Raw genomic sequence first — 60,948 nt, forward strand, 5'->3', positions numbered from 1 at the left:
GATTCATTATTACACTTTGTCAGATTCATTTTGAAAATAAAAATTGTACTTCATCAAAATGCAAAATTTTGGTTTGTAAAATTTTTTAAAAAGTAAGTTATAGAGCAAAAGAAAATATTGCAAATTATACATCTGACATAGAATTTGTATCCAGTAGATACAGAGAACCCTCAGAGTTTAACAGCAATAAGAAAATTAACAACCCAGTTTAAAACGTTTTCTAAAGGGGGCCAGAGATATAGTACAGCAGATAGGGTGCTTGCCTTGCACACAAATGACCCGGGTTTGATCCTGGAAGCCCATTTGTTCCCTGAGTCCACCAGGGGTGATTCATGTGCGCAGAGTTAGGAATAAGCCCTAAGCATCATAAGGTGTGGGCGAAAACCAAAAGCTTTTAAGAAAAGAGTAGGAAGAAAACTCAAGTGGAAGAGCAAAAGTGGAGGTTCTCAGTTGGATCTCTGCAACTGCATTGACTCCCAAGCACCATGAGGAATGACCCCACTACCAAAAGTTGTTTAAACAAATAGAAGACAAATCACTAAAGAGTATAACCCAGATGGTAAATAGAGGGAAAATCCTCAGTCTCATTAGCCATGAAAGAAATGCAAATTAAAACCACAGTGAGATGTTAATACAAAACTATTAGAGGAGTTTGAATTAACAGAAGACTGATCAGGACTTGAAACAAACGTAACTATGCCACATCGCTAGTGAGAAAGAAAATAGCACAACCATTGTAAAAGAAATCTGGCAATTCCTTACAAAGTCATATAATACTAAATGACCCAATAATCTCACTGTTGGACATTCGTACTAAAGAAACAAAAACATATGTCTACACAAATAATCGTACATGAAGATTTATAGAAGCCTTATTGTAACAGTAGAAAATTGGAAACAACTGTAATGCCCTTCAACAGATGAAAGGATAAATAAGCTGTGGTACACACATAGACTAGAATACTATTAAGCAACAAGAAGGAAGGAATTATTGACACAAACAACATGGATAAACCTCAAAGGCGTTTTTCTGAGTGAAAGAAGTCAGTGTCAAAAGGCTATGTCCTTTAAGATATCATCTAAATGGCATTCTCATAATTGCAAAATTATAGAGACAGAGAACAAATCACTGGTTGTTTGGGTGGGGGAGGATAGGACTACAAAGAGGCAATGTGAAGAATTTTTTAGAGGGTGCCACTGTTCTATACTTTTATTGTGGTCAGGGTTATGTAAGTGTATATGTGTGATACAATTCATAGAATTGTATATCCAAAAGAAAGCACATTGTAAACCATGTGAATTTAAAAATTGAGGTAAAATAAAAAGTTAATGTATTAGAATGTCAATGTTAAAGTAAGAATACAGTCTCAGCCTTCAGGTCTATTGTCAAAGGCCAACTCATGTTTCCTTCAAAATAATATTGCAAAAAAAAATAATCAAATAGCAATTCCCAGACCTAAACAACATGCTCCTTAATGTACCATAACAATAAAACAAATTATTCCATTCACAAAGTTTGAGAGCTTTCAGTGACAATTTTTTAATTGATTAATTATTCTGGCCTCTGTGCTGTATCAGTCTATTTTCTCATCAATACCTGAGAAATAAAATAAACAGAGAGAATGTGCCCCAGTTATGAAATAAAAAAATTCTAATGATTATCAAATATATGCCATAACCATGATTTCCAACAAATCCAACTAGATTAGCAACTTTTTGACCTCATTTATTTATCTTTCAGAGATTTGCTAAGCATATGGTCAAGTCACATATGAAGATAAAGCAACACTGAATGTTACTCTCCAAAGAACCAGTCCAAGGAGAAAATAGAACAGCTCTTTGGAAAACTTCTTATCAATTAAAATTTAAGTTCATAGGGCTGATTAATAACCAAGAATTTTAGACCAAGTCTTGTCATCTTTTCCTACAACTGGCAATGATAAACATGATGTTGAGTTTCTCCAGCCCAAATAATTTCCCTGTGCCATAGTAAAGTAGTAATGAAGGTGGAAAAAGTCGGTGGAAAATCCTCTGGATGGGTTTTGATATATAAGTAGATAAACAAACTAATTTGGGGTTAGTTGTATAGTCACCAAAACTAGATAAGCCAGTCTTAATCCTGTCTTTACCCCTTAAAGATATAATTTGAGGGGGGTAGGATACCTATCCACCCATTGTCTTCTCATCTGTAAGTTGGGTGCTATAGGAATACTTTTCTTACAAGGTTGGAGATGAGGAAATCTAAAAACTAGAGTCCAAAAATTCTGCACACAATAAATAAATCATCAATGTATTAGCATTCACAAGGCAAAATTAAGATTCAATGTCTCTGAGGCCAGCTGGCTTCTGTCTTCATGTCCAAATTGCTCGCTGGGCAACCGTCAAATAGAAGGGCTTAGACAACAGTAGAGGAACTGGTCTCAAGGCAGCCAGTCACAGTCCAATCCTGGGCATCCCATATGGTTCCCCAAATCTCACCAGAAGTGATCCTTGAATGCATAATCAGGAGTCAGCCCTGAGCACTATGGGAGTGTGGCCCCCAAAAGACAGACCTAGAAAGAGAAAGATAGAGAGAGAGTATGCATAGGTCAACATAAAAAAAAAAAATAAAAAGAAGTTTAAGTCCTGTAAGTTATAGTTTAAAATTTTAATTGCAAACACAAAAAGCAAATGATATTCTCTAAAGACACCTTATCGGATGAATAATCCATGTGGAAATATTTCATGCTTATGTGAAGAAAAGATAACTGAATTTTCATATAACGAAAAGTGAAGATTTTCCTCAGACATTGGTTATACTAATCCATTTACCAAATGAAACAGAGCTCCCCTTATCAGTCACATCCACCCTGGCCTTGTGATTCAGCAAGAAAGACAGAGTAGATAAATTATTGCCCCACGTCAAAATGCAGGGCTGTGCAGTTCACATGAAGAAACATTAGATTTATTTATTTATTTATTTATTTATTTTTAGTATTCCTAGGATTCCTATTTCTTGAACAGCTATAGTTTTGTCAGGAGTTTGCATTTCAATTCTTTTTTTTTAATACACATTACCTTTGCCTTTTAGAATAGTGAAAACTGTGCCCAGCAGTATCTTGCCTTTATCTGTTATCAGACAATCTCAGAGGATGTGGCAATCCACGCAGATCTACCTCAAGTTATTATCCCTGGAAAGTCCTCTTACTAATCATAACATACAACGTGAAATCTGTGAATTATATTTCACTGAAAGGATGTAAGCTGTGTTCTCCATCCCCATAGCATAATTAGTATTATGCTATATTATCACATAGTACTTTGTGAAGCACTATCACATGTATGTAATTATTAATAAAGGTAAATTTTTCCACTTAGGCTATATTGATTATACATTTTAAAAATTTCCTAGATGTTTGGGCATGGTCTTTCTTTTTTTTAAGTTTTTGGGGCCTACCATGATTTACAAAGTTATTCATGATTTTTAAAAAATTTGTTTTTCTTTTTGGGTCACACCCGGCGATGCACAGGGGTTACTCCTGGCTCTGCGCTCAGGAATTACACCTGGCAGTGCTCAGGGGACCATATGGGATGCTGGGAATCAAACCCAGGTCGGCCACATGCAAGGCAAACGCCCTACCCACTGTGCTATTGCTCCAGCCTCCAAAGTTATTCATGATTGAGTTTCAGAAATACAATGTTCCAATACTAATCTCTTCACCACTGTCCACTTCCTTCCACCAATGCCCATGGTTTCTCTCCCATTCCCGAGCCTGCCTGTATGGTAGGCAATTTTTTTTCCTTTTAGGCACTGTGGTTTACAATACTGTTGCTTGTATGGTTTTATACATATGTATTTATGTAGTATTTTTGGACTGTAAAGTTACTGAAGCAAGCAAAATGCTGCTGAAAGGGGTGGGGGCTATGAATATTTTTTGACTCAAAAGAAAGTGAAGATCTGAAACAAGGAAGGAAGGAAAGAAGGAAGGAAGGAAGGAAGGAAGGAAGGAAGGAAGGAAGGAAGGAAGGAAGGAAGGAAAGAAGGGAGGGAGGGAGGGAAGGAGGGAGGGAGGGAGGGAGGGAGGGTGGAAGGAAGGAAGGAAGGGAGGGAGGAACACAAGATGAAACTGGATTCTTGGCAGTGCAGTCTTATGTATTTCAGGAAATGGGTATTTCACTTGTAAGCAAAACCCATATTCTAGATACTTTTATTTTCCTCCACGGAAAGTGTCTTGGCATGGATTTGCTATCTTTTGTTTCACATAAATAATTTATCACAAAAATATAAAAATGGTTTTTAATTGAACATTTGATTTCCTTGAGAGCTAGCTGGTAATAAACTGAGCTTGACAAAACTGGAGTTATCTTGACATTGTTGCGATCCAGAGCTATGGTCTAGTATGTCAAATTTGGGCTCATTAACTTTATTTGTGGATAAGAATGCAAGCCAAAGCAATCTTCATTAATTGGCACAGCTTCCAATCTGCTCAACTTTGACAAATCCTATCCTGAGGGGTTGCCAAGAAATCCTTACAAAGCAAGCAGTAGGAAATCCATGTTTATGGTAAGGCCTTCCCTCCCCCACCTCCCAACCCAGGCACTTGAAGAAAAAGTAAGAGCCAGATTTCTCAAAAGGTCCTACTCTCTAACCTGCAGATATGCTGTATTTCAAAAGCAATAAAATGAAAATTCAGACTCTCCTAGAGATTGTAAATTTAGAAGAACCTAACCACAGAGGAAAGTGCTGAAAAGAAAATAACCCAGGTTGTAAAGCAAAAGATGTTCTGTTTTTCCAGAGTAAGAGGACAATATGATCTAGGCTATAATCCAGGGCCAAGTCTATAGCCCATAACCTTAACACTTGGTGTTACTGCCCACCCACAGACTTCTTGTGCAGATGTTCATAAATTGTAGAGGATCCTCTACAATTCCCCTCTGAGAAGATAAATTAATATACCCGGAGCCAATTTCATTGATTAATTCCTCCTGACACGCAAATAGTCTAAAAATAGCAACATAAGAGATTTTCCTCAGCTCATTCTGCACAATAATTTTTATTTCCATTTCAGTTGACCTGTTGATTGAAATGCAAGGTAAACAGAATGATTACTTATCATATGTGTGAGTTCTATTCACATTGTTCACAGCATTGATTTAACCTTCTATTCAAGCAGCTTCTCCATAAGATTCAAATTATTGCATTGAGCAGCATTTTGGAAGCTTTTCTCATTTGGCAGCCTTGTAAGCAAGCAAGAGTGACTGAGGAAATTTAAGGGGTAAAGATAAAGCAAATCTCATGTGGCAATTCATTCTTGTAATTCTAAAAGCTTGAAACAATAGCCTTGAACCCCTAACAGTCGGCTGTTCTAGACCCGAGATCATGGCTTCAGTTGTTTATAAATGATCTTACTTTCTCCTCAAGCTGCAAGTGCTTTCACACCCTTCAAAATATGCCTGGTCCCAAACAAAACATTATTCCCAAGGACCACCCTGAAATCAGAAATGTAGTATCTGGCTCCAGCAGGTTGGAATGTGGCCATCGGCTTTCTAGGGGATGTTGTTTATAAAAATCTGTACACGGTGAGACAGGGAGGAACCCAAATAGGCAATACAAGCTTACAGAGATAAAAGTGCTACTCAGAGCCCTGTGCAGTTTCCAGGTCTGCAGAAACAAAACCTGAAAATGTAGTACATTATGTAATCATACACTAAGACTGAAGGGATTAAAGATATTTTATTCTAGTTTATCTGAAATGAAACAAAACTGAGTTCTTATCTATTATAAACAAGCATACACTTAATCTTTTTGTTTTGCTTTGTTTTTGTTTGGGGGGTCACACCTAGTGGTCCTCAGGGCTTAATCCTGGCTCTGTATTCAGGGATCACTAATAACAAGCATACACTTTAGATGGTAGGTTTTATTAGATACCATAAAGAAGATTCCAGGATTTAAGAGCTTTTTGTCATAGCGGGGAGATAAGAGTGCTTTTCAAGGGTACCTCCAAAATTAGGAGATGGAATCAGAATTGGAAGGATGCAAAATCAGCAAAAGACTATTTCGAAAAGGATGCTAAGAGTGAGTTTGTAGATGTGTTGACAAGTAGTTTCCCTAATTATCTACCAGTATTCTAGTATGCTACCAATTCCAATAAAAAGCCAGGGAGTATTTCCATGGAAAATATGCACATTCAGTCCTTTTATGACCTGCATTTCTACCTCTATGCACTACATGACTTCAACATCCACCATGATGATCTAATATTGTGGTTTTTCTGTTCTCTTGACTTCCTCATTTCTCCCTAGATTCTAATAAATCCATCTCTACACCTTTATTTTTTGGCTTCTTGGGTCACACTCAGGGTTTACTTCTGGCTCTGCACTTAGAAATCACACCTGGCGGTGCTCGGGGGACCATATAGGATGCCAAGGATCGAACCTAGGTTGGCAACGTGCAGGGCAAACACCCTCCCTGCTGTACTATTGCACCAGCCCCCCATCATCTCTACACCTTTAAAGAATAAGTCTACACCTTTCTTTTCCAGAAAAAAAGGGAGGAAACATTTCTGAACTTTCATAAGGCTGATACTTCCTTGATCCTAACATCAAAAATAGAGGGACTAGAGAGATAGTTCAGCAGGAAAGGTCTTTACCTTGCATGCAGCCAACCTGAGTTTGATTCCTGGCACCCCCATGTATTTCCCTGCCAGGAATGATCTTTAAGTGTAGAGACAGGAATAAGCCCTGAGGAACAGAGTGTGTCCTGCTCCCCCACCCCGGAATAAAAGAAAAATATGTTCATCATCGCTAGTGATTAGCAAATGTAAGATGAACCCAAAATGAGAGATGATTTCACACTTAACAGCAACGGCTAATGTAAAAAATATGGACAATACAAAATTTGAACTTCCTTTTTTGGGCACTGAAGCTTTCTTCTGTAGTTTCTGCTTATTTCTACAGATCATTTATTCATTTTCATTCCCTAATTCTCCAGGGCCCAACAGCTGAAGACCACCAAGGCCCAGCCAAGGCCATGCTGGGACCACTCTCCACACACTTGGATGAGCCTCACGCATAAAAGAACTGACAGAGGAACCCAGGTGTGTGGGACCCGGGACTGAGATCTCCACACCTGCATGGTTTGGGACTGGACCTGCCAGTAACTAGACAGTTACACCCACCAACTGCCGTGTAACTCCAACAACGGCCAGGATCCAGAGATTATCACACTCAGCTCCCGGAAGCGCGCGGCCGCATTCGCGGCTGCGCGACATCTTATCATCTCATTCCTAATTTGGTCAAACTGGCAGGCTACCAAATGTAACATGCCCACACGGCAGAGTCTGGCAAACTCCCCGTGGTATACCCAATATGCCAAATACCAGTAACAATGATGGGTCTCATTCTCCTAACCCTGAAAAAGCCTTGAATATGGCACTTTAAAAAAAAAAATCTCAGGGCTAGGACGAAGAAGACGTTACTGGCACCTGCTCGAGGCAATCGACGAACAACAGGATGGTCGTGATCGTGATCGTGAATTCTCCAAGTAGGCTAGGTCTCCTCATTCAAGAAACGTCAATTTCACTTCTGTGTTGCGTTTGCTTTTACTCTTGCTGGTAACTGGTAATGATCATCCCTTTTCACTTTCTTTCCCATCATCCACGGATGTTCTGAATGCTCTGTCTGCCTTGACCACCAAATCTCAAGTCTGTACTCTGGTTTCAGTCACATCACCCCATATCATGGTTTGCATTGCACTTACCCCTACCATAAGTTATCCAATTATTTAACTTACTTAACTTACTCTTTCACATCCGGCACATGACAAGATCAGGAATTGGAACACTCTCTCTGCATACCCACATTTAGAATCTCTTGGAATTATTTTTAGAATGAATGAAAGGATGGAAGAATAGAGAGGAGGAGAGAGTAAAATAATGTTAAATAATGGTAAATAATGTTAACACTTTCCTTCTAATCTATTAAATTAATCATGACTGAAACTTTGGGCACTGGTGGAATGTTGGCCACATTGGCTATGCTCAGGGAATTGACCTACCCACTCCATACTCGCACATGGAAAGCATGTGCTCAAACTCTTGACATATTGCCATGACCTTACTTTAAAACTAAGTTATTGACCAACTTACCTGAGCCATGGGAATAAATTTATAAACTGAGGCACACTGTTGAAGAGATTTCAAGAGCTGAGCATGGTATCAAGTCTGTCAGCAGGCTACACCATTCAAGTCCAAGGGAGTTGGCCTCCTTCCCTACAGACCAGCATTAGTTCTTTAATATATAGTCTGAGGCAGCATAACACATGTGTAGGTCAACACTGACTTATAAAACCATCTGTATGGTGGTGGTATCAAATCACTGTTGCCTAGTATGGCCATACACACTGTCAACACTCTCCAGGAACACTCCCTTCTAAGGTGCCCTCCTGCATTGCAATGCCAACAAAATGAATAAATATCCACAAGTTATGTCTGAAAAATAAAATTCACCTATGATGTACACACAAATAGAAAATAGAACACTTATCAATTACCTCACACTTGTAATATTAGGAATTATAAATCAATTGCTTGATAAATAGAATTATGTTTCTATACTGTAATACATCCCCTCTCAGAGAGCCCGGCAAGCTACCAAGAGTATCTCGCCCGCGGCAAAGCCTGGCAAGTTCACTGTGATGTATTCGATATGCCAAACACAGTAACAATTGTCACAATGGAGACGTTACTGGGCCCGCTCGAGCAAATCAATGAACAATGGGAGGACAGGGACAGTGACTGTAATACATAAGTTATTGTTTGGTGGGGAAGGAGGTGCACACCAGGCTGTGCTCAGGGCTTACTTGTGACTCTGCACTCAGGGATCAACCCTATCCCCCTTTCATCTACTCCCACCCTTGCCATTCTGTACTATCTCCCCAGTCAATCTGTGTTGTTCTTGAACAACTATCAACACAGGTATTATGAAGTAAAAGTAGTTTTCTTTTGATTATACAGCCAAAGAATAAATTTTGTTCCAGGGAAATAGAAACATCTCTTTAAGGTTCTCTAAAGCCTTACCAGCACTGATCTATTGGCATATGTCATTTTTTTTTCAGACTTACAAACTTTTGTGCTTACGTTTCAGTCATACACTGATTGAGTACCATCCCTCCACCAGTGCCCATTTTCCACTTTAAAACGGAACGTTGCTTTCATTAAATCGGCACTGGGTATGGCTTTCAAAATGAGTTATTTCCTCAATGGGCACTTTATTTACTTTGTGGGGGTGGGGCTCCCAAGCAGTGCTCAAGGGGTCTTGCCTAGGGATATATCCTGGGGATTTGCATACCAGCTTTTTGAACTATCTTCCTACCTGCCCTCAAAAGATATTTTTTCAATGTTACCTTAAAAGTCATAGTTTCATCTTTCTTCCAATACTTCCAAGTCACCCTCCCAAAGGACACAGTAATAAACTATACAGCAAATCATTCTTTAATAAAGAGAATTAAGTGAAATTCTGTTTTTGGGGGGTGGAGGGAGGACTGCCTATACCTTAGTGTTGAGCGTGAGTGTACACATCTAGATCATATCAAGTTGTCTTCCCAGAAAAAAATGTTATTATCAGGCTTCCTTTTTGCACACGTGGTATTATTTCCTTTAAATGGCAGCAAGTGGTTGTTAATATCTATGGGGTGCCATGACATAACATCACACCTGGAATTCAGAGATCATGAAAAAGACAGCCCCTTCATTTTAGCAGCCTGTCATCTAGAAGGGAGAGGCAGAGCAAAGCCACAACACTCTGTTTCAGTATCTTCACAGAGGAACAGGAGCACAGAGGTATGACTTTCAGTTTTCCCATGGGAAAAAGAGCTTGCCTAAAGGTGGCCCAAGGCTGAACTGGAAGATGAGTAGTTAGTTGTGTGCAGTGCCACAGGACAAATGGGCGTGTAAGGCACATTCTGCATAGAGAGAGAGGAACCAAGCATGAAATCAGGAGACACAGCTTGGTCTACTTAGGACTCCACAACTTATGCAATATGGTATGTTTGCCCTTGGATGTCAAGACAGTGTTTGTGTGCATTATGGAAATACAGGAGCTAGTTTTGTCATTGTTTTTTTTGTTGACTGGTTGTTATGTTTTGATTTGGTTTCCCCCACTCCTCCCCCCCCCCCCGCCCCCACTTGGTGGTACTCAATTGTTGGATAACATTGGGTTGTCCTTACTCCTCCCACAGGGAGCTTAAGGTTTATTGAGCTACTCCCACAACAGTGCCCCTGAGGTACACCCAATTCCATCAAGCAATCAGAATTCTATATTTATTTTTTTCCCTATATATTGTTTTCTCTTTCCTTTGTGTCACTTGCATGGATTAGCAATGTCCTTTTTGTATAGACACTGGAAGATAGTTGACCTATGCCTTTGTAACATGGGAGTTTATTGACCTCTGAAATAATATTTACTCCTGGGCATCCATAGTATTTACCTGACTTAAACTTTAGTTGTCTTTACTTCCTAACATATCCCAAAAGCAGGTTCTCGATGAAGGGACTGGATCGACCCAGGGCAAGCTATAAAGTACACTGGCATCAAAAGGAAACAAGCCAAGCACCATACGCATAATACGTTAAGAGCATGGTCATGGAACAAGCTCTGTCATGACCCCAAAAAAAGTAACCGAATAGGACCCTTCTGGGGTTAGGAAAGACTAACCTGGCCTAACGACTGTGGTCTGGAATATAGATCGACATGTCCCCAGGAAGAGCCAATCTTTAAGTTTAATATATCTCTTACTGTGTTCATACCTAGTGACCAGAAATGATGTAGGTGGGCCCCACAGAGGGCTCATGTGAAGTGGGGAGGAGAAAGATAGTCACTTTCTCGTGATCCGCCTCTGCCACCCAGGACCCAGGGTTTCTAGGTCTCACTCGCAGAAAGGAATTTCAGGAGTAGACAAGCAGTGAAGTAAATAGATTTTATTTGGAGGGACTTTGGAAGGGAAGAAAGTAGAGAAAGTGGGAGAGTGGAGAGTAAAAGAGACAGAGTAACATGCTCAAGAGAGAAAGCGGGCTTCTCCAAGGGCAGAGAGAGCCCCTACACACACCCCAACATTAGATAGGAGAGCATGAAAGTACATCTCAAGAGGGGAGATGCGGGTGACACTTGTGCTCAGGCACCGCATGTGCTTGGCCACGCAGATGCAAGCAGCACATGGGCTCGGGCAGCATATGCTCGCCCTTCCTTTGTTCAAGGTAGTTTTTGTAAACTCCTTGTGGGTTGTCTTGATTGAGAAATTCTGGAGTCTTCTCCAGGCTGAATCACTAAAATTAATTAAAGGATTTTCGAGGAGAAGAACTTCATGGGGAGGGGTCCAATCTTCAGATTCCTCAGGATCTGCTGAAGGTCTTATCAGGTCTTTGTTTTCCATATCCACAGAGTGGATCAGTTCTTAAAAGAAGTCTTGTTGACCTAAGTTTCATTGCCAAGAGCCTTTCCCTGTCTACCTGCCTACATCAGAGAGAGAAATAAACTGACTACCGACCAGTCTGGGGCCGTTTCTCCATTCCCCTGGTCGTTCATTAGTCCATCTGTTGCCACCGTGGACTGGTCAGTGGAACGGTTCTATACCATTGAACACTTGAGTCCCTTGCATGCTCCCATGCTTTTTCTTCGCGAGAACTCAGACTCAACTATTACTCCTGGCAGTGTTCAGGAGACCATATGTGGTGTCAGGGTTCAAACTGGGTCAACCACTTGCAAGGTTAGCACATCACTATTAACTACTGCATTATCTTTCTGCTTCTCCCTCTCAATTTTTATTTTATGGTCACGGTCACGGTCCTCCGTTGTTCATCAATTTGCTCAAGCGGGACCAGTAACGTCTCCATCATGAGACTTGTTGTTACTGTGTCTGGCATATCAAATACATCATGGGGAGCTTGCCAGGCTCTGCCGTGCGGGCGAGATACTCTCGGTAGCTTGCCGGGCTCCCCAAGAGGGGCGGAGGAATCGAACTCAGGTAGGCCATCCTGGCCGCTTGTAAGGCAAACGCCTTACCACTGTAATATGGTTACAATAGTGTTCATGTTTATGGTTTTGATGTACAAATTTATTGCATCTCCACCGCCACCCTTGTGGTGGTGCCTAAGACTTTAAAAAGTGCCTAAGACCTTCCACCCTTGTCCTTAGAAAGCCTGTTCCTTCTCTGCCTCCCACCACTTCCTCCTTGATTTGGTAATGTTTTATCATAAAAGGTCAATGATACGGTGATGCAATACTGCCCATTCCCTTGTCTTGTTGCTCTGTACAACACAGATGAATGAGATCATCCAGTATTTGTCCTTCTCCCTCTGACTTATTTTAACTTACATGATACTTCCTAGTTCCATCCAAGGTTCAGCAAATGGCAAGATTTCTTACAACCATGTATTTGTTCATTGATTCATTCATCTGTCTTCAGACTCTTAGGTTGTTTCTATATCCTGGCCATTGTAATCAGCACTGTGAAATGTAAGTGTGCAGATACCTTTCAAGTTAATGCGCTTGTGTTCTTTATGTAAAGACCAAAAACAGGTAAATCTCTGTTACTTTGCCAGAGATTCTGGAGGCGTACATCACCTACGTTTTCTTCCATCTACCCCAGTTAGATCCTAGCCCTGCATATTTCTCCCAGCACTCCGCAGCACAGGGCCAGGAACAGCCCTGAACACCACAGGATGTGTCCCAACCCTTTCACAAAAAAGTAAAGAAACCATTTCAATTGGCTGATGGTTTCAATTAAAATTTCCAGACATTGGTGCTAGAGAGATAACCTAGTGGGTAGGGCACTTGCATAGTATGTAGCTGACCTGGGTTTGATATCTGCCACCTAAAATGTCCCCTAAGATGCCAGAAATGAGAACCAGGAGTAAGCCATAAGCACTGCCATGTGTGCTCAAGGCACCAAGTCAATAAATAAATAAATAGATAGATAGATAAATAAAAATAAATCTTAGATTTTATTTTAAATTATTATTAAATATTAATAAGTAATATTAAATTAAAACAATTTATAATTGACTATACAATACAAATAAAATCTGTATTTTTAAAAGACAATACAAATAAATTTGAGGTAAGACAGAAAACAAATATGGTATCATCTACTCAGGGTCAGGATTTCATTGGATTTAATTATGCACATAATATATTAAATCACACAATCAAGAACTGTAATACTACAACTTTGTTTTTGTCTTATGACATAGTAGGCACAAAACTGACATATTAATAAACACTGACTATAACTTTTAATATCTATGAATTAAAATTACTATTTAAATCAAAGTCTGCGTAATGCTACTGTAAGCTATATTTAAAATATTATATTTCCTTATACTGTGAGAAAATGCACTATAAAACTGAAATAGTAAGAAAGAAAAATACAAGAACAAAAAATTCAGTTCCTTGGGACTAAAGTGATAGTACAGCAGGTAGGGGATTTGCTTTGCATGTGGCTGATCCAGGTTCAATTTCTGGCATCCCAAATGGTCCCCTGAGCCCCCCAGGAGTGATTCAAGAGCACAGAGCCAGGAGTAAGACCTACGCACCACCGGGAGAGGCCCAAAACACAAAAATCTAAACCAAAATGTTCAGGTCCTCAAAGCAATAACAAAAGGGGATAGAGTGTTTGCCTTGCCCATGGCAAACCTGGGTTCAATTCCCAGCACCTGATATGGTCCCTTTAACCCGCAAGGAGTGATCTCTGAGCACAAAACCAGGTGTAAGCCCTGACACCACTGAGTGAGACCTAAAAACAAAACAAACAAACAAACAAAAAGAAATAATAGCAAATTGTTTCTATCTTCATCTTTCAATTATATTTTTTACATAAAAATAGGACTAAGATATCTGAAGAAACTATTGTTTAAGTTGTCTTTTATTTGAAAATGAAAATTTGTCAGAAATATTACTAAGAGAAATGAGATCTTAATACATATTAATATATATATATCTGCCTTTTTTTAGGTCATGCACTCAGGAATTACTCCTGGCGGTGCTCAGGGGATCCTATGGGATGCTAGGAATCGAACCCGGGTTGGCCACATGCAAGGCCTTACCTGCTGTGCTACTGCTCCAGCCCCCATATTAATATTTTTAACTGTACCTTTCTCACTAGAAAATAATAAAGATAGAGTATAATTTATTCTTTTTTACATATTTGTATAAAGTACAAACATAACTGCCAAGAGTAAAATACTGCCACAATCCTAGATAAGAAAATACCTTGAATACAAAACTAAATATTTTAAAGTGAATTAAGTGCTTATTTCTAAAACAAATTAAAAAATAAAATGAATCATATTTTTCTCAAAATTCATTCAACAAAGAAAACAAAACCATGATATTATTTCCTAAAACTAAGATTTTGCTAAGCTAATATTCTAAGTAAATAGTCTTTACAGAAGTTATGATAAAAAAGTAGCTAAAATGAGTCTACAAGTTATGGAAAAATATTAGGATCAAATATAGCAGCTCATTGCCAACAAAGTGATTAAGTGCCGAAAATTTTTTATGCTAAGAAAAGGCTTATGTGAATCTCTGAAAGCCCTTACACATGTTTTTACATTCACTATAAAACATTATAAATGAATCATTCTTCTCTATCATTCCTAATTTCTCATTTTTAAATTATAGTACAGTGGACAGGGCATTTGTCTTGCATGTGGCTGACCTGGGCCCATATGGGCCCCCAACACCAGGAGTAATTCCTGAGTGCAGAGCCCAGAGTAACCCCTGAGCATTCCTAGGTGTGACCCAAAAAGACACACACACACACACAAAAACTCTAGGGGCCACAGAGACAGTAAAGGAGTATGGCACACGCCGTGCATGCAGCTGACCAGGTTTGATCCCTGGAACTACATATGGTCCCCTGAGCACTGCCAGGGGTCCCTCTAAGCACGAAGCCAGAAGCAGCCCCTGCACACTGCAGGATGTGGTCTCATACTACACGTCTGCCCCTCCCCCATCAAACAAGACAAAGATAAATCTATCTACTAGGATTCATTTCTAACCCATACATAATGAAAGTAAAATTCCCATAATTGTCAAAAAGGATTAAGAATTAAATTAGCAAAGAATCCAAATTTGCTACCAGGGAGATGCCATTTGGGGAGGGAGACTGTGCTTGCCTTTCACTAATTAAATCTGTAAACTTAAAACAAGCAAGAACTAGGCAGGAGAGCAAGCCATAGGTTGAGCACATGATTTATATGCTGTAGGCCTGGACCCCTAAGCACTGCCAGGAGTGACCCCCAAGCACAGAGCTGGGAGTAATACCTGAACACTATGGATGTGGTCCCCAAATTTCACTAATTAAAAAAATAGAAATTTTCAATTAAAGATGAATCATGAATTGGTCAATATTCATTTAAAAAATACATCCAAGGTGTTTTGGGGGTTATTTGCTTGTGCCTTCTTAGAAGCTGCATTCTTTGCCACCAATCCAGACCTGGAATGAAAAGTGAACAGTGTTCAAAAGCAGGAAGAGATTTAAACATTTTTACAAATAACTGCTTTTTAAAAAGTTACTTGGCCTAATGGAAAATTTTAACATTTCCAGAAAGTTATACTTCAAAATTTTGAGTTTTATAGCCAGCTTTATTACAGCTCAAATTAACCATACCTTTTTGTTTTTGTTATAGCCTTGTGTATTCTGCCTGAGTTACCTATAGAGGAGAGAGAAATGAAGACATTTCATAATGAATAGCAAATAATTAAAATAAAAACTTACAACTAAAGACAAAAAGTTCATGTTTATACATATCAGGAACAAATTTTATAAGCACACATTTTTTTAAATTTAATTATTTTATTTGTAGTATGGGGCAAGCTCCCCGTGGCGTATTCGATATGCCAAAAACAGTAACAACAAGTCTCATAATGAAGACGTTACTGGTAATCACTCAAGCAAATCGGTGAACAACGGGATGACAGTGACAGTGACCGTGATGCTTTATTTGAGAAATTTGGCTGGTGAGAGTGAGATTGATTCAAAAAACAGGGTAAGGACTATGTGATTATCATTGCTACACCACTGTGCCCTGAAAAATGTTCCCTGGGGTCACTCCTCTATACCCCGAACTTCGGCATAAAGCCAAGCCCAAACCAAAGTAATATGATGGTTTTCAAAAATTTTAACCTATGTTAAGGCCACTAACGTTTTTCTAAATGGCAGCATAAGGAAAATATTCCTTTAAACAGAATGTGTTTCAGATTTAACAACATCTCAACTTAAACAGAGCTTTCTGAGAGAATCATTTCCTTTAAAATGACTGCAAACTCACCAGTATGTTTGATGCTTCCCATGGACTGGTTAGTTGGTTTATCTTCATCCTTTTTTAGTTCCTGGATAATGCTTTTGTTTAAGCAAACGTCTACATGTACATTGAACAGGGTAAGATCTGAAGTCTCTTGTTCTAGGTTACAAACTGGACATACCAGGGGGTGGTTTGTTATTTCATATGGTTGGAGGGGTTCTTGCCTACTTAAGGACTTGGTATCTTCATTTTCCAATGAAACTGTACAAGATGAATTCTGGTGACAGAGTTCAATATTAGATGATCTACATGGAAGATTAGAACATTCCTCCACGCTGCTTTTATTATTTACAGCATCGAAAATTTCTACTTTGGATGGGCTACCTACAGTCTCTACCAAATTGATAACATCTACTGAAGTAATTTCTGTAGTTTTCTGATGGGTCTCAAAATCCTGCCTCTTGTTGGAATGATTTATCTGTTCTCTTTTGTTCATTTCTGTGGTGGGAGCATGTGTGCATGAGAATATTTCTGAGTTTTCACTGATTGAGGATCCATCAAGACATGCATCTACATGTTTATTAAAGGCTTCCAGGCTATAGCCTCCTTGCTCCTTAAAGCAAATAGGGCAGGTAAATAGCTGACAGTTATCTGAATTATCTGATGTTTCTAAGTTCTCACTCTTCTTCTTCTTTAGAACTTGGAAAGACCGTGATGTCTGTAAACTTTGTTTATCCACAGTGTTGTCACATTTAAGTGTGTCTTGGTTGCCACATGCTCTTTCTGATCTCTTTTTATCAAAGAAACTCTTCTTGGGAGACATTTCTGGAGGTTTTAGAAACTTTTCTTTGTTTGTTTTCTCTAGTAAACACCCAGTGGATGGCAAGGCTTGACTGCCAGTCTGTAAGAAGCCAATAATGCTTCTTTGTTGGTGTTTCTTGTCTTCTTCACTGGGAAAGCCGGAGACCCGCACACCTAAGTTAAGCCAACCACAATTAATCAATTTCAAATTTAACAAAGCAAATCCATTCAGAACACATAAGAACATTTTGCACAATATTGTTAGCATTTTTAGAGGAAGAAAAAAAAGAAACTACAGATTATCTGAATTAAATTATGCCTTTTCAAGCTGGTATTGAGTGAAAATCTGGGTTCCATTATAAAATTGTGTTTCACTGAATAGTGTCTACTGGAGTAGACAAGATGACATAGGTCTTTCAATAAATATCTAACACGATACCACTAAGTATCAAGAAGCTAACTGGGTTCAACTACATAGATTCCTTTGTTGTTGTTGTTGCTTTTGGCCCACACCCAGCTGTACTCAGGGTTTACTCCTAGCTCTGTACTCAGGGACCATTTCTGCTGTACCTCAGGGGACCATCTGGAGTGCTGGAGATAGAATTTGAGCTGGTGTACTATGAATTATGGTACATATTTCTATAGTATCATACTACCCTACTTGCTGTACTATTTCTCCTGACCAACTACAGAGATTCTTTAGGCTTTCTCCCTGTATGAGCCTTATTTTTTAGAAGAAATTTAGATTCACAATATTGAACAGAAAGTACAGAGTACCCACATATTCCCTTCTCCCCACCCCTGCTCCTACATATTCAGCCTTTCCACTTACAGCATCTTGTGCCAGAGTGGTGCATTTGTAATAACTGATGAACCTCTACTGACACAAATTATTATTTAAAGTCTATAGTAAATCCTTTGGACTTTTTTCGTTTGGTATGTGTGTGTGAATCAATAAAGTTTTTTTATTAAAACTTATTTATAAAGATGTGAAGGGAGAGAAAGGGAGAAGTAGGTGTTTGAGAGAGAACACAGACTTCTGCAGAGTGGAAATAGGCGAGCATAGAGACAAGCAAGTGAGATCTCTGAGGACACTTTGTGTTCGAGTCTTCCCAACTGTCCAACCCTTGGAAACGACTGATCTTTTCAGTATCCTCATCATTTTGTCTTTCTAGAATATCATGAAATTGAAATTATACATTATATAAACTTTTAATTGGATTCTTTCACTTAATAACACACATTTAAGGTTCCTCCAGGTCTTTTATTGGTTGATAGATCATTTCTTTCTTTCTTTTGTTTTTGTGTTAGGGCCATACCCAGCAGTGCTCAGGGCTTACTCTTGGCTCTGTGTTAAGGGATCACACCTGGAGGGGGTTGAGGACCATAGAGGGGGCCAGAAATTGAACCCAAATTGGCTGTGTCCAAGCACCTTACCTGCTGTACTATCTCTCCTACCCTTTCTTCTTTCATGTGCTGAATATTACTACACTGTCAGCACAAAACCACTGTTTTCATTCACCTATTACTTTATTATTTATTTACTTATTTTGCCTTTTTTTTTTTGGCTTTTTGAGTCACACCCGGCGATGCACAGGGGTTCCTCCTGGCTCTGCACTCAGGAGTTACCCCCTGGTGGTGCTCAGGGGACCATATGGGATGCTGGGAATTGAACCTGGGTCAGCCGCTGTGCTATTGCTCCAGCCCTATACCTATTACTTTAGAGCATCTTGGTTGCTTCAAAGTTTTGATAATAACAAATAAAGCTATTATAAATAACTGCTTTTATATCTCTTCACTATCTTTTAATACTTTATTATGCTCTCTAATACTTTGTTCAATAAATTTCAATTTTTGCCATATTTTTTTTAATATTTGAAAGTATAGCTAATGATCCAGTCTTAGTAGTGAAGTTGGCATTTGGAGTACTTATTCCTTCACAATCTCTCCTCCAGTTGACTTTGGAAACATGGTTTTTTATTTTTTTCTTTACAATGTGGAGGCTAGAGATGAGGTTTACTTTTAAATAGCACTATAATATATAATCAAAAGTTTAAAAAACTTAAAAATGTAAGAAACAAAAGACAACTGACAACTGAAATGACGGAGGCCATGTAACAGTTTTAACAACTCAACGTGAATATGTTTTGTTTTGCTCAGAAAGATTAAAGTGTTTGACAATGAAATGCTGCTTCTAATTCCAAAATAGTATGATGTAATACATGCAATAGACATTAAACTGGTTTTCCAAAATCTGAAAATAAAAGTTTTAAAATACATTTAGATACAAAGATCCTAGTAAGCAGTAAGGAAAAGAATGAATTTAAGTGATTTTTATTTGAATTAAACGAAAGACCATGATTCCATTTATGAGTTTCTAAGAAATAATAAAGACAGTAGTATCATAGGTACAAATTCCTGAACAGATTTAAGAACTAAAAAGAGAGGTCATAGAGACAATACATGGGTTAAAGCATGTGCCTTGGATGCAGCAAACTCTGGTTCAATCCCTGGCACCTCCAGAGCACTCTCAGGAGTGATCTCTACGTACAGAGTAAGCTCTGAGCACCACTGAATGTGACTCACATCCTCCCCCCAAAAATAAAGAAAATGGGGGCCAAGGAGATGAATCAAAGGACTGGAGAACATGCCAGCAAGGATGAGACCCTCAATTCAAACTTGGGGCACCTCCTGGCCTCCCAGGACCACTGGGTACAGTCCCAATAGTCCCCACAATGCTGGAAGGCCCCCCAAAAATGGGAAAAAATGAGAGTGAGTGAGGCTATTTCTAAAATTTATTTTTTAGAGAAATCTAAAACCAAAAAAAAAAAAGAAAAGAAAAGAAAAAGTCATACCCATAAGTCTTAATCTTAAGGGATGTGGAAAATCAGCATCAATTTCTGTTCTTAACAATTCCTTGGCAATAGCAAATATTTCTTCTGAGGTAGAAACAACAGATGAAATGGTAGATGCACGGGTCTTTACTTCAAAATTCACATTCTTCAGCTTAATGGTAACAGTTCTCCCCTATAAAAGAATAAACTTCATTATGTGTAGCTTTCTGGATTCCAGGAGGAAAAGGTTATTTCACAGAACAGAAAAATCGAAAAAGTCTCTTCTATAAATATGGAAGTAATACAAAAGACCATAATATACAGTGATAAAAATTGTCACAAAATGCTCTGGTTTCTTTCAGATCATATTTTTACTAAAGATTTTTATGGAGAGGAACCAAAAAAATTGTCATAAAGATGAACTAAAATACCTAAGTAAACTAAAAAATCTCATTGTGGTCAATAATTATTACTCTCTTTCCCAAATAAATTTTCATAAGATTTTAATAAAACGACAATATTGATCACATATTTTTCTTTTAACGGATCTCTAGAAATTCAGTACCTAAGAAAAGGAAAGAAAAATTCCTCTGGAGAGGTCTCACTGAAAGGTCTTCTGGATATCTCATATTAATTATGTGTCCACTAAATGGCAGATACCATGGTAAACAATTTACATGTGAGAACTCTCTTTGTTAGTTATATTTATTATTTAATGGAGAGTGATACCAATGGACTGAGCATATACTTTGCAGGTTTGATCTCTGGCACTACATGATCCCTTGAGCACTACCCAGAATGACCAATAAGCAGAGCCAGGAGTAGCCCCTAAGAACCATCAGTATATAGGTTCTTATAGCCCCTAAGAACCCATAAAAAACAAACAAAAAAAAGAGGGAAAAAAACCCTCTCTTTAGAGTTTCTTGACTCTTTAGAGTCAAGATATTAATAGAGAAGAATAAAAATGCTCATTACATATCCCATTTATATAAGAAATTTTAAAACACTTCTTAAAAATTATACTGTGTAATAATTTTTTTGTTCGAAAGTGTTGGAAAATGCTAAATGTAGGGCTGAAAAGAGATAGTTCAAAGGGCTGGGGTCATGCTTTGCATGTAAGAAGCTTGGGGTTAGTCCTGGGTACAGCATGAGCCCCTCAGTACCGCCAGGCATGACCCTTGAGCACAGAACAGGAAGTAACCCCCACGCATCACTGGGTGTGGTTCAAAACCTAAAGCCAAGCCAAAAAAATTTCTAAATAAATGTTGCATGTTGTGGGTAAAGATAAGATAGAAAGTTCAAAGCTTTCCAGGTTTTGTTCTCAAAGTGTTCAGCAAAAACACTTTGGATTAAGGCTTTGAAATAAAAAGCCTGTTCTAAAAGGTCATTGTCTACCTGGGAAGCATTAAAGATTGCTTGGAAAGGCATTAATAATATGCAAATACAGTTCTAGGGAAATCCTCTATTTTCTGATGCCAATATAGCTCTACTTTGGAACTTATTCAAAAGTACTCCTGAGGCAGTACTAACGCCTCTGCAATTAATTATACAGGAACCACTCCACCCTCATAAGTTCCTTCTTCATAAAATGACCTCATCATAGACCTCAATATGGGTCAGAATTTAATTGGTCTCTGTTGTGCACAACAATATTCTTTCCTGGTATTCCCAAGCTTGTATTCAAATAGAAAATTTAACTCTTGCTTTAAGGTAGCTTTCATCATTAATGCTGTTTTGTTGTTGTTGTAGTTAATGGGGTTAGGGGATGTTCAAAGGGTGAGAACACAGTTCTGAGCACGGAGGAGGCCCAGGTTTGATCCTTGGAAACATATCATCCCCCTGAGTTCCACCAGGAGCCACCCCTGACCCAGGCACTACCAGGTGTAGCTCCAAAACCCAAGCAGCCCCTGGCACTACCAGGTGTAGCTCCAAAACCCAAGGCCACCTCCCTTGAGTTTTTAAATGAAGACCACCACATCAAAATAAAGTACCTTCAGGCCTTCTTTTTGCAGATCTTGAGCAAGTTCACCACAAAGATCTCTGCACAAACTGTACTGTTCTTCTGCTTTACTTATCTCACTGAATGTCCTAGAAAGATAAGAATGATTCTGATGCACAAAGTAAACTATAATTCAGGATAATTTAGAATGACACACTACGTTTATGTGTGTGTCATCAAGGTCTAGCATTGAGACATATTGCATAAAAACATTAAAGATTTACTTAAACAATGAAAGATCCTGTAGATTGCTGAGCTCTTTAGCAAAAGTTTATTTGCTCTTTCTATAAAGTATGCTTTAAAAAAATTATAGCTACTAATAGTTACTGATAATGCCCCCAGAGCATTAGGGTATATGAGGTATAGAGACTACTACTTAAGAAAGTACAGATGAGGGGCTATGAGATAGTTCAAAGAAATGGAACATAAGATTCACATGCAGGAACACTGCCACCACCAATGAGGGATAAATCCCCCAGATCACACTGTCCCCAGAGCACTGCCAAGAGTGACATGTAAGCACTGAGCTTGTATATGAACCAAATACAAACAAAAAAAATCTTCCCCCCCAAAAAATCTTACAATTTCTGTGCATGTATTTTCAGGAAAAGAAAGAATTATCTTCCAGTAGAGTTAAAAGGCTGGTTTATGGCACATTCGCAGAGTTGTCTAACAGATACTGAGATATTGTTTTATTTTAATTTTTTTTTACAAGCAAGGATAGGCAGAGAGGACTAGTAAGATTAAAATGAGAAATTTTGAATTCATTTGCATAGTAAAATTGAAAAAAGTTGAAACTTTAAATTTGCATGAATGAGAAAGACACTAAAAGCTCGGGATAAGTAAAAAAATATGCATAAACAACTTCTGTGAAAAATGCCCCCTTCCAACTGTCCACCAGAGGCAATCCAAGTTGCCAGCTAGCTTCCAATTCTATGAATTCCTCCAGAAATATCCTATGGACATCTAAGCAAAAGTACATGTTCTCTTTTCCTTTTTCTTTTTTGTTTTGTTGGGGTTAAACCTAGCAATGCTCAGGGGTTACTCATGGCTCTGCACTCAGCAATTTCTCTGTCAGTGCGCAGGGTTACACATGGGATGCCAGGTATAGAACCTGGGTCAGCTGAGGGCAAGGTAAGTGCCCTACCCAGTGTACTATATCTCTTCAGCCCCATCCTCTAGTTTTTAAAATGTAAGCAGTGGACAATTAGAATGTTGATTAGAACTGCGCTTTTAAATTCCATCCTGGTCAAAGCTCCCTATGAGTAAATAATTCTTTAGTTTTTATATGGCAGTATAATAATATTCTAAACTAAAGGTATGTGATCATTAAGACAATTTTATAGAGACTGGAGAAATATCTCAACAACCTGAGCTCATGCTTTGCATGGACTTATTTCCAGGCACCATATGCTCCCGTGAGCACTGCTAAGCTTAGAGTCAGACAGAGATAGTTCCAGAGCATCACCAACTGCGATCCAAAACCAACAACTAAACTCACAAATCTTTAGATTATACTCAATCTATTGATATTATAAAAATGCAATGAATTGCCTTCAGTACATGTAAAATGACAAGTACTTTACAGATTCTGATGAATTTCAGAAAAAGAATTGGGGGAGTCGAAAGTACATACATATCTCTAAGTTTGATAGATTTTGTCAATTTGCTTGTCCCCTCTGAAAGACAAAATACTAGCTCCCCCTAAATAAGCAAACCTTCCCCAAATCAGGTGTATGACGTGGAAAAGGGACTTAGCGAGAGTGATTAAGATGGGAAGACAACGCAGTCCAAAGTAATCTCGAAAGTCCTTATAAGGGAGGCTGGAAGGTTGGTGTAAGAAGGAGAAGGCGGAGTCTGAAGATGGAGAGGGCCCAGAAGGGAAGCAGCCTCTGGAAATTAAGGGAAAGGTTCTAAATTCTGTGGAACCTCTAGAAGGAACTCAATCTTGCTGACACAATGATTTTAGTAATTCTGACCTCCAAGATTATAAAGGATTAAGTTTGTGTTGCTTTACACCACTATATATTGGAGGGTCAGAGGTACATACGTGGGTTAAGCTGCTCACCTTGCATGCAACTGACCCTGATCCACGAGAGCAGCAGAAGTGACCCATGGGGAGCTGGAGTGATAGCACAGTGGGTAGGATGGTTGCCTTGCATGTGGCTGACCTGGGTTCGATTCCCAGCATCCTATATGGGCCCCTGAGGACTGCCAGGAATAATTCCTGAGTACAGAGCCAGGAGTAACCCCTGAGCATTACCGGGTGTGATCCAAAAAGCAAAAAAAAAAAAAAAAAAAAAAAAGCCACTACATTTTTAGCAATTTCTGGTAGTACCAAAAAAGAAACTAGTATATCCCTTCTAAATACTGTACCTTTTCACTCCCATAGTCTTGCTAACAGAATATGTTAGAGTTTTTGCCAACAGGATTACTGAAAAATGTTATGTCAGCACTGTTCTGTATTTAGTAAATTACAAAGATGAGAAGTCTTTTTTGATGTTTTATGAGTCACTAGTATTTGTTTTTTTCTTATAATTATATTTTTGTTAATTTTTCCATTATTTGCTGACTTTTTCTCAGGAACTTCACTGATTAAAAACAAAAAACAAAAAACCCCCCAAATACCTGAACTCAAGTTGAAAAGTGTTCACTCCTCTCTCTGCCTCTCCTCTTCTCTCCCTCTCCTTTCTCTCCATCCTCCTCTCTCCTTTCTCTCTCCTTCTCTCTTTCCCCATCCTTCTCCCTCTTCCTTTTCCTCCCCCTCCCTTTCACTCTTCCTTTCTCTCTCCCCCACTCCCTCCCTCTCCCTCTCTTATTTCTCTAAATCAAGTTATCTTACTTTACTAAAAACAAATTACAATCTCAGGCCTGGAAAGACAGTACAGTGGCTCTAGTCTTGTGGAAGGCCAACCTGGGTTCAGTCTCTGCAAAGAATATTTTTCCCAAGATCCCTGCCTCCTGCCGGGATGATTTGAGTGCAGAACTAGGAGTAAGTCAGTGTGGCCCAAAAATGAAAAATAAAAAAATTATTAGAACTTCACTTTTGGATGCTTCTTTTCTACCCTTCTTTCCCTTTGATTGCTTGCACAAAATCATAGCCTAAATACTACTTTTTATCAGTCATTTATTGACTGCGTTGTTCTGTGAAAGCCACTCAACTCTTCTGACCACAAATAATATATATGAAAAATGAACATAACCTTGTAATAGATCAGCAGTTCTTAAATGTCTCAGAGGAAATTTTAGGCCTTGAGGAGATAACTGAGGGACATTTAAGACAGTTATATATTTCCCAAGATCAATAATTTTCCATCAGGATTTTATTTGACTTTCAAACAAGATTTAAATCATTGAACTAGCTTATTCTAAGCTGTCTATCATCAATACTCTTATTATTTGATGCCTATACTTGTTCACCATTATTTACAGTGCTTCAGGAAGATTTTCTATTGTCATTTTTTAAATTCCCCAAATAACTTCTCAGTATAATTTTTCTTACAATCAACACTGAAGCAGAAATCTAAAAATGCTTGGTTTTCACTGAATAGGAACAGAATCAACATTAAGAAAATTGTAGTCATATTTTTCCCTCATAGAGCAAATAATAAAGCATTGAACTTTGATATTTATATCTGGAGTACCAGCTGCTAGAAAAAATATGATTTGATTTGCAAACTCACTGACACTTTTCAAAAACTTTAAAATAACATAAACAATTAATAATAAAAATTACCTTTCAACACTCATGCTTTTCCTCTCTCCATCCCTTGAAATGAAAAAAAAGTTTTTAGCTGTTTACTCAGAGGAAACAGAAAAGTTAGTCAATAAAGCTTTTCAAAGTATCATTAGATCACCTTTTTTAAAGGCTGCTCTGTAAAATAAGAATCATCTTTCTTTCCACAACAATCTGACCACCAGTATTCTTACTTTCTGAACAAAGAATAAGTATAGAAAAAAGAACAAGTATCTCTTATTATATATTCAACTACTGTAGTCAAAAATCTATGGAGTGGTTCTTTTTGTTATTCGCACATCTAATATTTTGACTTTAATGAAAAAAATCATCATCTTGGCAGAGGACAGATAGTACAGCAGGCAAGGCACTTGCCTTGCATGCAGCCAACCTGGGTTCGATCCCCAGCATCCCCTATGGTCGAGCATGTCCTGAGTATCACAGGGTGTGGCCCAACACTCCACCCCACTCAAATTATCATCTGCATTGAACTAGCCTAGAATTTTAAAACATGTTCTCCTTATAGACTGCTTCTCAATGGCTAAAGTTATTATTTCAGTAAATAAAGAAGAAAAAAATGCGCGATGACTATGCATAGATACCTTGCCAGGTTTGTAGAACCTAGACCCAAGGCAATGTGAAGAAAATAATGCCAAGATGTTTCAGAGAAAAGGAGAGAAAGTAATGCTCTCTGTTGGTAGAGTTCTGTACAAGTAGTAACTCCAAGGGCCTTCAACATTTTCTCTGTAACTTTTCCTATTCCAGAAACCTAGAAGAGAACCAATATTATTATTAATGTTTTTTAAATTAAAGCTACTGTTATTATAATTTTATTAAACATGAGAGGAGTGTATTTTGGACCATGGTCAGCAGTGTTTGGGGACTACTCCTGAGCTTATGCGCTTAGAAATAGCCCCACCTGATGCTCAGAGGACAGGTGGTGTCAGGAATTGAAAAGGGGAGAGGCCATATACAAGCAAGTGCCTTAGCCCCTGTACTATTTCTCACTTTCTAAAGTGATACTGCATGGAAATTTCAAGTTTATATGGCACTGAATTTAAAAAACATTAAGTTTTACTAAAAATAAAGAAAAGATTCTTTATGGCCATAAAAACATGGGAAATGGTTGAACAAACACACTTATGTTGAATTTTTCATAGCGAGATTTATGAACCTTTATTATATTATTTTATACTACAACTTACATATATGAAAGCACTACTTTATACTACAACTTACATATATGAAACTATTCATTACTGACCATACATTATATACATTTATGTAGCTTTTCTTTTGAGCACTGAAAAATGATTTATTTAAAATCATTTGTATACATTATGGAGAAAAAAGCAAGTCCTAAAACTCTAAAATATAGAATCGTCCATTCTCAGTGCTCAAAAGAAAAGCTATACAAATGCATATAATGTATGGTGAGTAATGAATAATTTCATATATGTAGGTTGTGGCATAAAGCAGTGCTTTCATATACGTAAGTTGCAATATAAAGTAACACATAACTTGAGAAAGCATATTTCTCAAGATGTGTATTGTGTTCTATTAAAAAATATTCTGGAGCCATGCAGGTGGTTTAGCGGAGAAACACTTGCCTTCAATGTGTGAGAACCTGGCATTGGAAACAAACAAACAAAAATGCAAAGAAAAAGGTTATTCTGATGTTAGTTCCTGAGCACAACTGGGTGTGGACCCACAAGCTCTCTTCCTCCAATAAAACAAATGCCATAATTTTCATCTAACAAGCTTCCCAATCTTCTAAAAATAAGGTTCTTGGAAAGATCTCTTCAAGTCAAAACTCAAACATCCTTTATACTTCCTGCTTATTACATATTGTTTAAAATTTTCAGCAAAGAATAACTGCTATGATCCTAAGAGTATCTCTTCAAATATATATGATACACGTTTATGATTAATTTAATATAAAAGCTCACCTTCCTAATGGGTAAATCCCTGATGAAGTCCATCACAGCTTGCCTGGTAGGGAGAATTTGGTACTGTCCATTTGGTTTTCTCTTATCACTGCATATTTTTGCTAGCATTGTATTTGGGGCAATTCCTTAAAAGAAGAACACTCTGATGATGCAAAGAAGTTGATATATATAATTTCTTAAGTATGTGATATTATAAGGGGAAAGTAATGTTAAGTGCAAAAAAAATGAAATGGCAAAGAATGAATGCTAATATAAAAATAAATTTAACTATCATAGCTACAAGACTTGTTATAGTTTTAAGAAAAGAAAATGTATTAGTCATTGTGGCTACAGAAATAAGAAATATGGGGCTGGAGCAATAGTACAGCGGGTAGGGCATTTGCCTTGCATGCGGCCGACCGGGTTTGATTTCCAGCATCTCATATGGTGCCCTGAGCACCGTCAGGAGTAATTCCTGAGTGTAAAAGCCAGGAGTAACCCTTGTGCATCACCGGATATTACCCAAAAGGGGAAAAAAAAAATATTTGAATCTCCATGGTATTTTAAACTTTGAGTAAATTGAGTTTAAGTGATATTATTATTCACTTGCTAATATTTATTAGAGATGTAGAGCTATCTTAATAGAAAATATCTAGAATATAATTAGAATAACTTTTCTTTTTAAAAAGGTCTTGTATAAGTAATTTACAAAAGGATAAAATATCAATGATTCTGAATTGCAATATGTTTAAAATAGGATTATAAAATGAATGAATCCCTTTTATGTTACAATGCAAATTACTACTTAGAAAGATGTTTTTCAATTTCTAAGAGTTGATGAAATAGACATATTTAAATAAATTTGAAATACAATTTGAAATAGGCATATTCAAATGTGATCATTAAATAGTTCATTTCAGTTTTGATACGTGTCTTCCCAAAAGATTTTATTTATTCTCATCCTTTGGTACAGAAGAGACTAACCTCATCACAATGTGACTTTTATAGCAATCTTGGGTGCTCATGATGAATATCAGTTTCTATAATTAAACGCAACAATACCCTCACTGATTACTGACACATGTAAAACTCCTTTCCCTTCCCCAGATGGCTCTAGATTGCTACGCTGCCAGTTGCTGTTTCTCTGTCTCCTGTGATTGTGGTCACCTGGGGTCTGCTCTTGTCTACTGTACTCCTACACAGGGTGGAATTCTTTCAAGGAAAATCTATAAAGTACTGTATCTAAAGCCAACTAAAATATATTTATGCTTTAAAAAAGGACAGCTATATAAGACTTATGACCATATTTTCTTTGGGTTTATAGACTTCTACTTAATACCAATTTATATTAGGTTAATAGCATTTTGAATAGCAAAGTTGTTAAAATTTGTATAAAACAATGAATATGCAAACCGTCACTATTGTATATACTTTAATCTGATAAACTACCCATATTAAACATGTCAGTTAATCAGATAATTATAACCATTATAGTCAGCAGTATCCTTTTGAGTACCTGCGCTGGCAGTCAGAGTTGTTTTTTGCTCAATTCTGAAACGAATTTCCTTGACCACTTCCTCAGCTGATGTTCCAAAAACAACTGAGTTTTGATGTAGCTGAGCATTTTGTTCTTCAGAGTTTCCTTGTAAAGAACTTCCTGGGGGCTGCAAATCAGGAGGACTATCTTCAAAAAGCAGTGGAGAGATGGATCCTTCATGCTCACTCAATTTATGAACATCGTTTCCTGGTTTATCTAAATTATGAACAAGAACAGTAATCCATTTTCATTTTAAGAAGAACATACTTCATAAATTAGGTTTCCCTACATCCATTTAAAGACAAAACAAAACTAATTTTAGTTTTGTTTCTAAGATCCAAGATTAGAAATGTTATTTAAATTAGTAACTTAGGGGGCTGGAGTCATAGTACAGCGGGTAGAGTGTTTGCCTTGCACATAGCTAACCATTTTTTTAAAAAGCTGTTATTTTCATTGATTCATCTCAGGTTGGGGTATGAGGAATCCTCTTAATTTAGAATTTATATATTTTTCTGTTTTTAATCGAGAATGAATTCTTAAGCTTCTTTTTCAAAATTCAATATATAAAAGTAAAACAATAAACAAGCTATTTTTAAATAAATATTAGGTATATCAGAATTTAATAATAAGAATAGTCATTAAACAATAAGCAATTGAGAATAATCATAGTTACAAAATAAGTATAAATTTCAGAAAGGCAAAAACCAAATTCTCTTCATTCATGGAAGATAACTTTCAGATGATAAAACAATCTGAACTTCCCTTCAAATTCAGATGTATTTATATATATATTTATTTATTTATTTATTGACATACCCAACAGCACTCAGTGGTTAATTACTCCTGGCTCTGTACTCAGGAATCACTCCTGGTGGGGACTACATAGGATGCCAGGGATGGAACCCTGGTCAGTCACTTGCAAGGCAAACATCCTACCTGCTGTACTATCACTCCGGCCTCTGGAGATTTAAATTTTGACCTTCTTGTTTGTAAACTATCTTTACTATGGGCATATGTGAAATAAATAGAAACCACCCTGGAAAGCATACATTTTTTAAAATACAAAAAGTATTTTGTTGTTGTTATTCTTAAACTGTTACAGGGGCCATACCTGGCGGTGCTTGACATAATTCTTTTTGTTGTTGTTTTCATTCTTCATTGTTGTGAGGGCCGTACCTGGCTGTGCTTAAGACTCAGGGTGGGGTGGGGTGGGGTGAGGGTCTACTCACAAGAGAATTGGGAGCAGGGCATGCAGAAGGACATGGAAATTCCAGAACATGCAAAGCATTGATGCTGAGCCACATCTCTGGACCGAAAGAAACATTTTAATGGTCTAATCACGTTAACTAAATTTAAACTAACCAAATTTAGAGCAAAGAGGACTTTGAAAGTATGAACCCAAAGGGGCACAGTTACTTGACATTGTTGGTTAGACAAAATTCTAACTCTGCTAACACTCTTGAATGGTTTTGAGGAAATAGTAAATATGCTACCTGTTTTACAGGAAAGAATAAGCAGAAACATACTCAGACACTTGTTTCTGCTTTCCTTTGCCTTCAAAACAGCCAAACTTATAAGAATTTTAGGAGGAAATGTACAGAAAACAGATCACCATTCAGTTTATCCTGAGACCTTCTGCTTTTCAAGGCTCCCTAACTTCTTTACGTCTGCCCCCAAAAGTAATCTCTGGTTTTTCAGTAGACACAAGATCAAAGTTTCAAACTCTGCTTTCTACTTGTATAAATATTCACTGAAACATTGTTCCTGCCCTCTTGCCTTCTAGGCTATGATAAAGCCTTTTCCTTCTTGCAAAAGTCAGTGTGATGGTGGCTCTCTGATACATGGTTCCATGGGTGATCTTTCAAATTCATCTTTCTAACTATCAATAGACTGTAAACTAACATTATTAAAAACCAAATAGGGGGTGGGAGAGGTAGTACAGTCACTGGGGAGCTTTCCTTGCACACAGAAGACTTGGGTTCAACCCCAGGTACCACATATGGTACCCAAGCCCCACCAGGAGAGATTCCTAAGCACAGAGTGTACAGTAAGACAGATTGCCCAGGTATGGCCCAAGTCCCCCACCCCTAAAAGTAAAGTAGAACTATAAATTTGATTACTATTTTATTTAATTTGTACTTTTAAAATATATTTGAATTTATACTGATTGTATGTGTCCTCTCAAGAGTAGAGATGTAGGGCGGTGAGAGAACACAAGTGTGAACACAATGTTCAATCTCCCAAACAAACCCTCTTGAGCAAATCTATTAAAGACTTTACTTTCTGTGCTTAATGTTGTAAAAATGCAGATTAAATGTACTTATAATAACTAAGATTAGTAACCAGCTTTCTGATACCATTTCATAACTTTATTACATATAGTGTTCCAAGTCAAGGCAAGTAGAGAAGCAAAAACTAAATTTCTAGTTTTATACATGTATCAATACTTATTCCTTGAAAACTGGCTTTTAGAAAAGATTTTGTAAAGATAACCTTACATCACAAACATCTGATTAGTGTCAAAATTTTAAGAACATAAATATGAATTATGGCACAAATATTTTCCCAAATTGCAGACCACACAAAAAATAAACCTCACTTTCAAACGTGTAATGACTATTACTCATGTGCTTCAGTTCTGGTTTTTAAAATGCAGAGAAATTCCAAAATGACCAAGACTCAGCCATGTTGAAATGATCTCTTTACCTGGCACCTCCTTTTCCCCCATCTGGATGTGCAGGAAAGGGTCAAGGGAATTAAGAAAAACTGCAGATCAAGGAAGGTACTTAGTCAGTGAATCCATGAGCTCCTCCTGCAGCATGCCTTATGGCATGCTTGTACCTCCTGCCTCTATCACTCTGCTTTCAGATCCCTCAAAGAGACACACGCTGTAATAGGAGGCAAAGCATGCTTTGTTCGGTTCCCCTTTGGATCTGCCACTTAGCAGTGCAATAACATGCTGCAGTGGTTTTGCATGCTTTCTGAAAGAAGTATCTTTATTTTTCTGTTTTGGGGTTATATCTCGCAGTGCTCAAGGGCTACTCCCAGCAGACTGCTCAGAGGTCTGCTGCTCAGAGGTCTGAGCTCCTGACCGTGCTCAGAGGACCAGGTGGTGCCAGGATTCAAACCTGGGGCTTCTGCATGCCAAGTATGCGTGGCAGTCCTTGGAATTAGAACACTCTGGCACGAAGACATAGATTTTTAATCCTCAAACCCATGTAATTAAAGTACAAAACTAAGGCTTCTTATAATACAAGATGCTAGAATCAATGAATCCATTGGGTGGCAATGTGCAGTATTTCAGTTTCTTATGCTGTCTGGCACTAACAGTCATACAGGTTTCTTTGGCAGAATAAATAAAATCTGGAAATAGTCTGAATACTTAGCAATATTTTCCAGTGTATAACCTTTACAAAAACAGGGCAGACAGCAGAAAAATGTCTAGGACTTGAGTAAAGATATCAATCCCCTGCCATGGCTCCAATACACAGCTCACAACTTCCCTTCACCTAAGGAAATCAAATGCGCCTGAAAGTCCAGCCCAAAGGGTCTTGGATATGAAGACAAAAGTTAAGCTATTTAAATTGCTTAAGAATATGGAATATGGGGATGGGGGTGGGAGGGATACTGGGATTCATGGTGGTGGAAAATGGGCACTGGTGGAGAGATGGGTATTTGATCACTGTATAATTGAAACCCAAGCACAAAAATTTGTAAGTCTACAACTGTACCTTATGGTGTTTCACTAATAAAAATCAATTAAAAAACCTTAAAAAAAAGAATATGGAATATGGGGCCAGAGCAATAGCATAGTGGGTAGTCGTTTGCCTTGCATACGGCTGACCCGGTTCAATTCCCAGCATCCCATATGGTCCCCCGAGCACCACCAGGAGTAACTCCTGAGTGCAGAGCCAGGAGTAACCCTTAAGCATTGCCGGGTGTGACCCCCCACCCCAAAGAAAAAGAATATGGAATACATGAGGAGCTAGAGAGACAGTAGAGTAGGTAGGGTGTTTGCCTTGCATATGGCCAACCTGGATCCGATCGCTGGCACCACATATGGTCCTTCAGTCCTGCCAGGAGTGATCCCTGAGCACAGAGCCAGGAGTAAGTCCTGAGCACTGCTGGGTGTGCCACCTCCCCAAAAAAGAATACATGAAAATACAAGTATTTATTTATTTTAGCCATGTCCACTTGCCGACATACCAAATTCCACAGGATGGATATGTCGTTCCCAACGTTCTCCCTTCCGAAATCCGACACGCCATTTCGTCGGTAAAGAAACAAACAGCACCAGGCCCAGACAAGGTCAGACCTGAACACCTGAAGAACCTGCCGTTAGTCCTCATCAATACACTGGCTCGGCTCTTCACTCGCTACCTGTCTGAATGCAAGGTTCTGTCCCAGTGGAAAACCAGTAGGACCGTACTACTGTTCAAGAAGGGAGACATCCATGACATTGGCAACTATCGCCCGATCTGCCTATTGTCTGTCATCTACAAGTTGTTCACTCGAGTCATCCTAAATAGGATTGGCAGAACACTAGATGAAGGACAACCATGCGAGCAAGCCAGGTTCCGCAAAGGATTCAGCACCATCGACCATATCCACATGATAACCAAGCTCATTGAGGTTTCTCGGGAGTTCAAGATGCCGCTCTGTCTAACATTCATTGATTTACAGAAGGCCTTTGATTCTGTTGAGACGGAAGCGGTCATTGAAGCCCTAGCCAATCAGGGCATTCAAGCCCAATACATCAGGATCCTCCGTGAGCTCTATTGCGGATTCACTACCAGGATCTCACCATTCTACAAAGAAGTGATCGTTGATGTCAAGAGAGGGGTGCGGCAGGGTGATACCATTTCACCGAAACTCTTCAGTGCCACCCTCGAGAACATCATGCGACGACTGGAATGGGAAGGAATGGGAGTGAAGATAGATGGTCGGCAACTACACCACCTCCGCTTTGCTGATGACATTGTTTTAATAACACCAAACATCAGCCAAGCGGCACAAATGCTGGCCGACTTTGACCGTGAGTGTGGAAAGGTAGGACTACAGCTGAATCTTACGAAGACAATGTTTATGAGAAACAGCCTTGTTCCTGATGCCCCATTCGCTCTCAATGGAACGACCATCTCCGAATGCAACAGCTATGTGTACCTAGGTCGAGAGGTCAACATGACAAATGACCTGGCACCCGAGCTGCGCAGGAGGAAGAGAGCAGCTTGGAACGCCTTCAAGAACGTCGAAGAAATAGCTAAGAGGACGAAGAATCTCCGGCTCCGGGCACATCTCTTTGATTCCACTGTTCTTCCTGCATTAACATATGCCTCAGAGACCTGGGCCCTACACAAACAAGATGAGAACGCTATTCAGGTCTCCCAAAGAAGAATAGAAAGAGCTATGCTTGGAATATCACGTTTCACTCAAATGAGAGAATGAATCCAGAGTTCTGACATCCGTCGACAATCAAGAATCAGGGACGCTGTCTCATTTGCCAAGTGTCAAAAATCAGATGGGCTGGTCACATAATGAAATTTAAAGACGACCGTTGGACTAGAGCTGTTACTGATTGGATTCCACGGGATGTCAAAAGACCGCGTGGCCGCCCACCTACCAGATGGTCAGACTTCTTCGTCAAGATCATGAACAATCGGTTTGAGGCCCTTCATGTTCCCGGAGCGAACAGATGCCATTGGGCTACACTAGCACGCCACAGGGACAAATGGAGAAGTTACTGGCGCCCGCTCAAGCAAATCGACGAATAACGGGAAGTTAAGTGATTATTTATTTTAATGTTTTAGTTTGGGGGTCACACCCATCTGTGTGTGTGGAGAGGGGAAGGGTTTAGTCAGGGCTTACTCCTTGGCTCACTTGGGGGACCATATAGGATGCCAGGGATCAAACCTGAGTTAGCCAGTACCCTACTCACTGTACTATTGCTTTGGCCCCCCTGTAAGTATATGTAAAGCAATAGATATTAAAAATTTACATCCTCATAATGATTTTGGACTAATATAAATGAAAATAACATTAGTAATTAATAAAAAACATTTATTTACTTTAGTGCCAGTATAATATTTAGAAATATATTGCGAAGTACAGGGCATATTGTAAGCTCAAACAGCATACAATGTTTATAGTTGCATTGTATGTGGGCAGCCTGAATTTGATCCCAGGCACCACGAGATTCCTTGAGCAACAAAGAAAGAGATCTTTGAGCACTGTGTCAGGAGTAACACCTGAGAAACTGATGAATGTGGCCCATAAAGCATACTATTTTTTTCTTTGCTTTTTTGGTCACACCCAGCAATGCACAGGGGTCACTCCTGGCTCTGCACTCAGGAATTACTCCTGGAGGTGCTCAGGGGTCCACATGCGATGCTGGGAATCGAACCTGGGTCGGCAGCGTGCAAGGCAAATGCCCTATCTGCTGTGCTATCACTCCAGCCCCATAAAGCATACTATTAAATTAATATTTTTGAGAGCATCTCAGGGCTTACAGAGACAGCCACTTAATGGTTCCTCCCACCTCGATGAAAAATAAGGAGTTAATAAGGTGAGATTTCTAAGCAACATTAGGTTTTGCATGTCACTGCCACAAAGAATAATTATAGCAAGGAAGAAAAAATTTTAACTTCAAGCTTCCATGCACAGAAATTATACTTGTTTAAAGTTTCTAGTAAAGAAAGAGAGAAGCCAGTTTCTCAGAGCTTAAAATAATGTAATCAAGCTATGACTTGATGTTCATATTAAATCAATTCTAAAGATGTGAGCAACAAACAATATAGAAATTGAATTTTTTGTTTATATGTGGGATAGACCCAGTTGTGCTCAGGGCTTACTCCTAGATCTGCGCTCAAGGACACATCTAGTGTTCTGGGGATCATTATGTGGTGCTGGAGATTAAACTGAGATGATGTGTGCAAAGCAAATGCTTAAACACTGTACTGTCTCTCTGGCCCAGGAATTAGAATTTTATGTCACTGAGGAATGACCATTTCTGCTTTAAGGGAAAGTTACAAACACATTTCTCCACTACTTCTTGTCTCCGCTTGAAGGAATATATTCCCATTACTAAGTTATATGCATGGAAAACAGCTGTGGGTTATGAGAAAACCCTCTGCTTCCACCTTTACATCCCAGCGAATTTTGTTCAGGAGTCTAGGACAACTCAGACATTTGAAAACAATCAAATTATTTAATAGGTAACTGCTTTCAATTAAAGCAAAATGTGTAAAAAAAAACAATTTTTTTCTTTCAAAAGTGGTATGTGCATTAACCTGCATGTTACTTGGCTGAGTTTTGGACAGGCAATTAAGGGATCAATTGAAAAAATACTTGCGGCTGTGACATTTCGGGGTGGCTGTACATAAAAAGAATCAAAATAGGGGCCTGAGCAATAGTACAGTGGGTAGGGCATTTGCCTTGTAGAAGGCCTACCCTAATTTGATTCCCCCCCTTCTTTCTCCACCCCCTCCTCCTCCTCCCCATCCCATATGGTCCCCTGAGTATTGCAAGGGTAATTCCTGAGTGTAGAGTCAGGAGTAATCCAAGTTTCACCAGATGTGGTCCAAATGCCCCCCACCCCACCCCCAAAAAAATTAAAAAGAAAAGAGAAATCAAAATAGGTCCAGAGAGAGTGTCAGAATATCACACTTCTGTTTCAGAGCAGCAGGCTCTGGTTCCATTCCCAGTAGGCTGCCTGGTCTCCTGAGCACCACCAGAGATCACTTCTGAAAATTAGACCAAGAATAGCCCCCATCCTGACCAATTCCTCCAGCCATCTTTTTCTTAGAGATCCCTTCTCTATTCCAGCTGCCTTCTCCCCTTTGCTCATGAGACAGGCTTCCAGCTATGGAGCAATCTTCCTGTCCCGTGTATCTACTATTCTTAGGTGTCAGCTTCATGTTATGTTGTTCTGTACTCCACAAATGAGTGCAGTCCTTCTATGTCTGTCCCTCTCTTTCTGACTCATTTCACTTAGCATGATACTCTCCATGTCTATCCATTTACAAGCAAAGTTCATGACTTCATCTCTCCTGACAGCTGCATAGTATTCCATTGTGTAGATGTACCAAAGTTTCTTTAACCAGTCATCTGTTCTAGGGCACTTGGGTTGTTTCCAGATTTTGGCCATTGTTAACAGTGCTGCAATGAACATATAGGTACTGATGCCATTTCTACTGTGCTTTTTTGCATCCTCAGGTTATAATCCCAGAAGTGTGTGCAGAAAGTAGATAAAGGACCAAACATGATAACCTCTCAGTGTCTGTATTGCAAACCATAATGCCCAAAAGTAGAGATTATTGGGAATCATGTCTGTCATGGAAGCAGGGGGAGGGTGGGAAGTGGGGGGGATACTGGGGATATTGATGGTGGGGAATGTGCACTGGTGGAGGGATGGGTGGTTGATCATTCTGTGATTGAAACTCAAACATGACGGCTTGTAACTATCTCACAGTGATTCAATAAACTTAAAAAAAAAAAACAAAGAACAGTTCCCCTACCCCTACCTCAGCACTGATGGGTATGGCCTAATTTCCACCTACTCCACTCCAAAGAATCAAAATAAAGTCTAAGCAAAGAAGGAAGCTGGGGAGTCATTCACTTTGGCAAAGTTGGAAAAAGTCTCCACATAACCAGACAAAACTTGAGAAGAAATAAAACCCAACAAATATTTTGATATATATTAAAAAAAGAATCCAGCTAAGGTTTTAGCTGAAGGATAGCACATTTGCTTTGTAGGCATGAGGCCCTTGGTCAATCTCTACCACCAACAAAAAAATAAATATTAAATAAACAAATCTCCAGGAACAATTACGACAAAAGATTACCTAAAACAGAACTTCTTCCCTCAAAGTGCATTCTCTGGAGAAGGGCCCTGGGCTTAATACCTGAAACTACATGGTTCCCAAAGCACATACAGGGAAAAATCTCCCACATCTACCGAGTATAACCCGCGGTGACATTCAAATCCCAAAACAAAAACACAACAAATAGTAGACATTTTCCTCAGATTCAACACAATACAACCTAGTTAGTCAGATTTTAGGAAAAGAGCAATTACAAGTTTACTTTGTACAGGGATACTTCATACTCAAAAATTGGGAATTTAATCACCTTATTCAGTTTTAAAGTGACATTCCACACACTAAACTAAAAGACCCACTTGTGTATTTTAGTTTCTTATATTTGGTTTTCAATAATTTTTAATAATAAAAGTATATCTAAACTTAGCCACCTTTATATGTTAATAAAATAACTGAGTTAACTTTGTTTTCTGTTTTTTCTCTTTGGGGGGGGCACGCCCCATAGTACTCAGGGATCATTTCTGGCAGTGCTAAGGCGATACCTGAAATGAGGTGCTGGGGGCAGAACCTGGGTTGTCCACATGCAAAACAAGCACTCTACCTGCTGTGCTAGTTCTCTGACTCCACAAGTGGTTAACTTTTAAAGATCTATTTAGGGGTGCAGGAGGCTAGAAAGCCTCAGTGGATGGAAGCACTGGTCAACTCTAACTACTGCCAGACACAATCCTGAGTTCAGAGACTGGGGTACCCCCTGGCAAGTGTGCTTCCCCAAATGAACAGTAACAACAATAATGAAAAAAAAGTTCTGTTTGCCTACTTTTTTAGTCTGATCATTCTAATAAATTCCTTACCATTTTCTAGAGAGTTCGCTGTCTTGATGAAACATTTCCTTTTGTCCTCTGGCCAATTTTGTCTTTCCTGTAAGTGTTTTGTTATATTCAAATATGCTTCATCAAGACTCATAGCCATAAAATTGGGATCATAATCAGCGAGTATTTCTTTAACCTTCAAAAGAAACAAAATGGCTTAAATTTTGCTTTCACAGCAAAACCTGTCATACATAGCTGAAAAGAAACTTTAATATTCTACTTTGCAACTATAGTAACAATCCTGCAATCAATAGCTCAAGTATTTAGGGAATAAATAATTTACTGTCAAGGCAAGTCTGCCCAAGTTCTCATTTATCTTAAAATAGATCATGAAAGCAGGAAATTATGAGATAACTTAATTTCATATGATTTCTATCTAGTACATCTGTTAGATATAGTAAATGGTTACAATAAATCTCAGACATCATAATTTGGAAAGACAAGAGAAAAAAATGGTTACGCTAACTGTTCTCTATGATAGATTCTGTTTCTAAAAAAAAGAATAATCTTACATAAAGAAATTTGTAAAGGTTACTTAGAAAAGAACCTCTTTCAATTAATTGCAAATGCACATAAAAGTATCACAATTAACTCCATACATTAATGCATGTGGTTATTCAGGAAAACATACCTCAATTATTGGGCTTTAAAATGCAAAATATGATAAAATCTGTTGTGAAAGTTTGTGAGGATATTAAACCATGGAGAAAAGTATGGAATAATATTTCTGAGTAAAAAAATAGATATATAATTGCAAAAATGACTTTTTATATAAAATAGGAGAAAAACAGATTTTTTAAATTTTTTAAAAAAATTTATTATTTTTTTTTTTGCTTTTTGGGTCACGCCCAGCGTTGCTCAGGGGCCACTCCTGGCTCATGCACTCAGGAATTACTCCTGGCGGTGCTTGGGGGACCATATGGGATGCTGGGAATCGAACCCAAGTCGGCCATGTTGGCTGCGTGCAAGGCAAATGCCCTACCCGCTGTGCTATTGCTCCAGCCCCAAAAAACAGATTTTTTTTTAAACCACAGGTTTATTAGCCAAAATCAGAGAAAACAATAAATGAGTGTTAGAAGATCCACATTTGTCAAATCTTGTTTGTTTCTTATATTTAAAATCTGTCTAGTAGGGGTCAGAGAAACAGTATAGTGGGTAAAGTGCTTACCTAGCATATAGCTGACCCAAGTTTGATCCCCTGAACCCCATGTGATATCCTCTGTTTACCAGGATGGCGTTTTGAGCCAGGAGAGAGACAGAGAGAGGGGGTGGTGGGAAAAGAGAGAACACCTATTGTATCATGAAAAAACCTAATTTGATGTTTTTGTAAAAGGAAAGTTTTTTGGCTTAATGTGAATAGCAGTGTCAAAGGTAGTTTTAGAAAATGTCCATAGAAAATCTGGTCAAGCTTCACTCTAAGGGCACCTTAATTAGCTTTGTTCCTGATGTACTCAGATGGAATCTTTCTAGTGAGAATGAAACTCTCGAAAGTGTGGTTGGCATCCAACTAAGTTTATGCTGAAGAAGGACTCTGTAGGGACACTGAGTACTCACTTCTTTTACACAGCACACTGCTTTAAAAATGAAAAGACTCCTGTTATGGGCTGGAAAGATAGTGCAAGAGGTAGGACACTTTTTTTGTATGCAGCAGAGTCAGTTCAATTCCACATCGTTCCCCAGCCTCCGGGAGTCGGGACAGATGAGATCCCTGAGCACAGAGCCAGAGGTAAACCCTGAGCACTCACTGCTGGTTGCTGATTGTGTGCTGTCCCTCCCCTGCCCTCAAAAACAAACAAACACTTGGGCTTCGATGTAGTTAAACTTCTTCCATTCTTTTGGATAAAACAAAAGTGATTTTTCCCTTAAATTTTAAACAAAGTCATAAATATTCATATGTTTATAGTTAGTGAATTTGTCTATATGCAGTTCCTTCACAGATGAGAAAACATTTTCCATGTGCAAATAAACTAGTTAGGGTTTGCTTAAATCTGAAGAATGATTTCTCTAAGTGATCTAATAACTAGATTAAAGAAAACTAAAAACAACCCAGTTTTTCATGTCATATGAGCAGAAGTTTAACTGAGATAAAGTAGGATTTAAAGACTTCTCCCGGGGGGTATGGTGCCGTCAGCAGGTCAATCTGTACCTGTCAGGCAAGTGCATCAGCAGTCTGATGGCATCATCAGACTTCCAGATACCCCAAAATTGCTGCTATGCCTTTGGGCAGACCCCAAACACTTGGGACAAAGTTTACCAAGAAAGTAAGTGGTCAAAAGTTAAGTATGTGGGAGACACATCCACATACCACCTCCAGTTCAGCTATAAAATTGGAGGCATGGCCTCTGTGGTTCCTGATTGGATTGCTTAATGGCCATGATCCCAGAGACTCAGAAACAAATCTTGAAATGCAATGGCTTTTGGCAGAAATGCGTCCGGTCCCGGCAGTAGGTTACTGGCGCCAGGCAACCCCAGGTGGGAACAGGTTTCATGCCTTGGCCTGTTTCCCCTCATGGCCCAGTGGCTGTCATCCTACAAGAGGCCACTGGACAGTCACGTTTGGGCCCACTGTGATGAGACACATGGGGACTCATGGAATGGGGGTGGAGCCAGCCATTTCCTCCCCGTCCCAACAAGACCCCCAGTTGCTGCCCACGAATGGCCTCTCGGGCTCCTGATCAAGCTGCTTAATGGCCATGATCCCACAGACTCAGACACAAATCTCAAAACCCAATGGCTTTTGGCAGAAATGCATCTTGACCCTGCAGTAGGTTACTGTCGCCGGGCCACCACAGTGGGGAAAGGATGCTGTCCTCTGCCTGCTCCTCCTTGGTGACTCGGTGGCTGCCATCCACCAGAGGCCATTGGACAGTCAGGTTTGGGCCCGCAGTGACAAGACACATGGGGCCTCATGGAATGGGGGTGGAGCCGGCCCTTTCCTCCCCGCTCCAATGAGATCCCGAGTCGCTGCCCATGAATGGCCTCTGTGGCTCCTGATCAAGCTGCTTAATGGCCAGGATCCCAGAGACTCAGGAACAAATCTCGGATCCCCGCAGGTTTTGGCAGAAATCCCTCCAGACGTAATCGTTAAAATTTCAGAATTTCAATATTGCGCAGCCACTACTACAGCCACGTGACATCATATGTTATTCATAACCAGCAATAGAAAACAAATTGTCAAAAAAAAAAAAGACTTCTCTCTGAGTTCGAGACACAGTACAGAGGTGAAGGCCTTGCCTTGCAAGCATCCAATCCTGATTTGATCCCTGTCACCACATATTGTTCCCTGAGCACTGTCAGAGGTGATCCCCAGAGCACAGATTTAAGAGTAAGCCATAAGAACTATGATTGCATATGGCCCAAACCCCTCCCATCCATTTTTTAAAACAAAGTCTTTGCAATTTACATATAAAAAAGAGGATAATATATTACCTATTAAGAAAACAGTGAAAATTAATTTAGATTATAATTAAGGCAATTTAAAGTTTTAAAGAGATAAGAATTTACTAAGTAGATAAAAGAATATGTAGGGGAAAATGATATAGGGTCTTGGGGCTCTGGATTCCATATACAGCTCAGCATTAAAAAATATCTATTATAAAGAGTGATGGAGCAATAGCACAGCGGGTAGGGCGTTCGCCTTACAAGCGGCCAACAGGGCCGACCCGAGTTCGATTCCTCCGCCCCTCTCGGAGAGCCCGGCAAGCTACCGAGAGTATTCGATATGCCAGACACAGTAACAACAAAGTCTCCAATGGAGACGTTACTGGGCCCGCTCGAGCAAATCGACGATCAACGGGAGGGCCTTTACCTTTTTACCCTAAAGAGTGACAGGATGCAAGACTAAAAGCATAAGCTAAAGCTAGGATCTGATGTACATTAAAACTGACTCTAAATGACAGAAAATCAGTGAAAGGCTCTAAGTAGAGGTGAGACATAAGACTTACCTCTCTACTCACAGCTTGGTATTTGTCAAAGTTTGGGGGTACTATAATAAGCTGTGGGCAGAGTCTTCTAGCAATAAATCCTGGCATAGCAGCACGAACACCAAATCTTCTTGCATGGTAATTTGATGTAGACTGAAAGAAAATGGACCACATGGGAAAAAAATAGATAAAACTAAATGGACACATTGATCAGATGCATGCGTAAGAAACACATTATATTTTCATTTTCATTCCAAGGCCATTTCTATTATAGGACCTTTCTAAAATAAAGGTTTGCTGTAACAACATGTTAGTAATCTCTTATACAATGGCTTAATGGCTCCAGGATGAGATCCAATAATCTTCACACACTTTCTTCTAAGGAAACCTTTCTTGATCATTTTTAGCAAATTATTCATAATAAGCAATACAAAATAAATTATTTAGGGCCCACTATTGGTTGGGAAAATTGGAAATAATGGTGGTGGGAAGGTGTAATGGTGGTGGGATTTTTGTTGAAATATTGAATGTAATAAATTTTTGTGAACAACTTTGTAAAAATAAAATTAAAAAATAAAATAAAGGTTTGTAAAAATAGTGATAAAAAAATACTATCAAGGTTTGTTTTTTCAGAGCTTATTCTACTGATATCATACCTCAAGCAGCAAAAGCATTGCACTGTAGCACTGTCCTCCCGTTGTTCATGAGACTTTTGTGAGAACAAACAAATTGTGAGACTTTTGTTACTGTAGCGATAGCATAGCAGGTAGGGTGTTTGCCTTACACATGGCCAACCTGGGTTCTATTCCTCTGCCCCTCTCGAAGAGTCCGGCAAGCTACTGAGAGTATCTCACCCACACGAGATACTGGCAAGCCTGGCAAGCTACCCATGACATATTTGATATGCCAAAAACAGTAACAAAAAGCACCAAAAAAAGGTAATAGAAAAGTATAATGTTACTACCATTTCCAAGGTTTATAATATTGGGGAAATTATTAGATACCAGATTCTGTTTCAATCTGTCAAACAGATATAAGATTTGTACTTCAAAGGATGGTAAAAGAATTTAGTAGCTAAACACATATAAGACACCCAGAAAATTTTATTCAACAAAATTGGTGGAATATAAAATAGGCTTTTGCCTTTATACATCAGTAAGACTTTCCTGAACATGTTAAAAACTTCCCTTTTTAACATAAAGCAACAAAATGGGAGACTAACACCCAGGAGTGGCTGAGATTAGTACCAGGAATTTTGCTCCATGACTTGGAGGCCAGCCACACGTGCTGGGGAAAAGGAAGCTCAGATAGAGAAGAGAGCACCAAATAAAGAGTGTTGGGAGGATCCTCCCAGGATGGGAGAAGCATGCTGAAAGTAGACCATAGACCAAACATGACTGCCACTCAATGCCTCTCTTGCAAACCACAGGACCCAAAAGGAGAGAGAGAGAATAAGGGGGAATGCCCTGCCACAGAGGCAGGGTGGGAAGGGGGCAATGGGGGATGGGAGGGATGCTGGGACCCGTGGTGGTGGAAGATGGGCGCTGGTGGAGGGATGGGTACTTGATCATTGTGTGACTGAAACCCAAGCACAAAAATCTGTAAGTATATAACTGTACCTCATGGTGTTTCACTAATAAAATAAAACAAAAACAAAAAACTTTTCCCTTTTTGTCTTTACGCTCTTCTGAAGAGGGCGGGGGGGGGGGGGGGGTTGATCACACTCAGGGACTCGGGGATTACTCCTGCTTCTGCACTCAGGAATTACTCCTGGCAGTGCTCGGTGGACCATATGGGAAGCTGAGGATTGAACTCAGGTCAGCCGGTTGCAAGGCAAGTATGTGTAAGTACAGCCTTACCCGCTGTACTGTTGCTCTGGCCCCTTGTCTTTACCCATTCCCTACTTACCAACATACTCATCGATCCCACAGCAATAGGTTTGTCCTTCAGTTCTGGGTTGTCCCTCATTTCTACAGCTGCGTAGAAAGCATCCATATCAATGTGCACGATGGTATTGCTCAGATCCCGGTTCTGTTCTAATTCCATCGCAAATCTGTCAACCTTAATTTCACAAAGTTTCCATAGTTTTAAGACAAATAATATTAAAATACTATGAATCATAAACATTAACCTTACTTTTAAAGCTAGGGACTAGAGAGATAGTTCAGTGGGTAAGGCACTTGCCTTGTACGCGACTGACCTGGGTTCGACCCCAGGCACCCCAGGTGGTCCTGAATCCTGCCAGGAGTGATCCCTGAGCACAGTGCCAGAAGTAAGTTCTGAGTGCTGCCAGGTGTAGCACAAAAACAAAACTAAAGAAAAACAAAAATAAAAAAATATAGCTATCTGTCCCTCTCTATCCAGTAATCCACTCACCCACCTACCCATATATTTATCCATATTTCACTGTTGTTTACTAAGGCTGCTGATTACTTTCATTTTTTTTATAAGCATAGACATTGTGTTCTCCAATATCATCCTCTTTAACTCTTTTATCTCTTAACTACTCCAAGCACATAATATGTGATATAAATATTTACTGAATGAAGTTTTCCAACTGCTTTTTAAGAATAACTTACTATAATGAAAAATTTCAGTTTAGGTAAAATAAATAACTATATTCAATAAAATAAACTCCATCTGACTTACAATGTTAATGCCTGAAAACAGCAACAAAGGTATGAAATATGATTATACTCTTTAACATATGATGTTTATGCTGATTAGCATTATAAAATTTAAAAACTTGCCAGCACATAATATAAACATTCCCTCTGTAGATCTGCTCTTACAAGGCTAAAATTTTCTAAGGCTAAAACTATTAGCCTACATAAGTCAACATAGAAACTTTAAGTCATAAATTATTTCAAGAAGTATCATTGCATGTCAAACAGCAAAAAAATTAATCTTTACATATTATTGTGATATGTGTATATGAAGGGGTAGCATACTTAATAATATTCAGGGGTCAGCGGTTCTGGATGTCAGGGGACAAACCAGATGCTGGGGGCTTAACTCCAGGCATCACCTACGTCAGGTATCTCTTACGTTTTGAGCCACAGAACTGATTCAGAATCTTAGTCTTTAGGGGCTGGCTTGATAGTACAGTGGGTAGGGTGTTTGCCTTGCATGCAGCTGACCTGGATTAAACACTCCTGCTCCCACCCCCCGCCCAATATTCCATATGGTTCACCGAGCACTGACACAAGTGATTCCTGAGTGTGTAGAGACAGAAGTCTTAAAGAATCTTAGTCTTTAATGATTTTTTGTTTCTTTAGACAGAAAGTGTTGGTATGATAAGAAAGATAAATAACAGGAGGTAGAAATAATTAGAGTATGGCTATGAGAAAAGAGTTTATATAGCAGTCATATTCAATCCCAAGTATTCCCTCTACTACAGAGGTTGAAAAGACTAAATAAGCACTTTTTTCTCCTTCCCTGAAGCCAGGGGTGGCTATCTGACTATTTTGCTCTTTGTAACATTAGGAAATCAGTAAGAACTTTGAAGTAAGATCATGAAAAAAGAGAGAAGTAAGATACTGAATAGGATGGAATAAACAGCGTAGAAGAACAGTTGGCACATGGTACAGATTCAACAAATACAATGTACTGCTGAATGGATCAGTGGATAGCTGCATAACAAAATAATCAAAACCTTAGGAAGAAACAAGAAAGAAGTAAGTGGAGGCGGACTGGAACAAAAACAATTTCCATCACATGGAGATCCTGATAGCAGGTCTCTCAGAGGAGAGTTACAGGGGTATAATTCAGCATTTTCCCCCTCACTGCACCTTAACCTTGCTTTCATTCTGTATAATGATCTTTGCGCCCCCACTTCTTCGCGTTATAGAGGTGCTAGCTGCTCACTACCCGCACATTAAAACTAACTCCTCCTTTAGGAACAAATACCTTGGGCGAGAAAGATAATACCATGGGCTGAGTGCATACAAAATATTTTCTGCATGCAGGAAGCCCAGGTTGAATCTCCAGCACAGTATCGTCCCTACTGTTGGGAACAACCACTGAACACAAAGCCCAAAGTAGTAGCCAAGCACTGCTAGGTGGAACCCAAAAAACAAAGCACAAAACATACAAAACAACAATCACCTCGAGTCATATTTTGTCTCCAGTAGTCACAGAGCCTCTGAGGGCCTGCTCCTATTTCAGCAGCAACTCCTGGAAGGAATAGGGTATTCTGTGCCATGTTTCAGGTTGCTCCTCTGTCTCAAGTGTACCCCTCCACCCCGGCTTGGTAACAGAGCCCTCAAAGATCAGCTGAGATAGTCCTCTGCAATTTAATTGGATATCTGTCCCTTGCACGGCAGAATTGAATGCTCCCTTATCTGTTTTCCTGCTTTGACTATGGTTCTTACTGCATGAGACACTACACTGTGAGTTCAATCAGGAATCAGACAGCTTCTGACTTTTAATTCTTTCCTCCGAAGAGAAAGGGAGAGGACACTCATAGGAAAAAAGGAATAAAATTTATATTACTATATATTTCCTTCTCTGGTTAAAAAAAAGTAGTGGACTAGAGAGTTAACTGGGTTAAAGAGCATATGGGGGTGGGGCAGGATCCAGATACCCCTGTACCACATGGATCCCCAAAGCAGAGCCTCGGGTGGGGCGAGAGGAAGTATTTGTAAAAGAATTTTGGAGAGGGCTCATCTGCAGTGAGATATCACATTTAATAAAAAATAAACAAACAAACAAACTTCAACATTACTTCATGCTATAATCCAGATTTAAAGCAAAACTATTTCTCTACTAGTTTTGAAAGGGAGGATAGCATCTGGCATTCAAAAGAGAGATGCAAACAAACATAAAACAAGGGTATTTGAAAAACTACTCTATATTAATCTAGACAAATGCTTACGATATGAATCGACTGAGAACAAGGGAGCAGCATCTGAAATAGCTCACCCCTGAATCACTGGAAAGGAAAAGATTACAAACAGAAAGCAAACCAAAGGGGAAAAATACTCTAAAAACTCATATATTATGCCGTGACTGTTTCTTTAGCAATCTATTGTCTTTGTGTGCTCAGAGCAAGTGGACAGTTGCCAAAAGGAAACCTCCCCACTGAATGACTCAGACATTCCACTTTCCTTGACTATCTCTCATTAGTCACCGAGTCTGAACTCTTCCTTCTGAGTCAACCAAACACGCACCACCACTGCTTATTTCAAGTTCAACTGAAATCCCCATTCGAGTATTCTTTTCTTCCATTTTCTCATCCCAGAGGCTTTTAAATTCTGACTGAGACTCTTTCGTTATGTTTTTTAATTTTTATTAGTGAGACACCATGAGGTACAGCTGTAACTTACAAATTTTGACTGAGACTCTAAGATGCATATTATCCCTTTCACTTTTGTTTACAGCTGCCCTGTCTTACAGAAATGACATTTGCATTGTGTCCCTGCCCTACCACTTATTTATTAATTAGATGACGGGGGCAAGGCAACCCTTTCTGAACTCACTTGATTAAAGTGGATTAAACCAATCTCAAAAGGTTGAAAGAATTAAAAAAGGGAATGCATGAAATAAGTTCTCAGGCTAGGATCAGGATTTAGTAATACAATTTTAAAAGTGGAAGTGACGAAGTGACATTTACTCTGTACTTTATATGCCATATAATATGCTAAGTGCTTCTTCTATTGATTAATTTATAGCTCAAAACATTCCTGATTGCTTTATAATGGCAATTATTGTTGTTATTTTACACATAGAGTTAAGGCTCAGTAAACATCTAAGCTATAAAGCTGCTAAGTGTTAGAATTAGACCTGGAAACCAGAATACTTTGAATTCTGAGTTCTTTCTATTATATTTCCCTAAAATATTTAAGAAGTTTTTATATTGAGAGTTCGGGGGTGTAGTTCAGAGGTAAAGTACTTGCTTTTTATGTGTGAGGCCGTGGGATAAATTTCAGCAGCGCAAAAACAAACAAACAAGAAAAAAAACCAAATTTTTTTAATGCTAAAATAAGTTCAGTACATTTAATGTCATGTTTTAATATTCTTATTATGTCATAAACTTAAAAAATTGCTATGTTCAGGAGATATTTCAGAAGTATTTCTTTTCCTTTCTTAATAATATCTTACAAAATGTTGAGTAAATCTGAGATAAAAATCAATTGCAAAAATGACCAAAATACACTGGTTTACTGTATAGTTACCACTTAATAAAATAACATGGGTGGTTATCTATTCAATGTCTAAAGCTAGGTTGCAATATATTTTGGCAGCTGAAAAAAATGACTGTGTCCTTAAGAAGCCTAATGAAGATAGGAGGTGGTAGGAAATAGAGAGGTTCTAAACATCTTGAGATTTCACAGTGGTTACTTTGTTCAGCAATCAAAGTAGCTCATATAACTGCATCAAACACAATAAAAACTACTAGTTGGAAATTTTGTGATTTCAAAAACAGAGATATACTTCCCTTAAAATTTTTCAATTCTCCAGGATCTTCTTGACTCCTTACAACTTCCCCAATCTTCTCACATTTATAGAACTTCTTTTAAAAGTAGTCGAACAAATGAAACAACTAGTTTCCACAGCAGTCCACAAAAACTATAACAAACCTTAAGTTCTGCTACATAATGTATGGTATTTTTATGTTCTTTAATATTATTAGCATAAAAGATTGTGAATTTTTAAAATTATACAAGCAACAAAAAGTTTTATCATATCTGTACTAAGATTTTAAGACTTCATTAATGATATTTGTAGATTATAAATTTCCAAAACTTATCAAAATAAAGTCCAGACAGCAAACTGCTCAATGATTAATATCAATCATTGTACAATACAGCTTAAAGTATCAATGTTATTGTGAGGAGATTGGAATTTCTTTAAATTTGAATTTAAAGAAATTGGAATTTCTTGGGCTGGAACAATAGCACAGTGGTAGGGTGTTTGCCTTGTGTGTGGCCGGCTTGGCCGAGCTGGGTTCGATTCCTCCGCCCCTCTTGGAGAGCCTGGCAAGCTACCAAGAGTATCTCGCCTGCACGGTAAAGCCTGGCAAGCTGCCCGTGACGTATTCAATATGTCAAACACAGTAACAACAATTCTCACAATGGAGATGTTTCTGGGCCCGCTCGAGCAAATCGATGAACAATGGGAGGGCAGTGACAGTGACAATATATAAGATCTATAAATCAAGAGAACAACATACAAACTCTGCTAAAGAAATGGATAAATGATACTGTTCTAGACTACTAGTTGAATCCCCAAATCTATTAACCTTTTCTTCCACATTAAGAGATATTTAGCTGAGCACACGGTCATCCAGCAATGTTTAACAGTTTCTTTTTCAGTTAGGTGTGTCCATAAAACCTAAAATTCTAGCCAAAAAATATCATAAATAGAAGTAATGTATTCAACTTCTTTTTCATTCAGTTAACAAATCCCTTTTTTTCTATCTTTTCTAATTTCTGTGTGTGTGTGTGTGTGTGTGTGTGTGTGTGTATGTGTTCGCGCGCACGTATGTGTGTTACTAGGGATGGAACTTAATGTCTCGGGAGCGATAGCACAGCGGTAGGGTGTTTGCCTTGCACGCAGCCAACATGGCCGACCCGAGTTCGATTCCTCCGCCCCTCTCGGAGAGCTTGGCAAGCTACCAAGAGTATCTCGCCCGTACGGCAGAGCCTGGCAAGCTCCTGGCAAGCTCCCCATGACGTATTCGATATGCCAAACACAGTAACAACAAAAGTCTCCAATGGAGATGTTACTGGGCCCGCTCGAGCAAATCAATGATCAACGGAAGGGCCATTACTTTACTTACATCACTTACATACAAGACATGTACTTAATCAGCAAGTTACATCTTCAGTCCTAGTCATTCTTTCTTTCTTATCAGGGATAACTGAGTTATGGATTGAAAGTAAACTGATTTTGTCAAGAATACCAGGGGACAATGGAACAGCATGCTGTAGAACCTGGGTCTCGTAAAATACTAAGTGATCAGAATCATTTAATGAGTTGAACCAGTAATCTCTTATGTGTAAAATAAATTCTTAATTTATTTAAAACACTAGATCTTAAGGACTCAAGCCAACTACTTAGCATATATTTCTAAAAGAAAAACTAAAAAAGAAATTACCCAAAGCAAAACATATTAATAGCTAACCAATGATTGTGACATTCTTTGTCATAAACAAAGGTGGGGAAATTAAACAACTTGGGGTCACACCTGGGAGTGCTCAGGGGCTATTCCTTGTTCTGTGCTTAGGGGTCTTCCTGGAGGTATAAGGGGGAACAAATGGATCATATGTGGTGTTGGGAGATGAACCAGGGACCGCTACATGCAAGGCAAGCACTTTAGCCCCTGTACTATCTCTTTGGCCCAAAAGACAATTACTTTAGACACTGCATTAGCAAAAACTTAAGGACTAGTTAAATTAACAAAATAATTTCAGGGCCAGAGAGATAGCTCATGGGCTAGACAGCATGCTTGCACACAGAAGACCTGGGTTTGACTGCCAGCACCACATGGTTCCCTAAGTACCTATCAGTATGACCCCAAAACAAAAACAAAAAAAGGGTGGGATATGACTCAGTAGTAGAACACAAGACTCAAGTGCATGAAGCCCTAGATTTAATTCCCAAAACAAAAAACTAAAAATCAATTTTAAAAATTAAAGTAAAAATAAATTAAAATTTAAAATTGCATACAATTAACATACAAAATTGAAATCATTATGTATGCTTTACTAGTATAACTGTTATTTGACCATGACATTTGCTCGTGCGGGCCCAGTAACGTCTCCATTGTGAGACTTGTTGTTACTGTGTTTGGCATACTGAATACGACACGGGGAGCTTGCCAGGCTTTGCCGTGCAGGCGAGATACTCTCGGTAGCTTGCCGGGCTCTCCGAGAGGGGCGGAGGAATTGAAGCCGGCTCAGCCGGGCTGGCTGCGCACAAGGCAAACGGCCTACCACTGTGCTATGGCTCCATAAATTCTATTCTTCCAGCTTCCACTTCACACTGGAATGAAAGAATACCTGTAATTGTGCTTTCCTTAGCTGTTGGTTGGTAATTTGAGCTTTTTGTTGCATTAAATTTTCAATTCGTTTGTTGACTTGTTTTTCTTTCTTGAGCTCATTTTCATAATATCTGGACCCCTATGTAGAAAAAAAGAAAAGAATATTAAAAAATTATCTTTAGGAAAGCATCAATGTAGTATATGGTATACCCTCATAGTTGACAGAACAGACTCCAATACATAATAACTAAACTCAAGAATAATCTCCACCACCTTCCAGATGGGTGACCTTATTCTTTTTATGTCTGTGTTTCCTTATATGTAAAATAAATTTTTGACTACCTACATCATAGTAGTATTGTCAGGCAGTATTTACTACAGTACAAACTTTGAGATGAGTACAGATTTGCACTCAGAAAACATTTCCTAAGCAGGAGCAGGAAATGGGGCTAAGCCAAGGCCGGAGTCAATTGGGTCATTGATTTTCTCCTTCACGTTTACTTTGGAAGTGTTATAAAAGTTTTCATTTGAACACTGTATGCATGAAACCTTATAATTATCAGGATTATAAATCATAGTGCTTCAAATAAAATTAAAAAAATTTATCTAAGTCATTTACAATGTAAAAAATAATTTTTAGAAAATTATCTACCATCATTAAGCATAATGTCTCTCGATTTACCAGGCTGATGGATATTAGATAATTTTTACTTTTTTGGTTCTTATTAAAAATGCTGTGAGAGCTGGAGAGATAGTAGCGGGTAGGGTGCTTGCGTTGCATGTGGCTGACTCGGGTTCTATACCTGGTCTGTAGAGGGCTCCCTGAGCCCCACCAGCAGTGATCCTTGAGTTTACAGACAGGAGTAAACCCCACGCACTGTGAGGTATAACCCCAAAACCAGAAAGTTTTTTTAATTAAAAAAAAAAAGAAAAGAAAATGCTGTGATAAAGATTGTGTATATACTTTGTGAAGACGTGTTTTCTAGCTCCTTCACTGTCCAATCAAGGATTGAATCTCTGTATTACATAGTACTCCACATGAAGGCTTTTGAGATACTACCAGAACTTTTCCCCAATGCAGTTGATCCATTTTACTGTCCCAACTCACCAGCAATGCATAAGGGCTTAATTTCTCAACATTCTTGCTATTGTTTGTTGTTCTTTATTATAAATATCCTTGGTTATATGTGCACAGTATTACACTGTGGGATTCTGCACCAGACAGTGTGGCGAGTGAGAGCCCTCCCCATCCCAAGGGACCTAGCCCCGGCAGCTGACCTCCACTACCCAACCACCAGCACTCTCCAGGCCGCTTTTTGGACACATTATAAGACACTTCCTACCCATTTTCCACAACTACTGGCCAGGTACGCGTAACTATTCAATATTCCAAATACAGTAACAAGTCTCACAATGGAGACATTACTGGCCCTGCTCGAGCAAATCAATGAACAGCGGTAGGACAGTACTACAGTGCAGTGCTACTACACCATATCTGATGGGGTTCAGACAGTAGGCAACAAATCATAGAGTAAAATATATAAATATATGCCTCTCGGAGTGCCCGGCAAGCTGCCAAGAGTATCCCGTCCTCACAGGCAGAGCCTGGCAAGCTCCCCATGGCATATTCGATATGCCAAATACAGTAACGACAACAGGTTCCATTCCCCTGACCCTGAAAGAGCCTCCAATCATTGGGAAAAGACGAGTAAGAAGAGGCTGCTAAAATCTCGGGGCTGGGAGGAACAGAGACATTACTGGCACCCGCTCGAGTAATTCAAGAATCGACGGGATGACAGTGATACAGTGATTACACGGTGGGTTTTAATTTATAATTCGTCAATTATTGAATATGTGGAAAATTTTTACATGTGTTTATGAACTTTGTATCTTCTATATTGAACTCTCCATGTTTTTTGTACAATACAGTCCTCTGCTCTACCAGCTGAGCTATCAAAGGGAGCATAAAGTCTCCATATCTTTTGCTCATTCTTTAATTGGGTTAATTGTTTTATTAATGAGATATAAAACTTATTCACCTCTAAAGAGATAGTGAGGGTTGGAGAGATGGTTCAATAGGTTGAGTGCATGCTTTACATGCAGGAAGCCTGGGTTTGATGCTGGTATCACGTGATTCCCTGAGTTGGGCATAGCCTCTGAATACCACTGGATGTGCCCTCCCCCAACAAATTAAATATTTTTTTAAAATTCTGGATTTAAGCCCTTTATCATGTGCATGTTTTGCAAATATTTCACCCTTGCACGCTGCTTATATTTTTGTTTTTTAAGAGGTCTGTTGAAATATAAACATTTTATAATTCAATCAGATCTGATTTATCAACTTTTATTGAATATGTATGTGGTGATATTTGCCAAAGCACAGGTTTCAAAGTTTTTCTCCTATCTTCTAATCGTCTAAAAGTTTTGATGTTTTAGCTCTTACATTTGCCTTTTTAAGTTAATTTTTTGCCTATCATGCAAGGTCAGTCCAATATATTTTTTGTTTTTCTTAACTCTGTCCTAATTAAAAAAAATTATTCACTGTGATTTACAAAACTGTCACTAACAGACTTTCAGGCATTCAGTGTTCTAATTCCAAACTTCAGTGTCAGCATCCTCCAATGACCCAAAGTTCTCTCTATCTCTCTCTCCCCACCCCACCTCCTTGGAAAACTCTTTAAAAAAAATTTGCTATTATATTCTGGACCACATGTTTAGCACTAGTTAGTATTGTAACCAGTTAGTATTGGTTCTCATGGTTTTGAAGTACAGAGTGACCTTGCCTCCACATCACTGAAATGACCAAGACTTTTGACCAATGCCCTTATGTTATCACCAGTCTGCTTCCTCCTTCAGCCAGGCCCCTCCTTCATTGGCATTCTCATTTCTATAATCTAGCTCCCTCATACCCCACCCCTTATATGTGGCTATTCAAATTATCCCTGCATCTGCTAAACAGAATAACCTTTGGTCCTGGTACTTTTGTCAAAAATCAATGAATTATATTTACTTCTAGACTTAGTTCTGTTTTACTCATCTCAATCTTTTATAAAAATTAGACTGGGGTCAGAGAGATAGGATAGCAGGTAAGACACTTGCATTGTACATGGTCATATATATTACATATTATACGGGCTGGAACGATAGCACAGTGGGTAGGGCGTTTGCCTTGCACGCAGTCAATATGGCTGACCTGAGTTCGATTCCTCCACCCCTCTCGGAGAGCCCAGCAAGCTACTGAGAGTATCTCACCCACAAGGCAAAGCCTGGCAAGCTACCCGTGACGTATTCAATATGCCAAACACAGTAACAAGTGTCACAATGGAGGCGTCACAAATCGATGAACAATGGGAGGATGGTGACAGTGACATATTATACATGATACATAATAACCCAGTGCCTAGTATTATATATGACATATAATAATAACCCAGTGCCTAGCAACAGATACTACTCAGCAACTACAAGGATGAAATCAAATGTGCATTTACTTACAGGATAGATCTAGAGGGGGTCATGTTAGGCAAAATAAGATAGGAAAAAGACAAATGTGGGATGATGTCATTCATATATTGCATATAAAGAAACAAAGCAAAGGAATAGACAATGTGTAACTAAAATCAAACCTTAGACTCTGAAAATAGAAGTGAGGCTACCAAATGGTGGTGGGGGAAGAGTGGAAGATTGAGTAGAAGGGACATAGGAGCAGTGGTAAAAGGATACTGGCTCTTTGGTGGGTAGCTGCACAGCAGTAACACTGTATACCTAAAGCAATATTAACAGTTACCTCAAAATAATATATAAAAGTGTTTAAAATTACAATTAAAATTATAATTAAAGATAGTTTAACTCACTAATTTTCTTTTAAGTAAAGATTTTAAAGTGATTTTTTAAAAATATATTGAAAGATAAAACATACCTTTGTGGCTTCCATTATAATTTTATTAATTTTCTCTTTGTCTAATCCTTCCATTCCAGCTTTATTATCATTAAGTCCCATCCTAAGCAGAAGGTCATCTTTATAACTGTTGTTCTCCTTTGTGTTTTCCATGGTAAAAACTTCAAGTTAAAGTGGTTGATTTTTTATTATCTGAAAAGCATACAAAATAAATACTTCTTTTCAAAACATTCATGGGGAAGGTGAACACTTAAAAGTTAAAATGATACAGAATATCCCAACATACACTTGACATGGGGTTAACAACCAAAATATATAAAGAATTCACACTATTTAGCAACCAAAAGGCAAGCCACCCAATCAAAAGATGGCAAGTGAACCTGGTGAGATACTTCTAAAGAGACAAAAGACATGATCAATACATAAAAAAAAAAAAAGCTCAACATTACTTTTCAGTAGGAAAATACAAATGACATATCAACATATATCAACACACAATGATATATCAAACTCAATCAAAAATAGCTTATGTAAAAAAAGATTGAAACTAGTATGGCAAGAATAAAAAGGAGCATTCTATACAGTTTGGGAATATAAGGAAGAATAGCCCCTATGGAAAATGGTATGAAGTTTTTGTCTTTTTATTTATTTATTTATTAGTGAGATAGTACAGCGGGTAGGGCATTCGCCTTACAAGCGGCCAACATGGCCGACCCCAGTTCGATTCCTCCGCCCCTCTCGGAGAGCCTGGCAAGCTACTGAGAGTATTCGATATGCCAGACACAGTAACAACAAAGTCTCCAATGGAGATGTTACTGGGCCCGCTCGAGCAAATCGACGATCAACGGGAGGGCCTTTACCTTATTAGTGAGACATCATGAGGTACAGTTGTAGACTTAACAAATTTTGTGCTTGGGTTTCAATTATACAATGATCAAATTGAAGTTTTTGTCTTTTTTAGTCACCTTGATTTTTTCAGTTTTCCCCCTACCATGTTTCTTTATATTCCACATAGTAAAGAGATAATTTTGTGTCTGTTCTTCTAACTTCATTCACTATGATATTCTTCAGATCCATCCACATAGTAACAAATTGCATGATTTCATATTTTCTTATGGCAATATTCCTTTCTGTATATAGTTTCTTCGTTCAGTCATCTGTTCCTGGGCACTTGGGTCATTTCCAGATTTAAAGGCCCTCCCATTGATCGTTGATTTGCTCGAGCGGGCCCAGTAACGTCTCCATTGGAGACTTTGTTGTTACTGTGTCTGGCATATCGTATACTCTCGGTAGCTTGCCGGGCTCTCCGAGAGGGGTGGAGGAATCGAACTCAGGTCGGCCAAGTTGGCCGCTTGTAAGGCAAACGCCCTACCCGCTGTGCTATCGCTCCAGCCTCCCTTTGGGTATATTCTTAAGGAGTGATATTGCTGGGTCATATGGAAGCTCAATTCTGAGATTTTTGAGGAATGTCTATATTGTCTTCCAAAAAAGACTGGACCAGTTGACATTCCCACCAGCAGTGAGGGTCCTTCACCCCCACATCCATGTCAACCTTGATTGTTTTTGTTCTTTTTGATGCATGCCAGCTGCTCTGGTGTGAGGTGATATCTCACAGTTTTGATTTGCATTTCCCTGATGATTAGTGATGTTGAGCATTTTTAAAATACGTCTTTGGCCATTTGTATGTCTCGAGGAAGTTTCTATTCATTTCTTCCCATTTTTTGATGGGGTTGGATGTTTTCTTATTTAAAGTTCTACCAATTCTTTTATATATCTTGATATTAACCCTTATCAGATGAGTGGTGGGCAAATAAATTTTAAAAGGGTAAAAAAATGTTATAGCATCAGGCCCTAGAGTCTGTTTAATGTATGCTGTGAAACTTAATAATGAAAAGATTAATATATAGAAAAAATAAAACTAACAGTAAACTTCAAATTGTTTTTATAAATTTGATAAGAGAACCTAACATTGTGGGTTTTTTTCCTTCTTTTTTCAAACATTGTGGTTGGTTTTTTTTTTTTTTTTTTTTTTTTGCTTTTGGGTCACACCCGGCGATGCACAGGGGTTACTCCTAGCTAATAAAACTTCTTCTAGTTTGGTTTTGGACAAACTAGTTTCATTTTGATTATGGAATAAAGTTAAAGAATAAATTTAGTAATAGAATTGTAAAACTTGGTTAAGCATAAAAATCTAAATCCTATTTTACTTTTTGAGAAACTTTATTTTTAACTCTTCATATATCATACTTAAAAAAATATTTGGATCACATCCAGCTTGGTGTTACAGGGTCACTCCTAGTGGTGCTCAGTGTCTGCTGCTGGGGATTAAACTTAGGCCTCCTGCAAATCATTCATGATAGTCCACTGAGCTATTTTTTTGGACTCTGTGTTAATTTTTAGAAATCTTCCTAAGAAAGATGTATGTGTGTGTGTGTGTGTGTGTGTGTGTGTGTAATCATTTTTAACTGAGTAAGATTAGGTCTATCTTGCTACTTTTATAAGGATCTATTTGGCTCTTTTGTAAATTGAAGATACAAATGTCTTAATAATGTTATGTTTTGCTATACATTGTATATTTTACTATTTTAACATCCTAGGATTTATTTAGTCATTATTCATGAGTTACATAAATTGTATGGAATAATCTAGGTGAGCTAGCAGTAAAACAAATATATCACCCTTCTGTTTTCTTACTGTTTGCTCACTTCATCAAATCTTTGAAATAAAGTATGAGAAAAGTTTGGAAATACCAATTCTTCAGGGACTTATTTTGTTTTTTTATTTTTCACTGTTGTAAAGATTTTATTGTTTAAATAATAAGACTTTTAAAAAATCTGGGCTAGTTTCTTTTTTTTTTTTTTTAATTTTTATTAGTGAAACACCATGAGGTACAGTTGTAGACTTACAAATTTTTGTGCTTGGATTTCGGTCATACCATGATCAAACACCCATCCCTCCACCAGTGCCCATTTTCCACCACCAAGGATAATATCCCTCCCCCCCCATTCCCCCCATCCCCCCTGCCACTGTGGCAGGGCATTTCCTTTTGTTTTCTCTCTCCTTTTGGGTGTTGTGATCAGCAAAAGAGGCATTGAGTGGCAAACATGTTCAGTCCAGTCCACTTTCAACCTGCATCTCCCCTCCTGGGAGGATCCTCCAAACACCCTCCATTCGGTGCTCCCTTCTCTATTTGAACTGTCCTTTCCCCTAGAATACCCGGCTGGCCTCTAAGCTATGGAGTAATCCTCCTGGTGTTGATCTCAGCTATTCTTGGGTATTAATCTTATATTTTGTTATTTTATACCAGGGACTTATTTTTAGGTTTCCATTTGACCTAGTTGAGTATTCTTAATTTTTCACTTTATCCCCATGCCCGCAAAGAGAAAAAAAAATTACAAAAGTTTTGCAATTAGACAAACCAGATGAATGCAAAGAATTGAAACACTTTAGAGTAATGGTGAAACTGATCTTATGAGTAAAATCTCAGACTATGACTTTTGAGATGATTCAAATGTATTTCTATAAAACTCAGGACTCAATTCATGAACGATGCATTTTTAAGAATGAACGCAAATATCCTCATCCAGTTCCTCATTCAGCAGGAAGAACATCTTGTGAGTGTTTTGTAAGAAGAACTTAAATAATTTTGCTAACGGGACATAGGCAGTATTCTTTTACTCTTTATGATGCTTGTGCACTGAAAAACTGTTTAGCAGTTTGGAAGTGAACAACAGCTTAGGGCAAATGTATATATGAGGATAGGAAGGAAACATGATACAGAAATCAAAATTATTATAATCATGAAGGAACAAAAATGGTTGCCTTTCCTTTAAAAAGATTATCCAACTTTGGTTTTTTGGTTTCATTAATTTTGATCATACTAGTAATTTTTCTCCTAAATGTGTTAAATACAATTCCTAAAAATTTCCTTCTATCATCAACCAGACATTTCATTCATCAAAAACATTTAGTTGCGACAATTTTACACCACTTGCCCCATAAAAATGTGATTGTTAAAAACATAATGTCTTTATATAGCTATTTTAGCATTAAAATGCTATAAAATAACCAACTGATAATATGCTACTTCTCATTTTTTGTACCTCTATCAGGAACCATCGTATAGCAGATATTAATAACTTAAATGATTAAGATAAATTGTATATTGAGAATTTGTCTATATCATCAGAACAACATGCAAGTCCTACAACAATATTTTTCTGCTCACTTGACTAAGAGGATCTGAAATTACAGTAAAAGTAAAACAATGAAAGGGCTGGGCAGAGGGGCGTGGGGGTTGAGGGGATGGTGAGGAACAGGAAGCAAAACCCATTCACAAAATGATTATCATGACGATTCTACCAATATTTATAAAGACCACACTGCTCTTTTATGAATCAAACATGTTAGCAAAAGAATTTCTTAATATAACAGAAAAGAGATATTAGAAAATCAAAAACAAAAAAAAAAAAGGAAAGAAAATGTGTACACTCAGAAGAGTGTATGTAACGGCACACCCACTGTACATTCATAGCATTTTACTTATCATCACTATTATTATTTTGGGTTTTGGCCATACCCTGCAATGCTCAAGCTTTGCTCTTGGCCCTGCACTCAGGAATTACTCCTGGCGGAGCTCAGGGGACCATATGCATGGGATACTGGGAATTGAACCCTGATTGGCAAGGAAAATGCCTAGGAAAATGCCTTACCCACTGTATTATCACTCCAAACCCAAACTGCATACCATTTTCTATTAAAGATTTGTTTTTGTTTGGGTCACATCAGGTGATGCTCAGAGGCTATCCCTGGTGCATTAAGGGTCATTAGTGGTGGTGTTGAGGGAACGATGGAGAAAAAGAACAAATCCAGGCCTTTTTCATGCAAAACAGATGCATTGGTTCTTTGAGCTATCTCCCAAGCCATAACAAGATTTTTTAAATTATTACTGTAACCTATGAAATTCCAGTTTTTACTCACAAGAAAATTTATTCACAAATACAAGATTTTCAATCCCATAAACCAAATGGATACAAATGAAAGATAATGCTATATATTTTCAATTTTGTTCAACATTAAGAAAAAGTAGTTTTGCTTGGAACATGCCTGGCTTGGCTTCACTCCTCTGTACGACAAGAAACAACAATTCTGAAATAACTGTCTTACTGTAGAACTTTCTACAGGACCATACATATTTCTAAGTACCTATAATCACTGCACTCTGGCATTAATGAGCACTGTCTCAATAGTTGTTCTTAAGGGGTTAAATGCTATACATAAGCTATACTAGCACTGTAGCACTGTCCTCCTGTTGTTCGTCGATTCGCTTGAGCGGGAACAG

At 38.5% G+C, this 60,948-nt stretch overlaps 1 protein-coding gene across 2 annotated transcripts; it reads right to left on the reverse strand.

Moving 5' to 3' along the window:
- Nucleotides 1–15,332: 15,332 nt before the first annotated feature.
- On the reverse strand, nucleotides 15,333–55,765 carry POLK (DNA polymerase kappa). 2 transcript variants are annotated; one of them, XM_056112564.1, is made up of 14 exons: nucleotides 55,629–55,765; nucleotides 51,729–51,848; nucleotides 44,632–44,784; nucleotides 42,745–42,876; nucleotides 38,783–38,936; nucleotides 29,095–29,331; nucleotides 27,600–27,724; nucleotides 26,253–26,419; nucleotides 25,651–25,683; nucleotides 21,907–22,003; nucleotides 19,937–20,108; nucleotides 16,308–17,255; nucleotides 15,647–15,689; nucleotides 15,333–15,472 (listed from the first exon to the last, which is right to left on the reverse strand). In XM_056112564.1, the coding sequence occupies exons 1-14, from the start codon at nucleotides 55,758–55,760 to the stop codon at nucleotides 15,388–15,390; spliced, it is 2,598 nt and encodes an 865-aa protein (XP_055968539.1). In that variant the 5' UTR covers nucleotides 55,761–55,765; the 3' UTR covers nucleotides 15,333–15,387. The 2 variants fall into 2 exon arrangements, with proteins under 2 accessions (XP_055968539.1, XP_055968540.1); XM_056112565.1 differs by lacking the exon at nucleotides 44,632–44,784.
- Between the last annotated feature and the right edge of the window lie 5,183 nt (nucleotides 55,766–60,948).

This window comes from Sorex fumeus, unplaced genomic scaffold (genome assembly GCF_029834395.1).
Source record: "Sorex fumeus unplaced genomic scaffold, SorFum_2.1 ptg000018l, whole genome shotgun sequence".
NCBI classification, from domain to species: Eukaryota; Metazoa; Chordata; class Mammalia; order Eulipotyphla; family Soricidae; genus Sorex; species Sorex fumeus.

Coding starts and splice junctions, on each gene's coding strand:
- POLK (XM_056112564.1), bottom strand. CDS start 55,760: ATGGAAAACACAAAGGAGAACAACAGTTATAAAGATGACCTTCTGCTT. Junction 44,785..51,728: donor TAAGGAAAGCACAATTACAG/GTATTCTTTCAT, acceptor TGTGAAATTAAG/GTTGACAGATTTGCGATGGA. Junction 17,256..19,936: donor CTTAAGATTAAGACTTATGG/GTATGACTTTTT, acceptor GGCTTAACTTAG/GTGTGCGGGTCTCCGGCTTT.